General features: G+C 39.3%; 1 protein-coding gene across 2 annotated transcripts; it reads left to right on the plus strand.

Annotated features, from left to right (window-relative positions):
• The first annotated feature begins 2450 nt into the window (after window positions 1-2450).
• Window positions 2451-42833, plus strand: MED23 (mediator complex subunit 23). Of its 2 annotated transcripts, XM_056343371.1 has the most exons (30): window positions 2451-2618; window positions 5716-5747; window positions 5856-5943; window positions 6679-6803; window positions 6945-7056; window positions 7838-7936; window positions 8493-8594; window positions 9531-9600; window positions 11081-11193; window positions 12428-12523; window positions 13109-13126; window positions 19592-19792; window positions 21223-21366; window positions 22865-23010; window positions 23584-23829; window positions 24000-24142; window positions 24734-24908; window positions 26568-26731; window positions 27758-27882; window positions 28342-28547; window positions 29459-29639; window positions 31374-31544; window positions 32754-32970; window positions 33755-33991; window positions 35425-35590; window positions 36577-36649; window positions 37769-37983; window positions 38809-38929; window positions 40911-41042; window positions 41757-42833. In XM_056343371.1, the coding sequence occupies exons 1-30, from the start codon at window positions 2559-2561 to the stop codon at window positions 41928-41930; spliced, it is 4152 nt and encodes a 1383-aa protein (XP_056199346.1). In that variant the 5' UTR covers window positions 2451-2558; the 3' UTR covers window positions 41931-42833. The 2 variants fall into 2 exon arrangements, with proteins under 2 accessions (XP_056199346.1, XP_056199347.1); XM_056343372.1 differs by lacking the exon at window positions 13109-13126.
• Window positions 42834-72089: the final 29256 nt, after the last annotated feature.

Consider the following 72089-nt stretch of genomic DNA (forward strand, 5'->3'; position numbering starts at 1 on the left):
TGGGAAAACTGGGAGAGAACATTTCTGCATAGCAGTGTATTATAGCAGCTGAAAGTCCTCTAAGGCCAACAAGAACTAGACAGGCCTTACATATCACCTGTTAAAAGACACCTTTATACTCATTTACCATCTATCTTCTAAAATGAATGGCACTCATTTAGGGAAAAAAATCCCAAAGCTTAACCATTTTTCTCAGAAATGTTTATCATCCCTAAACAAATGGTCATTTTGATGAAGGTTTTTTCCAGAGTAACATGATGTTTACAGTTATTTTGAAAAATGCATTTCCTTTTCTGTCTCTAGATGAAGAGGCATTTCTTTATCTAGAAATTTTCTGGAATAAATTTTCATTTCTTTCTCATGCAAATGCTGCTTTTCTTCCTTGTTTGTCTTGCAATTTTGTGTTACTTAATACACGGAGTCTGACATGGCTTCGTGCCTTGGCAGAGACACCTGGGTTCAGTCCTTGTGTGTAAGATCTGTATTGTTCCTCCTCTTGGACACTTGGTTCCCTTAGGGAAAGCAGGGTGACCATGACTTAGGCCTGGCCTGCTCTGGCACCCCTGGCCCTCAGCTCCACACCAGTGACCAGATTCACTGCCCAAGGTATGATCATAGGTTGTTCACTTTGCGTAGATGAGGGGTTAATTTAGGAGATAAATCACCGTTGGGACGTCTTAGGGAGTTCAAGGCTATCACATGGTCCAGTTTTAAAACTCAAAACTGGGCATAGTATTTGGGCCAAGCTGTCAACCAGGACTCAAGTTACGGTTAGACCAACTCTGTCTAATAAAGGTAACCAGTTATATTTGGCCTGGCATGGTAAGTACAGTTTTGAATGAATGTTGGTTAATGACCTAAAAACAATATAAAGTTGTATTAGGCATGGAGCTGTGGACAGATTGTGGTTTGGTACGTACTGAGGCTGGATCAAGATCTGGAGCCCAAGGCACAGTTAGGAATGGCTCTTAGCCTGTGAGTGTGACAGAGCAGTAAGGCAGGAAAAAGAAAGAATAGTAGACTGGACCTGAAAATAAGGATAAAACATAATGATGACTAAAACAACCTCTTTCAGGCTCATTTTCCAGTCCCATTATGGGTCACTATGGTAATGGATTAGGAGCTTGGCATAGAATTAGAGTAGATACCTATCCTGAGCATTGCCATTTTGATAAAATATGAGGTGGTCCACCCAGGGTGGGCAAATACTGACACTACATGTTGACGGGACATCCAAGGGCATGTTCGATCATACTGCAACACACTTTAAATAAGCACATAGGGAGGAGTATAATGAACATTTCTTACAGAATAAATAGCTTTGCACTAAGACTGACGGCAACCCAATTCTAAGAGCAACACAAGCATGTACAAACAGACCTCCAGCTATATCCTCTCTATTTCCAATGATCATTCAGACATGTATATGTATGTAAATAAGATATAGGTAGCCATTATTTGTTTCCCAGCCAGGTATTTCCCATTACTGACAAGAATACACTGACTTCGGTGATGTATAGGGCTGCCTGTTGGCTACAGCATGTACCCCCACTGCCTGTGCAGGTGCTGGCACTCCACATACCACAATTTCCTGGAGTACTTTTTAAATTTATTGATAACATTTCTCATTGTTTGTTATGTATTCTTCTAGGCTTGTTTACACAAAAGCTGTTTGTTTACAACAAATAATCTCTATCCAATTTCACCTGAGCTTTTCCCCTGTGGATACACCCGGTCATTTTCCACTTGGCTCCACGACTGGAAGTGTTAATTTCCTGATGCTCAGAGGCTTTCATCTATCAACTAGAATTTGGGATGATCAGCTTTGTTTTTCTGCTGTACACCTAAGTTTGTACCTAGTTGCCAGCACTCACTGAACTTCGGTTCACGGCCAAACAGCCACAGACAGCTCAGAAACTACAGTGCCAGCATCAAAAGAGCCACAAAACTGTAAAACTCTTTTGAGTTTACATTTTACATTTACTTATCACTTAAAAACTACTGCACATGCGTGAAGTACCCTCAGATGTTTTCAGACAAATGCCTTTTCAGTTTACTCCACCTTTATGACTTTTTATGGGAATAATACTGACTCTATAGTAATTACAGCAAACTATAGTCCCATAATAAGTAAGGGATCCTTATTGTAAGAACTAGAACATTTATTTTATCAAATTATTCTAAGAACAGATTATTCAAAACCCAAAGAAGCCTAAGCAAGTAAATAATCCCTCCCAAATTTAACAGGGCTGCCGCTTTTGCCCTTCGGATTGAGCTCCCTCTTCGCCCCGCCGCCGGCAGCGCCTAGGGGCGGCCAGGCGCAGGCGGAGGGGCCGTGCCGGCGGCTGCCGAGCCCCGCGCCGGGCGGGCAGGGGCGGGCGTTGCCGCCCGGAACGCTTCCGCCGCCGGAACGGCCGGGCTGAGCAGCCGCTTCCCGGGGAGGGGCACCGGGGACGGAGCTTCCGGCGGGGGAGGGAACGCGGCGCCGCCGTCTCCGCCTGACAAAGGGCCCGGCGGGGGCCGGCGCTCGGTGGCGGGGCGCGGCGCGGCCTGGCATTATGGCGATCCCCATGGTGCCTATGGAGACGCAGTTACAGAGCATCTTCGAGGAGGTGGTGGTGAGTCTGTCCCCGGAGCGCCGCCGCGGGGACGAGGGGGAGCGGTGTGGGCCTGGCGCCCTCCCGTGCTGTACCGTCGGCGGGCCCGTCGCGACGTGTGCCCGGGGGATGCGTGGGGGAGGTGGTTTGTCAGAGCCGAAATCCTCGCTCGGCTTAGTTTCTATGAAGAAGCTGACGCAGAGTAGAACTGGGAGTAAAACAGTGAGAGGCAGATTGCTTACCCAAAGCCAAATTATAGTGTGCTGGCTTATTCTGTAGAATAAGCAGTTTAAGGAGGTGCTTCGAGGGAGGCTATGAGAAGATGAATGCCTTGAGGAGGCAGCATAATGAGCAGGTCATGGAAATACACCCATACCATGCTATCTGCAAAATGAAGCATAGTTCAGTAGGTTATTAGAGTACTTCAGTTGGAATGGACCTACAACAATCATCAGTCCAACTGCCTGACCAGTTCAGGGCTGACCAAAAATTAAAGCCTGTTATTAAGTCCAAACACTGATGAGGGCATCGACCACCTCTAGGAAGCCTTCTCCAGTGTTTGACCACTCTCTCAGTAAAGAAATGCTTCCTGATGTCCAGTCTAAACCTCCCCTGTCGCAGCTTTGAACTGTTCCCATGTGTCCTGTCACTGGATGCCAGGGAGAAGAGATCAGCATCGCCCTCTCCACTTCCCTTCCTTGGGAAGCAGCAGAGAGCAATGAGATCGCCCTTCAGCCTCCTTCTCTCTAAACTAGACAAACCCAGAGACCTCATCTGCACCTCACAGTACATTCCTTGCAGCCCTGTCAACAACTTTGTTGCCTTCCTCTGGCTTCACTCGGGGACCTTCACATCCATCTTAAATGGTGGGGCCCAGAACTGCACACAGTACTCGGTGAGAGGCTGCACCAGTGCTGAATGCAGCAGGATAATCACTTCTCTTGATCTGCTGGTTATACTGTATTTGATGCACCCCAGGATGTGGTTTGTCCTCTTGGGTGCCAGGGCACACTGCTGACTCACACTGAGCCTGCTGTTGACCAGCACCCCCAGTTCGCTTTCTGCAGGGCTGCTCTCCAGCTACTCCGTTCCTCTCCTGCTTTGTACTTTTACCTGGCGTTACTCTGTCCTAGGAGCAGGATCCAGCACTTGTTCTTATTAAATTTCATGCCACTGATGATTGCTTAGTGCTTCAGTCTGTCTAGATCCCTTTGCAAGGCATCTTGTCCTTTGAGAAAGTCAACAGCACCTCCCAGTTTAGTATCATCAGCAAACTTGCTAATGGTTCATTCAACCTCTTCATCCAGATCATCAATAAAGATGTTGAACAGGACTGGCCCTAGAATTGAGCCCAGAGGAACACCAGTGGTGACTGGTTGCCAGCCAGATGCAGCCCCATTCACTACAATTCTTTGAGCTTTGCCCTTCAGGCAGTTCTTCACACAGTGCACACAGTGGTCATCCCATGGCTGGACAGCTTGTCTAGAAGGGTGCTGTGAGGGACAGTATCAAAAGCCTTACTAAAATCCAGAAAAAAACATATCCACTGTTTCCCCTTTATCCTCAAGGCAGGTGACCTTATCATAGGATATCAGATTAGTTAAGCAGGACTTTCCCCTTGTGAACCTGAGTCATTGGGCAATTAGATCATTGTTTTATAGAGCACAAACGAGTGAACTTATTGGTAGATTTGAGCACTTCATGGTCAGAAACAGTGGGGTGACAGTAGCTGATAAAGTCCTGACTGACACTTCAGATAGAAGAGGCCAATCAAATTATCTGAACTCTAAAGAATATGTAGGTCTTGTAGAGAAGTGTAATTGAAAAAGATGTCCATATGATGAATTTCAGTAGAGGGAAGGTTGTTTTTTTCTTTCTGTTTTATGTTTGTATTAAAAAATGCATGATGTACTTTTCTGTGAATGGTGTTAAGTTGCTTGTAGCATATTAATTGCCCATACCAGATTGGTTTCTTGTTTTGGCACTGTCATTTGGATTATGTTTTCATGTGTTTAACATTGTGATTTGAGTGTGCTGTCACATTGCCTGTATTTAAGCAATGTTATTTGCTTAGAATTTTTATGTAACAATCCCCGCCCCCCCCCCCCCCCCCAAAAAAAAATAAAACAAATCCTTACAAAATTTCATTGAATTTTTGAAGCCAGAACTGAGGAAATAGTGAGTACTTAGTTTCACTGCTGCTGTTACCAACTTGGTGGACAGCAGCTAACTTTTGACAAACAGTTGACGATTTCTCTTTTGCTTTGTGAGAAAGCTGTGCATAGCAGTGACAGGCAGTTCTAGGATGTATGATTGAAAAGGATACCAGAAAGATTATTTTGTTAACATGCTGATATTTCTACAATATAAAAATGAAAATACATAGTGGTCCATTGTTATAATATATATTATTATCTACAATATTGTAGATGTTATCTACAATATAAAAATGGAAATACATAGTGGTAAGTTATAGATCACATCTGAGTATAATAAGAAATACTTACAGAAGGTAGAAAAAGATGTAGGGTAGTATTTTCCAGAACCTGTTTGCTGATGTATTAGAATAATGATGTAGAAGCCTTTGACCAAATTGCAGTTTAAAAAAAGGAATGTTTTATAAGGGGGAAATTGGATATTCATATATAATCTTTCACCTAGTACAAGACTGTCTAATCACTCAATGGAATTTAAAAAGCAATGCTTCTAACTCAGATAAGAAAGTATGTGATTGATTTGTGTGAGTGTCATGGAACATAACTAGAATAAAAACAATGATATTCAAAAACATTAATTTTTTCAAAGTATGAAAAAAGAGCTGCAATAACAGAATCTAACAATTTATCCAATTTTACAAAGTAAATTAATCTCTTGGTGTTTAGAAGAAAAAGAAACAAACCACAAAACAAAGAGCCTTAATCTGGATGCACAAGGTATATTGTTTATATGAAAACAAAGCAACCTCAGCTTTGAAAGAGTCTAGCGTAGCAGAAGAAATACATCTTTCTCTGATACAGTCCTGTAACAGTGCAACTTATTCTGTTGCGCTTCATCCTAGTGGTGTGATACTCAAAGAAAACCTTTTTACAATAGCTCACTTGGGGTTTTTGTCTTACAGAAAACAGAAGTAATTGAAGAAGCTTTTCCTGGGTGAGTTTAATACTGGTTTATTTGTGCAAGAATTTCTGTGTAAGTGAATTTTTCCGCTTGTGCTTTTTCATTAGGTACTGCTAATAACTAATGTTCTTTTTACATTAGTATGTTTATGGACACTCCTGAAGATGAGAGAACCAAACTGATCAGCTGCCTGGGTGCTTTTAGACAGTTCTGGAGCAGTCTTTCCCAGGTTAGCATTTAATTTGTTGCTTATGTGTACTTTAGGTACTTCTTTTAATATAGCGATACCTTGTCCAGTAGACAAACACTCAAGCTGAGGTCTGTGTCCAGTCATTCAGAATCTAGTTTCAGATGTGGTGGAGTAAAGAATATAGGAAGACTTTGCAAGAAAAAGGATTGGTTTTGACATTTACAAAATTATATAATTGTTCATCAGAGGTTGGTGTACAGTGCAAATAAATATAAGCAAATGGAAGTATAATAGTAAAGAAATAAAGAAAAAAAAGTAGTTGTTTCAAGATTTCTGGTAGAACTGAGTAGGTAGGGAAAAAAATCATTGTTTATGTTCAAAAATTACCTTCTAAAAGTTAGGTATCTCTAGGCACTGTTCTGTAATTGGAGACCTGGTCATCTTGGTTTTCATTGAATTTGATTGTAACTGTGAAAAGGAAAGAATAATGTAGAAAAGTTCTATTTTGTTCTATTCTGTGCTTACTTATATGTGAACACCAAAGTTGACTATAGAAATCGATGTTTCACTAGGAGGTGTTACCAGTACTGGATGGCTGGACTTGTTAAAAATCAGACCAAAAGACTTGTAGAAATAACTGTATGTGGGACAACTGGACAACTTCTGTCATTATAATCTTGTTCTTGTATTTGTTTCATTTTTTCATGGTAGGATACTGTACAAATTATGCAGTTTGTTTCACTACCTGTATTCTTCCCTCTACTGCTTTTTCAGGAATCCCATGAACAGTGTGTCCAGTGGATTGTAAGATTCATTCATAGCCAGCATAGTCCTAAAAGAATCTCTTTTCTTTATGACTGTTTAGCTATGGCAGTAGAAACTGGACTTTTGCCACCCAGGTAAGCTGCGTCAGAGTGAATCGATGGGATGCATACAAATTGTAATATTGGATGGTATTTTACGAAGGCATTGTAAAATTATTGCTGGATAATATGTGTTTATTATCTGTCATTCATTCTTGCGTTGTCTCCTTTTGCTAGGATGGTTTGTGAATCTCTGATAAACTCTGATACACTTGAGTGGGAAAGGACACAGTTGTGGGCACTAACATTTAAATTGGTCCGGAAGATTATTGGTGGTGTAGACTACAAGGTATCTTCCACCCATTCCTTTCTTTGTGCTAAGACATGGTATTTTCTGGCTTTGTTTTTATGATTTTGTCAGACACAGTGAGTGTTTCAAAGTCTGCTTTGATTACGAAAGAAAAATAATTCGCTGAGACCACTTTTAATGCTTTTTCATAGTTGAGCTTTACCTTGATGGGTAATTCTGTATGAACAATGTAATTCTTCCTACTCTTTTTGTATTACACAGTCATCTTTCATCCCTCATTTCAGTTACAAGCTAAGTAACCCTAATGCAGTTGCAGAAGTAGCACACATGGGAAAGTACTACTATGAAGCGTTAAGGCTGAAGTTCTGTCATCTGCTCTGACCCCTCTTGCTACATAGGAAAAAGGTCCTGAAAGCCCAGTCTTTGGCAGGCTACAGCTCTTAACAGAAAGAGTATGAAAGCGGGTATGTCTTGCAGAGAATCATCTCACCAGCATTGGTGAGCGTGTTAGAGCGAAAAACGTAAACTACAGCATTGTACGTTGGTCAGCACAAGTAGGCTGGATTGTAGGTTGGATGTCTCTGGATGCACACCAAAATTTTGACAGTTCCTTTCTCATCTGTGGTATCCTAAAATGGAGAAGTTCTGTAAGGAGTTTAAAGTCATTAGCATTTACATTCTCAGTGGAAGCCTGTCTTCTGACACTAAGCAACAAGCAACTAATTTGTCTGTCAAAATATTGTCTGACTATTTCTTGTGTAACGTTTCTGCCAGAAATAAAGAGGATCTGGGAACATTAATTTTGAGTGCTTTCTTTTAGGGTGTGCGTGATCTGTTGAAAGTGATCCTAGAGAAAATCTTAACAATTCCAAACACTGTGAGCTCAGCTGTTGTACAGCAACTTTTAGCAGCAAGAGAGGTAACTATCTGAACTTTGAATATTATCCCTGCAGAGGAAGATAGGCCTCATTCTTTTGTTATTGGTGAATTTCTAGTAGCTGGGATGGCTGTCTTTCAGAGTTGGTACAGTTCAATGCAAAGACTTACTGTTTGTGCTCTTTAATTCTTTTCTGTAGTTCTATTTTATACAGTAAACAGAGATTTTTGGGGATATTGTAGATAAGCACTAAAATCTCTTAACAGGAGAGTCAGGCCCAGTGTTTGACTGACCTAAGTTAAGATGTATGAGGTACAGTATCGAGATTAATTTCTTTATTTTTGTCCTTAGAGACTAAAAATAGTAATTGTTTTCAATACTTTGTAGGCAGACGTAAGGCATAGTTTTACTTAGGCTTAAACAATATAATTTACACCTGTACAATGGAAAACAGGTTTGAAACTAATGTAGTATTATCAGAATACAACTTAAGAGTATTTTAACTCTTTTTCATGGGCTGCTACAGACTGGTAGACAGGCTACACCTTTGTTTACTTTATCCAAAGTCTTTTACACTGATGTATTTTTTTATTTATAGGTGGTAGCCTACATTTTGGAAAGAAATGCATGTTTGTTACCTGCCTACTTTGCAGTAACAGAAATCAGAAAACTGTATCCTGAAGGAAAACTTCCCCATTGGGTAATGATATCAGATCATGTAATCTGAGTTTTGTTCCACACAAAACAAAATTACTTTCATTTTTAAAAACAAAGTTTAAATGAAGATTTTAGTTCTCCTATGCAACAGTAAGCGTTGTGTTTAGGCATGTAAATTAAGATACAGACTTGATGTGATTGCAGCAGTAGCTCCCTGTGTTCTTGCATGAAATTGATGACATAGTTTTGACTTATGGCCTGATTGAAACTCTTGAAGCACTCAGTTGGTTTTGTTGAATATATTTGGAAATGCAGGTCATGCTTACCTATAAGTTTGTGCTTTCTCTGTCGCTTTAAATAGCTGACCAGTGTTTTCTTTTTGTTAAATTCAGTTAGCAAAAATACTTGGGGCTCTGGTGCAATGAAAATGATCATTGTTTCCAGAAAGAATGTAATGTTGATACAGTTATTAGTTTTGTATTCTGTTGAAATAACTAGGTGTTGGCAAAAGGATAAAATTTCGACTCCCTGGAATTAATGGGGAGACTGTTACCGGCTTCTTGAGCCATCCAGAGTGTGCTAATCTGGGTCCTTTGTTTTTGTGGAATTGTTATTCAGACGCAAACAGAGATTTGTTGTGAACAGAAATTCTAAAGTTTTTCTTAAATCATCTGTTACTAAATGGTGTGCACTGAAATAATACAGTATGTATGGGAGAAACAGTTATTATATAAACTTTTACTCAGGTGCAAACTAAGAGTGCTTCCTGTCCCTTCTTTACAGAGTCACATTTTTCCTTTTGTGGTTTTAGGTTCTGGATGATTTTTTCCAGCATATTGAAATGTGTAGGAAGCTAGTTATTGTAGTAGATTCCTGTATGTTTTATTAAAATGTATAAACTGGTTTTAAGTCTTAAATAGTCCTTATCAGTATCTGGAACTTAAACCTTTAACTTATTTTTTCCTCTCTCCTCACCCAGTTACTAGGTAATTTAGTATCGGATTTTGTGGATACCTTCAGACCTACAGCAAGAATAAATTCCATTTGTGGTAAGAGAATGACTTCATTAATTTCTTCAAAATAAATTATTTGGACTATTTTGGTTCTTATACCCTTTGGGGCATATATTTGCCTAAGCAAAATGATTCAGAGTTTATGTTTCACGTAGTATCTTTACTCGTGTCGGTTTGTTCTCAGACTTGCTTCTCTTATTTTTTTTTTTGCTTTGAAGAGATTAATTCATTGTGATGAGATCAAAATAATTTTTTACTACAAGTTGGTAGTGGGAGTGTACTGCTTGTTACATGGCCATGTAGTTTCTAACTACAGTAGACATTAAGGAAATTGTAGGTTTTCTTTGCTCAAGGATTTTGAGTTAATACGGATCCACTAGTGTGTTAGTCACAGAGTGTTTTCTGACTTCAGTTTCCATTGGAGCTTTTGTAGCTGCTCAGTCTTATCCCTGTTGTCGCAGGCTTCTGTGTGAACATTTCCTAGCTCTAGAGAGTACTGGTTCTCCTTTTCTGTGAAAGGAGTACTCCTTTATTTATTGCTAGAAAACTGAAGAATCAAATTTGACTGTTCTAATATGATGTCCATTGCATTTTTCTTCAAAAATGTCTTCTGTTTTCTTTGAGATTAAACAGCTGCAGTATTTCTTGGGTCTGAGCAAGGATTATTGCAACTGAGCTTCTTCAGTGCAGACGTTAAGAGTGTAAATTCATCTGTAGAGCTCCAAAGAATTTTGTCTTTCGGAAGCCTTGGTTATTCTTCTATTGAAAGGGTGGCATAGCTCTAATGCGTATGAGTCACAGGGGTCATGCACAAATTTTTACATGTCTTGCATGTGTAAATGACCTGTATGCTCCTAAATTTAGATGCTGGTATGCAGGTGTGCTAAGGGCTCATATCAAATGTTTAGGTTTAAGCAGCTGAAATAAATCCCAGGTGCCTAATCTACACTGACCAACAAGTCTTAAGTTTACCCTGCAAAAAACTTGTCATGTGTAATCAGCTGAATCACATTGGCCTACATTGACTGAATTGACTAGATCTCCACTGACTAACTGGGGTACAGACACTTGTATTTGACTAGTTTGCTGAACTGTTTCCTGCCCACAGTTTATCTTCCGTGGTGGATGAAGGAAAATCAAAAGAGTTGATTATATACTTAGGTTAGTAATACCATTTTCATTGCAGGAAGGGTCAGTGAAGCAAAATTAAATCACTAGGTCAAGCGATGGCAATGGAACAGTCTTTTGGTAACCTGAAAGGGCACTGTTAGGTGAATATTTGCAAATACTTTTGGTTTTGGATACCCAATCTGAATAAATGGGGATTTTACTCCTTAGATATTTCATTAGTTGAAAATTAGGAAAATAAAGTCAGCCTGAAGCATTCCTATGGTAAAAAGCTTTAAACTGGAAATTTAAGGAGAGCATAAAAGTGACTGAGGCTAGTTTTTGTATCAGAATGATTAAATAATAGGCCAGTTTCACTGTTTTAGGATTTATGTTTCATTGCATGTAGGTCGCTGTAGTCTTCTTCCTGTGGTAAATAACTCAGGTGCCATGTGCAACTCATGGAAGCTGGATCCTACAACCCTTCGCTTTCCTTTGAAAGGTCTCTTACCATATGATAAGGTATGCCTTATTAAGTTTCTTAAGCATGTTATATTCAATAAATACAAAAATTTTATGTCATTAGAGGGAAAAAAATAATTTAAACTGTTAATATCTAGTTGTTCCAGCTAGGCTGACATTGAAGCCATAGATGTTTTCACTGTATTAAATACTTCAGTGATTGCAAGCTATATGCAAAGGACCTTTGAAGTAGTGTGTGGTATAACCCGTGCCCAGAATGCGGAAGAACATGAGATTTTTAATGTGCTTTGCGGGTGTGTGCATGTGAAAGAGCAAGTGAGAGCAAAGAGTTGACTGGAAAATTAGTTTAGCAATGGGAAGATGTAAGAGAATGGGAAGGTAATTTCTTCTTTTCTGTGAACTTTGTTATTCTATAGGAAACGAATTTCACAATTCAAACTTAAATATTTAAGTTACCTTATTTAAACTCAAAACTTTGAATGTGAAATAGTGCTGTACCAAAAGAATTTAAAAATTGTAAAGGATCAGGACAAAAGTCCACGTTGTCCAGCATCACATATTCTGGTATGCTAGGTATCTAAGGAAGAATATAGATAGTATATCTAATGACATATATAGTGTTCACACTGTATAGCCATTATCATTTTGGGTGTTCCCTGCAGCAGATTTGCTTTCTGTATATTTACTAAACCTTCCTCTTGCAAATATTTGTTCAGTCTCCTCTTCAGCCCGTGTAAGCTTTTAGCATCCTCCACATCCCTTTGACAAGGAGTTCCGCATTTCAACTTTTATGTTGCATAAGGAATCGGCTCCTTCTGTTTATTTTGAACCTAGCTTCAGATAGCATTTTTCTTTAAACTTATTCAGCTATTGGAAGATACAGTGAGCAGTTGTTCCGTATCTGCTGTCTTCATGCTACTCATGATTTTTATGCTTCTTGGTCATGTGCTTCCCAGTTGTCTTTCCTGGCTTCCTTTGAGTTCTCGACGGTCTTCTAGTATTTCAAGTCTGTTTCAAAACATGTGCCGTTCTTTTATTGGATGAAGAATGTTCTTCTGCTTGGTCTCCATAAAATCTGTCACTTCTTAAGAGCTGTGATTATTTCCTCCATACTTTTGGGTATCAGAGACCAAAAAGATCTGCCAGATAATACCTATCAGCATAAATTAAACATTCATTCTTGCATTGTTTAACTCAGTTAAACGTAAACTCAATATTAAACGTAATCTAGAGGCAATATATGTTTGTGTGTGATTGCTTTTTTTTTTTCAAGGATCTGTTTGAGCCACAGACTGCTTTGTTGCGATATGTGCTGGAACAACCGTATTCAAGGGATATGGTCTGCAATATGCTAGGTCTGAATAAGCAGGTACTGTACTATGCTGTAACACATGATTTAATTCTGCACAGAATCTGCACTATTCTTTTTCTCTTTTCTTTGCTATAGCTAACTAAGCAAAACAGTTTAGGTCCAGAGAGTGATTTATTTTTTTTTATGTTATTTTATTTTTTTATGAGATCACATTAGGTTAATTGGACACTGTTGTTCCTATCATTTGTATATTGCTTTACGAATGTTAAATTGAAAAGTGGAGATTTAAAATATGATTTTTTTTTGGCATTGCTTTTTTTTCCTATAAGGCCAGCCTCAAGTACACCTTTGACAGACAGTAGGAGACTGCTAGCTCAAACAATAAAAATGGTTATTGTTCATCAGTTTTTAAAGCATTGTTGTACTCTGTTATATTGGCATGTTGTAGTATTAAAACAGTGAGAAGCTGGGTTTTGGTGTTTTGTTTGTTTGTTTTTTCTTTTTATACCTTAGAATGGGAGGGCTTAGTCTGACTTGGGGAACCTTGAGGCTGGCCTCATAGTCACTGTTTTGTCTTTTCTTTTTTTCTTCCTTTATTTTTGTTCTGTCCTGTCTTGTCCTGCCCATCCTCCAATGCTCTAGACCTTGAACATTGCTCAGGTATGTTCACAACCTTACTGTTGTATTGTGACTAACGATACGCTGGCCGCTTTGTAGCCACTGATTCTAGTTAGAGAATACATGTACAGTCAGGGCTTGAAATTGGCAGGACCATTAGTCAAGGACAAATTCTTACTACAAATCTCTAGAGATATGAGAGATGTAGTATAAAGCTGACAGTCAGTGGTCCTTTGGTCCTAAAATTTTTGTTAGAATGGACTGCTGCCATTTACCTTACCAGTCATAAGAACTTTTACCTTATCTGCTGGAATTTTCAGATCAGGAGAGATTCTTAGTTCAAAATTTCTTTCCTTATGCAGGTGGAAAAACATCCACTGCACGTGATTGTAAAATTAAGCTGCAAATACATGTTTACGTAAAAAATCCAAAAAACTTTACTAGTGGAATTTTCTTATCAGCAGGAAGCCTCTGTAAACAAACTTCCCAACAGGCAATTCTAATATTCTCCAGGCTAGGTGAAAGAAATGTAGTGCAGAATACCATGTGAAAAGTAGTACCTTAAAATTTGACTACTTGTGTAAACAAATTAATAAACACCTGAGCAAATCAACCAAGTGGATTTCCACTTGAAATTTGAAATATGGGTATTACATTTACAGTTGATCCCTTGTTACAATAATCAATTCCACACCTACTTTAAAAAAAACATGTTCAAGATTTATAAAATAGCGTTGCTGTTTGCAATACTATAGTGAAGGTTGTGTCAGTGTTTCCATTCAAGAAACTTTTTTCAGATTTGTAACTTGACTATAAAATTTACATGATCCTGAAACCTTGTGTATATTTCCCATTGTAAGTGAAATACACCAGTGCTCTTTCTGGATTGGGACAATGTTTTTGAATGCGCAGATTCCTACATCTTGGCAAACAGTACTCCGTGTTGTATATGACAGTCTTTTGTATTTGAGACTTAAAGCAGCTGGAATGTTAAACCTTGGAAACGAGCTGCTAGGGTTAGTGTTGAAATGAGTAGTATTTGTATTCTGTGTCTATTTCTGTGTCTACATTCAGTTAATTAACTACTGCATCTTGTATCTATGCATCTTGTAGCTGGTAAATTATACAAGATCTAGAAAAAAAATATATTGAACCCATTTTAGTCTTCTAACTACATATGTATGGTCTGTGCCTTCAGGTCAAAAAACATTGATATTAAAAATGCTGGTTTCTAACTCTACTGTTCTCTAAAAGTAACAAGAAAATCTAAATGAAATAATGAAATATATTAAACTATACTTCTTAAAATTTGTTTACTAGTATAGCAATTCCTACACAAAGTTTCAACCTGGCATGAATTTTTATGGCCAAGGAACAAACTTGAAGAATGTAGCTTATAAAGGAAATGCTGACAGAACATGAACTATAGCTGTGTTACTACAGTTACACCAGCATAAAGATGTTTGGGCTGTTGAAAATTTGTTAGTTAAAAATACAAATACAGAGTAGGGTGGTGTAGTGGTATAGAACAGGAAGTTAATGTTCCATTTAAACATTAATATACTCTGTTTAAATCTGTGTAAAACATTAAAATTTTACTCACTTTTAGGTACAAATTAACTTCATGCTATAAATTAATTTGTTATTGTAGCCACCTGACAAAAAGTAGTAGCATGCTTTTCACAAGTTGTGTAACTATATCGATGCTTTCAGTAAAATGGCTGATTATTCTGTATTTTTATTATTAGAACTGAACTAACCTGCAGAAATGAATTGTCAGTATAATAGAAGACACTTAGAAATGCAAATAGTGCCAGGTTTCTTTCAAAATAAATACAGAAACACCTCAAAGCAATGATCATTATATATTTATGATCATTAATGATTTATGTGAAGCTGCTTGTATGCCCTGTCAACTATTTACACAGATCCAGTTGCAGGATTGGAGCCTTCATTTGAATCTTTTGGCATCACAAACTAGGTATGGTTCAGCCAAATTTGTCCTAGTTCTCAAATATTCTTGAAGATGAACAATGAAATCTTCTGGTTCAATCTTAACTAAGCAGATCTGTTAGAAAACTCTTCACTTAAGCCATCTCATGAGTTGTGTAAATAAAAAAAAATAATAAAAAAAAGTGTACAAATCCAGCTGTCCTGTGAACTTTGCAGAGAGAAAAATTAAGAGAGTAAAATCTGATAAGTTTATAGATTCCTATGTTCCTTTCAGGTTTCTAAGTTTTACTGTGGGATTTTGTTGTGGGATGGAGTTTTCTTACACCTTCATCAAACTTATAGCTGTAAGTCCAAATGTAGCAATATGGACTTGAAAACGTTTCTTCTGTTGGAGTCTGGGGATTTTTATTTTTTGCTGCTGTTAACTTCTGTGTGGGACAGTACCTTCTCTTGTATACCTTTTTGAACTGGTCTGTGGGAAGCAGAGATTTAAATTGTATTCTGTCGTGTATGTTATTACAGTTTATGGTTGGACTCTTATCTTAAGGGTCTTTTCCAACCTAAAGGATTCTGTGTCAATTTATATTCTCCTGTTAGATCTGGGGTGATAGTCCCAATACTTAATTATCTTTTAAATAATTTGTTAAGATATGTGACAGTCTGGTTTTTTTGGAAAGTGATAAACACTTCAAAGTGTCTCAATGCACTGATGCCAAAGTACGATTCAATTTAGGAATCCTACAGTTGGTTCTTAAAATTGAGCTTTAGTAATGTCTTAAGGACACAAAGTCCCTTTGAACATTTTGGTTTATATCTTTACCTTTGCTGTATGTACAGACTTACATGAAGATAAAATGCCATTTTTGCTTGCATAATTGCAGTCAGGATTGTATTGCAGTCCTCTAAACGATGAAAAACTTTGTTAAACTTTGATTTCTTTGGGTTGGGAAATGTTTGAAAGAGGAGGTAATTTTCAGTTGTCTGGTTTCTATAAGGTATAAAAACTTTTAATTAGCAGCGATAGTATTTAAAGAAAAAAATGATTAATACAATATTTGGCTGATCACCTTTTAAACCAGCAGTGGTGATCTGCAGTTTGAGTAGGAAATTATTTATGCCATACTCTGTTCAGGTGGATGTGTAGTTGTATTCCCTCCTAGTTACAAACCAGGATAGTTTCCTTGGGGAAGATGTTATTTCATGTCTGTCCATGTGTGGTGTAAGCAGAATCATTAAGTGAGAGGAATGACATAGTGCAATATTCAAAAACTGACTTTCCCTTTGATTTTTAAAATATCTTAAGTTGATGCTGGAAACTTACCATCCAGTATTACTAGTGTTAACACAACAATGCACTTTAATTAAAGGGCTGTGGTTATTTTTTATATACTTCTGATAGTAAGAGTGTGTGTTGAGAACACTTGAGTGCAATCTCCTTGTTGAAACTTACTCCGTATTTTTTTTTTTTTAGTGAAGAAAGCTTGAGAGTGCCCACTGAATTTGGTAGGAATAGAATCAGGCATAATATAAACAGCAAGCTTTAATGTTTTGTGTCTTGGTAGCATACAGTTTTGGAAAATGGAAGTGAGGGAGCAGGTATAGTTCTGTCTTGTATTAACTACTTCAAGCATTTAACTTACACATTTTGAATTGGACTTTTTGAGACTGTTTATTCTTGCAGGGATCTTGGGCTCTGCAGTTTGGTCTTATGAATCCATTTCTTAAGTTAGATATTGATTAAATATTTTTGAGCTAAATGTTGTTTACTTAAAATATTCAAAAACTATAATAGCTTGCAGCTAGCCTTACTGACTTCTTAAGATACTTTTCTTTCAGGGAACACTTTTAACGTGTTAAATACTTCCCCCAAAATACCTCAACCAACCAAAAAAATCCCACTCCAAACCCAATTGAAGCGTTGATCCACTTAAAAAAGTACCACTAGTCCATCAGAGGGCTGGTCTCAAAAAATTTTAGTTTCAAGTTTTCATGGTAGCACTTCCCCTTCCCTACCCCATGCCCCTTTATTACTGTATGGATTAAAAATGTTTTCAGTGAGATTATGTATTTGTCAGATGTTTAAATATTATTTTCAGGGCAAAATGGAGAATATGTATTTATATAATCAAATTACAAAAATTTGAATAATGTTCTCTTTAGGAAAAAAAGAGTAGTGGTTTTGAATGCTATATGTTTTAATATATAATCCAAAACAGTGTTTGGGTTTTTTTTGTTGTTTGTTTTTGTTTTGTTTAAAAAATACCAAAACATGAGCTCCTGCTTGTTTGTGAGGGGAATCAGCTCTCACCTAATTTTTATTAATCTCGGTATACGCTGAGATGTTCTTTCAGTTATGAGCAGTTAATAAAACAAGGCCCCAATCCTGCAAATTCTTATGCAGCACAGTATTCTATTTCTGCTCCAAAACTATAGCTACAAAATTTATGCAAAAATGTATATTCACTGAAAATACAGAAAAAAAAATTGCCAGAAAATTAAATTAATGGAGATGGAATGTGAAGTACTGCTATATTTCCTTTTGAAAATTGTTTTTATAGCAATAAAAGGCTGATTTTCAGAATTAAAGATGAATATTTTTTTTTTTCATTTCCTGGCTCCTAAACATTTTTCAATCTTAGAATTACTCAGAATAGTGAAAATTCCTACTGGAAATTCTGGCTTTCTTTTTAACAGTAATATTTTCCTGTTGTATTCTTTGAATAACTTTATTCTAAATTAATATAGCCTAACATGATTAGGCTTTTGGACATTAACCCATCGCTTAGCAAACCTAAATTTCAAGCCCTGTACGTAGTAGTTTTGCATGCTGGATTATAAACTAGTCTGTAGTGTTGTCTGTTGCACCCTGCTCTGCTTCATAATTAATTGCTTTGGGAGGGGGAAAAAAACGAACCACAAAAAACCCAAAGTATTCTCAACTGGTGTTGTTAATACTGCTCTCTGTAAGCCTGTAATGTGGTTGATCTGTGATAATGGCGTTGTGTACTGGAAGAGAAGGTGAGACTGTAATGTAATCAATGCTTTCTGGTTTAGTTAGAGGTTTGTGTTAAGCATGTGTCAAGAAAGCACAGCTGGAATTGTAGCTTTCTGCAGTTTTGAGCTGGCAAACAGCATGCAACAGGGGATGCTGTTCACTATATTTTGTCAACTCTTCCCATTCTTGCGTTTTATTTTTAATTGAAGAGAATCTCTTTTTTTTCATAGCAAAAGACTACCATCGATGAAGGTAGAACAAGCATCTCCTTTCAGCATCTCTTTCTTCTATTATTTCTTTCTTTATTAATTAAAAGGGTTTTTTTAGGCTGCCTGGCTAGTAAGTCAAAGAACTCATCTAAGGCATCCCTAAAATGTTATATGAGCATTTGGGCAATCTTTTTAAACCTTTTTACATGCAACTTTTTGCCTCTAGAAAGGGATACTGCATTTTCATGATTAGTGTTTGAGCAGCTCAGTTCCTTTTCTTTTGTATCATTAAAGTAATAATGTTTTCTTTAAGGTTGCGTTATGTTACAGGCATCAGGTGTAAAAAACCAAACCAAAATAAAATACACCAACCTCACACTAAAGAACTTGTGATATGTGACGTACTTCATGGTCTTAAATTAAAGATTTATAATCTGAGTTTCAAATCATTGGTAGCAGGCCTGCTTTACATACATCTGTACTAACTTACGTATCTGAATATAGAATGCATTCCTTACTTGACCGTTATTAAAAGTCATCATGGAAGGCGTGTATTTTAAATGATGCCTGTGTTTCCATATCTCTCTGTGGAGATTGTGGCAGTCTAAATCTAACCTCTGAAGAGCTCGTCACTATGATATGTAGTTTTTGTTCTATTCACAGGCTGTAGAACATACCACTTCTATCAGATTAATTTTGAAGTCTGTGATCTTGTACCAGGTGGCACTGTGTCAGGAGGACAGCACCTAACTGTAGGGGTATTAACCAAATCTTGATTCTGCTGCTGGTTGTAGGGGAGCCCAAAATGAGAGTGAAAAAGAGAATAGTCATTGAACACCTCTATCATGTATTGGGATGTTGCCTCTGGGTTTGGTGGTGTAATTGATACATCTTCTGTATGGTGATCCCTACTTTTGAAATTGACTTAAAGGAGAAAAGAAGGAAGGAGGAAAAAAACCCAACAAATAAACCCCAAAACAAATGAAAGAACCCCCACCAGTGCGTTAAAAGAATGGACTTTGTTTTCCATGAATGTAAGATCAGAGAAATAACATTCTGCGTGAATTTATTAAAAAAACAAAAGCAAAATCCTCAGATTTTATTTGCACGTTGACGATCTGTGTTTTGGAACTGAATAGAGAATTATGTAGTGTGTGATAAAATGTAAAAATCATTGTGACCTGTAACATAGTGCAGCTTTAATACACTGGCTTATCCTTAACTTAAGTTCAGACTTCATTTCATGCTTCCCAGCCTTCTGTCAAAATACTGTACTGTAACTGCAACTGTAGAAATTCTGAAGTTAGTGGCAAGGCTTTTGGAATACTGTATCTGATCTCTGCCTTACAGCACAAGCAGCGCTGCCCTGTGCTGGAGGACCAGCTGGTGGATCTTGTGGTGTATGCCATGGAACGGTCTGAGACTGAAGAGAAGTTTGATGATGGTGGAACCAGTCAGCTTCTGTGGCAGCATCTCTCCAGCCAGCTCATTTTCTTTGTGCTCTTTCAGTTTGCAAGTTTTCCTCATATGGTCCTGTCACTCCATCAAAAGGTAAATTGTTTGTATCACTCCCAGGTGGTAAGAGAGATTTTAAAAACAAAACAAAAGACGTTTTTAAAAAAGGCACTTACACCTGCGATAAGTACCTTATACGTAAGAATTAAATTTTTGATTGTTGTGCTTTGTAGAAGTAAGTCAAATTCTCAAGTTGCATTGCTGGTGAGCTAGGTCTGTTTCTAGTATATTCAGTTACAGGATGTTACATTACATGTTGATTCAAAATGTGCTAGTAACTAGAATAAGGAGATAAACTGGCATAATTCAGAAGATCAGGGTACTGTGCTGTTGCATTCAGTTTACAGCCAAGCTTCAAACAGACCAAATGCCCTGTTCAGTTTGTGAGCTAATGAAACATGCCATGTAAATGGATGCAAGAACTTGCTTCTCTAATCAGTTTACTCAAAGATCATGTGTCCAATTACAGTCATACTGGCAGTCACAGTCCAAAGTTATTATTACTTCCTAATAATAATTCCATTAAAACTATACACTTCCTAGCATTTACCCTTTTCTCTGGTGTTCAGTGTTTTTGACTTCTAAGGGTGGTGGTGCCAGTCCTCCATAAGAAAGGCGAGGAGGGGCTACAGTAAGTCAGGAACATCCTGAGCCCTTCACTGAAAGTATGGCATCGATGGTAGGAAAGGGGTGTTCTTTCTCTTCACTATAGGATCAGCTTGTAGCTATTTAGATACAATTTCTAACATGGACTACACATTGTTCCATCTTCATTTGTCCACAGTTCCATGTTACATCAGAATGTACTATATATGTTACGTTTCACTTGTGAGGCATTCTAATTCTCTGCTTGTTTAGTTATCCCTGAAATTAGTTTTACCAGGGTTGCATTCCTTTAATTACTGTTAATGAACCATTGAACCAATAGATGCTATACAACACAGTTGCATAAATATGATCTAAACCTAAAGCAAGATAGATAAGATTAGAGTACTGGTTAATAGATAATTGTTACAGATAAAGAGGTTAACTACAAAAAAATAAACCCAGGTGGGCCCAGATGAAGCAAGCCCAAGTTGTTCTGATTGAGACTTTCTTTATAGAGCTAATATAGACCCTGGCTGCCTGCTAGCAATGACAATACTGTACTGGGCTACAAGGTGACAATTTAAGTCCGATATTTAAGAGTTGGTACTTTTTCAAAATGGTGATCCTCAAGAGGTAAACACATTTTAAATCTTACCTGTAATTGTTGTGGCCCTCCTGGAGTCTGTTTCTCTGTTTCAACTAATGCACCTGTTTGCCATCTTTCTGAAAATACAACATGCATTTCTGCCTAAGCCCTGTTACACAATTCCCAGTAGTCTTGTCTGGAACTGTTTTAGTCTGCCCTTCTACTTTCATAGGAATCTTTGCAGCGATTTTTCTTCATGCAATATTTGTCTGTTACTGAGTGTTTTTGACAGTTGGCAGGCCGTGGTCTCATTAAAGGAAGAGACCATCTGATGTGGGTGCTACTCCAGTTCATCTCTGGCAGCATTCAGAAGAATGCACTGGCAGATTTCCTCCCAGTTATGAAGCTTTTTGACCTCCTGTATCCTGAGAAAGAAGTAAGTTTTCTCTCTGAAATTAAAAGTTTTATTTTTAATGCAACTTGAGACCCATATGCCAATAGCAGTTGCTGCATAGTTGGACAGAGACTTCATAATTAAATGAAGACTTTCAGGATTTTCTAGCTGTGTTTTTCCAGTAACCGCATTTGTGCAATGGTTTTAGGGGCAAAAAAGACTTCTGTTAACATCTTTTCCTTGATTTTGGTGTGACTAAGGTTTGGAAGAGCTTGTTAAAGCACTGAGGATACTATTAAAGAATAGTACAGAATTGTATTGTTAAATCTGTAACTGTAACAGAATAATACACTGTGACACGCTTTAAGGTGCAAAGAACTGACCAAGACACTTTAAATCGGTGTTGTATTCATGGTTCCTTAAAATTCATTCTGTGGTAGCAAATCAAATGCTAGTTGTGCTTTGTACATTCCTCTAGAACACAGGTTCCTGAGGAAGAGGGAGTTAGAGGAAGTTCTTAAACTTCCATTGTGACAGCATTGTCAGCATGAAGTCCTGGTTGCTTGCTGTTGTCATATTGCCTTCTCTTTTGGGTCAGTAGATGTATAAACACAAATGTTTGGTGTACCAAACTGATATGTAGCAATTTGTTCCGCCTCTTAAGTTAGTTTTGACCCACAGAAATTCTTCAGTACAGTTAGTTTCATGAGCTTGTAATTCCTTTTCTCAGCACAAAATATGGGAAGAGTGACAGGACTATTTAACTGTAGTGGTGGGCTCTAAGTTACACTTGTTTAAAATGTCTGTAGGACTAGGGCATTTCTGAGGATTCAATTAAATAAGCAGTTTAAATGTTATCTATGGCTCTTGTTCTTAAGAGGATCTGTCTTGCTGTTCCCTTGATTATGTGTTGCTGCTGTCTCACTTGTGCTGCCAGTGGTGCCTGTGCAGTAGTAACTGTACCAAAGGGAAAGAAATGTGGATGCTGGCCAAAGGAGAGAGCCAGTGTACCTTTTCCGGTGGCAGTAACATATCTGACTCTGTAGCCAAAACCTTTTGAGTTTTGGGGTGTATCTGTTCCTTTTCATAGGAAGTGTATTAATCTTTTAAGTATGATGGTGATGCTAGACAAGTTAGATTTTTCAGAAAATACTGGCGAACCACTGACTACCTACTATAGACGCACATACCATAACTGATTTTGGAATAATGTGTAAGTGTGAGGCTGAGAGTAAAAGTATATGCTTCGCAACTATGTATGTCTTGAATTTGGATACTCTAAGGGTGAGCTTCCATTTTCTGAGGTCTTAATTTTTTTGCTTTGGGTTTTTTTCCAAATTACTGAGTTCCAGGTGTCTTCCAGAGCTCTTGATTTAGAGTTGCACACACAGCTGAGGGTAGAATCTGTTCTTTAAATACTTTGCTTATGGTGTTCCAAGTCAGAAAAAAGGAAACTTGACTTTGTGAATTCTGGCTATCTAAGTTGGGGTTTTGTTCATTAATATATGCAATATGTCACATTCATGTGTTCTTTCTTTAGTGTATTCCTGTACCTGATATTAACAAACCCCAGTCAACTCATGCTTTTGCAATGACCTGTATTTGGATTCATCTGAATCGGAAGGCCCATAGTGACAACTCCAAGTTACAGATTCCCATTCCTCATTCTCTTAAACTTCATCATGAGTGAGTTTTGGGGGTTTCGTTGTGGTTTTATTTGTCTCAAGACATAATGGAATAGAAAGCTCCAAGTCTGTCTGTATTCAGAATGTATTGTGTGATCACAAACTGTCTAAGGGTTATCAAAGGAATAAAGTAATTCAAAAAGAAAGCTCAAAGTCAAAATATTTCATAAAAAGTGAAATGCTGTTATCGTACAGATAATGGAAGTAATATATTACATCTCAGACTAATAAATCTTTTTTACTGAGGGAGCACCTGAAAGTAATTTGACAGTTTTGTTTTATGATGCTGCTGTATGGAAATGTGGGTAAGCAGCACATTGGGTAAAATTTTGTCTGGAAGGGTGATTTTTAAAGTACATTTTTCTGCTGAGGTGTTTCTCTGATATAGGAAAATTGTAACATAGTGAAACTGTGGCATAGTCATTTTGATGTGGTGCAATTAATAAATATTTGGGGTTTTCTACTATATTACAATGGAATTTTGAGTGGGGTTACTGTGGCTGTACTCCTGGAATGCATGTGTGTTCTTTTTCTTGTTTCTTTCTACCTAATGTTTAATCTCTTTGTCACTCAGGTTTTTGCAACAGAGTTTAAGAAATAAAAGCTTACAGATGAATGACTACAAGATTGCCTTGTTGTGCAATGCTTACTCAACCAATTCAGAGTGTTTCACTTTGCCAATGGGTGTACTCGTAGAGACTATTTATGGAAATGGCAACATGAGAATACCTCTTCCAGGGACTAATTGTATGGCATCAGGGTCTATTACCCCCTTGCCAATGAACCTATTGGACTCACTCACTGTTCATGCCAAAATGAGGTACAGTATGCAGCTAGTTTTTTTATTTAACCTGTGAATCTGTGTGTAGATAATTATCATCAGGAAACCTTTTCTGTCTCTGGACATGTCATGTATAGATCTATTGTACTTAATAAATTTCTTAACTTTCAAGTTATTGTTTTTAATTGAAAAATACTTTCTCTCCTCAGCCTGATTCATAGCATAGCTACAAGGGTAATCAAGTTGGCACATGCAAAATCTAGTGTGGCCTTGGCTCCTGCTCTTGTGGAAACCTATAGTCGCCTCTTGGTTTATATGGAAATAGAGTCCTTGGGCATCAAAGGCTTTATCAGTAAGGAAGAAAACCTTGGTTTTTTCTTCTCTTTTTTTCCCACTTCCTTTTGTTCAGTAGCATTTTCTTTCATTGGCAACTAGAGTCCATAGTAAAAATTAAGATCTAATGATGCAACATGTTGAATACATGTATAAATTATTTTAATATAAAAGAAATTGTAATAATTATCATAATGCTACAATAATTTTCAGATGAGTGTGCTGCTGTCCCTTTATGCCTTCACTTCTATTGTCAGGACCTTCCTAGTTATGCTGTGTTGTGCAAAAATGTGCTTTTAAAGGAAAATCATAAGCGAAGTTACTTAATGAGATGCAAACGATGCTTAATTGCACTTGTTAAAATAATTTGCATGGCTGCTGTATATGTTCATGTAAGAAGTTACTGAGCTCTACATGTTCACAGCATCTTCAGACAGCACTTGCACACACCCTTTTTGGAGTTAACACAGTTTTCAAATCAAATATCTATGTTGCAGCCTAATATAACTGTCTATCCACAGTGTATTCTGTACAAAACTTTATTTAAAAAACTTTGTATTTTAAAGTGTAATCACTTGGAAAACTTACTTTACAAACTCATTTTCATAAGGTCAGCTCCTGCCAACAGTGTTCAAGTCTCATGCATGGGGTATTTTGCATACTCTGCTGGAAATGTTTAGCTATCGGATGCACCACATCCAGCCTCATTACAGAGTTCAGCTGCTCAGCCATCTTCATTCCTTGGCTGCTGTGCCACAAACTAATCAGAACCAGCTTCATCTGTGGTGAGTGATGATTGCTATATTTAACTGTATTATCAGATTCCTTCTTCCTCATATGTGGAAAGCTGTGTGAGAACTATGTTTAAATGGGACCTAAATACTTCTCAGTTCTGTGGCTCAATTGTTTTTTGGCTAAATTGTATCTCAGCAGGTCACATTTCAGATAGTAGTGGTAGTACTCCCCAGAATTGCATGAGGCAGCCTCTTCCACAGACATGGCAGCAGTGTCATGGGTCAAAACACAGGAATGCACACCAGAACAGTCATGTCAGGAAGTGTCAGAAAATTGTTGAGCTTCTTGCACTGGAGATAAAGGGAATGTCTGCTACTTGTAGTCACAGTGATTGGCTTGTCTGCCAGTCAGACTGCACTTGCTTACTCCTGTAGAGGATGTTTAATTCAATTTCAAGAGTTAAGCTGGTTCCACTTAATTCTTTAGTGAAGTCAAATTTCAGTAAGATCAGAGAAATAATCTGATTTATCCTGTAGCTTTAAAGGAGTTGGAGCAAACCTGTGGTCGCTATACGTGTACCTGAATGGAGAAAAAAGTATTACTGCTTCCATCGTATGGTCTTAGATCAGTGTAAACCATGCATAAAACCATGACTAATTTGGATACAAGAAAGACAGAAAAGCTGATTAAAGAAGATCTAGAGTTGATATGCAGAAAATTGTAGGGAAGAGCTTTGACTTTAGCTTAGTATTAACAAAGTTGAAGGGTATGAGATTCAGTTTGTATGTAGAATCTGTGGCTGGTTGTAGAAAAGTTGAGGGTAAGTGCATCCAGTCACTCACAAGAGCAGAATACTTCTTGTGAGGGTATGTGTTGGAGATAGAGCAACCTCATTATTATCAGTTCATGTCAAGGAAGTCTAATTACATAGTAATTTTTTAGTCCAAATTCAAATTGCTCAGCTGGTTATCCTTTATCAAGAGTAGAGAGAACAAGTAAAGACAAGGTTCTCCTTGAATTCAACGTCTTGCTCTTTTTGTTCACCTAAGTCTTTTTCTGTCATCTTAGTCTGTGAAATATGGATGTTAAGCAGTGACTTTTGGTAAGCACCGCATGCAGCTAGATTGGAGTAAATTTAACCTATGGCTCTGGCATTTCAAAACCACAATATTATGAAAGTCTTTGAAATTACTTCAAACTACCTGGTGTAAAAAGCACTTCCAACTAGAGCACTAGAAAATAAACTGCTTTTAATCAAAAGCAGTACTTTCTCACTTCTTCAATGAGGACAATTTAGCGCTGTCTGCTTCAAGGTGATAGTTAGCTTTGACACTTCCCATGCATTATTTGTGCCTTTTTAATCTGTTGCATACATACCTGTGTATCCTTGTTTAGATGGCGATGTTCAAAAGATAGCAAAAAGGTGGGGGGCTCTAAATTGGAGAGACTCAAGACCCTTTTTCAGGGGCCCTGCACCTGGAATTTTCACTAAATCAACTTTTGAGAGGTTTATTTGAAAAAATAAATTTTTATCAACTATTTAACAGCGGAAAAAGTAAACTTTTCAAAACAGTTAAGAGCATCGCTTTCAAAAAAAAATATTTTTGTATTATTTAAAGCAGAAGATAAAGGAAAAATAGGTATTTTTTTTAATCTTAAAAGCAGCAATATGAGCATTATTTGCTAACTGGACTGTTTCCTTCTTTCAGTGTGGAGAGTACTGCTCTAAGGCTAATCACAGCGTTGGGCAGCTCAGAAGTCCAACCACAGTTTACACGATTCCTCAGTGATCCCAAAACAGTTCTTTCAGCAGAATCAGAGGAACTCAACAGGGCTTTGATCTTAACTCTAGCAAGGGCAACACATGTGACAGGTAATGGCAGTACTGTGAGATAATGTCTAAGTGAAATCTGTGGTCAAGCCATTTCTCTAAAATACTGTTTAAGAGAATATCATGGAAATGACCAAGTCATAAACCACATGCCTTATTCTTCTGGTTTTGAAAAAAAGTGTAAATTTAATTTCCAATTACTTATTTTTAGGCAAAAAGCTATTATTATAGCAATAGTGAAATCAGATGTTGTTTAGAAATTTATTTTTATACAAAGATACAGTGTGACTAGGTTTTTTTTATTACTGTTGTAGTTTGTTTCATTATTTTAAATTTAAATGTTTGGATTGATTACTGATACATGCCATTAAAAAAAATGCCTTAAAAAAAAAAAGGAATGTTCACAGCAAGTATGTTGCTCATGTGGAATCCACCCCCTATAGAGAATACCTTTAAGAAAAATTTGTGTGATTGTTGGTTTGCTTTCTTGGGGAAGGGAGAGGGGGAAGCTTTTGGTGGGTGTTCAAATGTTTTAACAATGTGCAATGACATGGGTCAGGTTTTTATTAGCTTTGAGGGGGATGTTTTCTCTCCTTTTTTATGGTTCTAGTCTGGAGCCTTGCTGGAGGGTTAAAACAACTGAAAACTGGTGGAGGTGGTTTGAAAGGGAAAGGGCTTCTTTGTTTTAGATTTTTTTATTTGTTAACCTTTGCTCAACCTTTAACATTGTTGACACTGGGGTTAGGGGGATGAGGCTTCTGTTTTATTTCCACAGCTTAATTGGGAAAGGTACTGCTGAGCAGACTTTTTAAAGCAATATAAAATGGCATCTGGCAATTTCATCATCATTATCTTCCTGAGGATTTTTTTTTAAAGTCTGATCAGTTAATCAGCAAAAGCTTGTCTTACTGTCATGACAGGAAATTAAATACAAAATTTTAAATCATGATTGCTTTATTTCTAGCTCAGAACCTAAAAATATTTTTTATTGTTAATAGCATAAAAAGGAATACCAATAAGAAATGTTTTTTAAATGTGAAATTGTAATATCGTTAATCCATTTTCTAGACTTTTTTACAGGCTCTGATTCAATTCAGGGAACTTGGTGCAAGGATATATTGCAGACTATCATGAGTTTTACTCCCCATAACTGGGCATCACATACACTAAGCTGTTTTCCAGCTCCTCTGCAGGTAATAGTTTCAAACTGATGATTTTATAATTGGAAATACAAAGAATATATTCTCTTAATGAGATCCTTTGCCTTTTGGTAGTTGATGAGATTCTTGTCCTGTCCAGACTACATTAATCTCAAGTCCCTAAAAAAATGCAGCATGATTGTAACATTGCTATTTCTTCAGAAATGTATTAACTTTGAGTATTCTAAGGCCAGGTTTGGCCAACTGATAATTCTGGTGGAAGGTAAATCGGATCTTTTAAAAAAACTACAAAAGTCAGAGGAGCCTTTTTTCTTGTGGCAGTTTGTCATGTAGCTTTGTTAGCGACAAATCACTGTGGTGTCATGGTGAAGCAACAGCACTGTCTAGTAGGTTGTATTGTAACAGGGAAATAGGAACTCATAAGGCAAAAGTTTGCTTGTGCGAATGTTTTTTTCTAGGCACTCAGTCACAGAAAAGCCTACTTTATTTCAGGTATTCTTCAAGCAGAATAATGTACCTCAGGAAAGCCGTTTTAACTTGAAGAAGAATGTGGAAGAAGAATACCGAAAGTGGAAGTCTATGACCAATGAGAATGATATAATCACACACTTTTCTATGCAAGGTTCACCCCCACTTTTCCTTTGTCTTCTGTGGAAGATGTTGTTAGACACTGATCACATTAATCAAATTGGCTACAGGTGAGCTTAAAAGATGTGCCGTTTCAAAGTTACTACAGCAACATGCCGTGTTCTGAGACTTACGCTTTGTACATTAACAGCTTGATTTGTACATTTTTTTATTAATGCAAAACATGGGAAAAAGGAGGGGAGCTAGGTATTAGCAAGCATATCATCATAATTGTGCAGTGTTGAAGACTGGTTGCACCACACAGTGATCTGCAGTGTATATTCTTCCTGGTAAAAGACAAGGCTATGAGGTGTGATTTAAGCATGTTACTTGTAATGGCAGTGTTTCAGGCAATGTGAAATAGTAAACAGAAAATATAAAGTGTTTCTTTATTTCACCTTGTAGATGAATAAAGGCCAAATAATTGGTTTTTTAAAACAAATGTTGGATTAAGATGAAAACTTACTATAGAATTAGTAGTCCTACAGTATTTTTACTTGTTCTCAGTAGTAACAGCATCACCTCCAGCTGTGATAGATGCTTTGTTTTCAGTCCTTCTTAGGTCTTTTATTTATGATAACATGTGTTACTTCTCTGTGCAATAAGGAAATACCATTATTTTAATGCTATGGAAAGTTGAGTTGCAGAAGATTGTCCTAAGAGGTGTATAATTAAAAACGCATAACTAAAGCATGGGTTCTGGGCAGAATATGATACATAAGAATTGGTGTGCTTGAAGCATTTCTTTTGATTAGTAACCAGACTGGAATTCTGTTGCTCTAAGGACTTCTTGCTTTGCTTTGGAATTTTCTTCAGTTCATTTAATAAAGGGAGGGGGGTTGTGGGGTTTTTTTTTCGTTTGTTTGTTGTTTTTTTTAAAAAGACAATTGTATTAAAACCCACTAACTAAAAATAGACCAGCTAAAAATGTAGTAAGAACAGTAACAATTGCTTGTTGCTTTTTTTTTTTCTTCCTTGTTAGAGTGTTAGAAAGAATTGGGGCCAGAGCTCTGGTGGCACATGTCAGGACATTTGCAGATTTCTTGGTGTATGAATTCTCTACCTCTGCAGGAGGCCAGCAGCTCAATAAATGTATTGAGATTCTCAATGACATGGTGTGGAAATACAACATTGTGACACTGGATAGGTTGATACTGTGTTTGGTAAGTATCGCCTTAGAAGATAAGATGCCAGTTTTTCACACAGAGTCTGCTGAGTCACTTTTGTAGGAGCAATCTTTTTTAAAAATGCGTTAGTTTTAAATAGTGACTCTTTACTAACCGAATAATGAAGTAAAATAATAGTTTTCTGTAAGCAACATAAAACTTGAAGACTTACAGTTCTCTCAGTCCTTCAGCGGAAGCTTTTTGGTTATTTAATGACAGCCATTGAATTGGTGTCATTAAATGTCGTTATTAGTGCTTTGGGTCTCTGACCTCAGAGCTATGCAATTATTTAGGCTCTAGAGAGGGATCTGGACCGATGGGCCAAGGCCAGTTGTATGAGGTTCAACAAGGCTGAGTGAAGGGTCCTGCACTTGGGTCACAACAATCCCATGCAATGCTACAGGCTTGGGGAAGAGTGGCTGGAAAGCTGCCCAGCAGAAAAGGACCTGGGGCTGTTGGTCAACAGCCGGCTGAAAATGAGCCAGCAGTGTGCCCAGGTGGCCAAGAAGGCCAACAGCATCCTGGCCTGTATCAGAAATCCTGTGACCAGCAGGACTAGGGAAATGATTGTCCCCCTGTACTCGGCACTGGTGAGGCCGCACCTCAAATCCTGTGTTCAGTTTTGGGGTCCTCACTGCAAGAGGATGCAGAGGTACCCGAGTGTGTCCACAGAAGAACAACGAAGCTGCCGAAGGGTCTGGAGCACAAGTCTTCTGAGGAGCGGCTGAGGGCGCTGGGGTTCTTCAGCCTGGAGAGGAGGAGGCTCAGGGGGGACCTTATTGCTCTCTACAGCTGCCTGTAAGGAGGTTGTAGGCAGGTGGGGGTGGGTCTCATCTCCCAGATAACTAGCGCCAGGACAAGAGGAAACGGCCTCTAGTTGCACCAGGAGGTTTAGATTGGATATTAGGAACATTTTTTCACGGAAAGGGTGGTCAAGCGTTGGAACAGGCTGCCCAGGGAGGTGGTAGAATCACCATCCCTGGAGGTGTAGATGTGGCACTTAGGGCCAGGGTTTAGTGGTGGACTTGGCAGTGCTGTGTTAACAGATGGACTCTGTGATCTTAAAGGTCTTTTCCAACCGAAACGATTCTGTGATTTTACAATTTCTGACCATGATTCAAAAGCAAATGGAAAATCTTGTATCCATTAGAGTATGCATCCTTTGCTTAGAATTCAGCCTGTTGCATCAGAAAAATAGGAGAGAAATGGTATTCTTTGTCTTTCCAGGTTATCCTACAATATAAAGCAGAGTTTACCTAGAGAGAATTAAGGTTTCCTTCAGTAATTATACTTTACATACATTAAAATGAGATTTTAAAATACATGGCTTTTTGGTTGAATTTTAGTTTGGTTTTCAAACTGAAGTCTAAACATGTCAGATGGCCAGAATTTTGAAGCAACCTTAACTTAATTATCATTAATCAGTTATTTTCAGTAAAAGATCTGACAGCTAAAAGCCTGAATTCTTGAAGAATGTGCTATCGCTGGGGAGTTTGTAAGACTTTCTGCCTATGGAGTAAAAAAATATGATTATGGATACTTTTCATAGATGATTGAACCTGCCTCTGTTCTGTGACTTCACTTGAAACATAGAGTTGAAAGACTGAATGTTCAGTGTGAATTTGCGTGTGGCTGTACCAGATGCGCAGCTGAGTTTGCTAGCCAAAAAGGTTATAAAGTTGACAGCAGCATCAACTGTAATTCCATGTTTTCTGATCCATTTTGTTTAAGGCTATGCGTAGTCATGAAGGAAATGAAGCTCAAGTCTGTTACTTCATAATTCAATTACTGTTACTGAAGCCTAATGATTTTCGAAACAGAGTGAGTGATTTTGTGAAGGAGAATTCTCCGGAGCACTGGCTGCAGAATGACTGGCATACGAAGCATATGAGTTATCACAAGGTAACAAAGCTAAGAAAATTCCTTTACTCTAATACTTTCTGTGGTGTTGAGATCAGCCACAGAGTCTTTTATCTTGTAAATGACAAGACAGCTCTGTCAATTTTTGAAGTTACTTAGTAAGTTGTAATTTACTTGGGCTGATATCTATTAAAAAAATAATCACTGATTATGTAATAATGTTAAAATTATAATGCAGTGATATTCAAAGACAGAAGCAGCTGAAAAGTTGTCTGGAGATTCATTCTTCCTCATCTAAATCTCATCTTTCTGAAATTTCTTAGGTTTGCTGAAATTCATTTAGAACAGTTTTTGTGCATCAGGGAGAGGGTATTTCCTTCTGTTGTTTTATGGCTGTAACAATAGTTAAACTGACATTTTCTTGTAATTATTAAAGCTTCTTCCATGTCCTGTGTGGCAAGAACATGATACTCTGTTATGTTAGGGAAGTGAAGTGCTGAGATTTTAATGCTGCTGTAAACATGGTGGCTTCTGCTGCCTGGAAAAGGATGTACCTACCAATGGAGTGTTCTGTAAAAAGATAAATAATCACTGAGATGAAACAGGTAGAAGTAAACTCTCATGTAGCTGAACACATACAATCTAGTTCTGATCCAGAAGCTCTTCGGTCTGTATTAGCCCTCTGCTGTAGCTGTACAGTGTCTCGAAGTGTAAGGGTAGCAGGGAGGCAGATTATATTAGGCTGGGAAGTGCTCTGACATGGCTGCACAGTTACTAGAGACACTGTGGCATATAGAAATTTCAGTCACAGGTAAAACACTGTAAGTTCAGCCTTCAGCTGTAATCATCTGGCATTTGCGTGCACTGCAATTCATTCCCAGGGAGTTATTACATGCATATTATTTCTCAGTGTTCTGATTCAGTATATGATGAATGATGAACTTTCAGTAGTGCTGATTTCCCCTAAGTTTTCTCTTAAAGTTGTTGACAAGGACACTTAAGCACTGGCTGCTTTCAGCTTTGCTTTGGGATGCTTAATGTTCTCTTACACCTGCTTTGAGTGGTGGTGAAACTTTGTTTTTCTTTTTTTCTGAAAAAGTTATCTACTAGTCTAAGTGAAATGGTCTCACTCGTTCATATATGATAATGAGGGTTATGAAGTGTCTTTTTAAAGTAATGTAGATGCTGAATGTTTAATGCACTGCTTTTAAGGAGAGAGCTTTTGATTTTCTTGGATTTCTTTCCCTCCAGAAATATCCTGAAAAGCTGTATTTTGAAGGTTTGGCAGAGCAAGTCAATCCCCCAGTTCAGATCCAGCCCCAGTACCTACCAATTTATTTTGGAAATGTATGCCTGCGCTTTCTGCCAGTGTTTGACATCGTAATCCATAGATTCCTGGAATTGCTTCCAGTGTCCAAATCACTAGAAACTTTATTGGATCATCTGGGAGGTTTATACAAATTCCATGGTAAGTTATTTGTGAATGTATACTTTTATTCCTGTTGTGATCATTCTCTTCTTCATGATAATCATCTACTAGCTCAGCAGTTTTTAATCCTTTCCTATTTTCTAAGCCCTGCATATAGAGAAGTACATTCGCTTCACAATAATGAATTTCAGCCTACCAACAGTGAATTTGCTTTTATTCAGGTAGCTTTTACTAATTCATGCTTCCTTCACAAATTTCCCTTTCATTTCCTTCTAGTAGTAAGCATGTGGACCTGTGTCCTAACAATCTTTCTGATACCAAGACTGAAACATCTAAAAAGCTGTTCCTTCATCTATTCTTGTTTAAGATTCAAATAACCTGTTTTTTTTAACACTTCTGTAACTGCACTTATTATAGTAAGTTTTTGTATAGATGTCATTGCTTTGTTACGCCCAGACAATTTACAATGTTCTTTCCTTATTGTGAATTCATTCCTGGATTCTTCCCATTTACTAACTTTTATATGAAGAGAAGATTTAGACTGTTTAATTTACAGATATATTAGTATTATCATTAGGATATGATCTGTTAGTAATAATGACTTTCTTTGCTTGACTTCTGCCCTTCTGCATACACATTAAAGTGTATGTACAAGACAAAGGAAAATTAGTGTTGTATAGTGAAATAATGAGCATGAATCAACTCCATGTGCAGTTTTTAAATACATGCAGTGTAATCCTGTAGAGCTCTTATTTTAATTGCCACCATAAACAGTGCTGCTAGAAGTTATTTCTGTTTTTTGTTGTTTTCCTTTTCTTGGCAGACCGTCCAGTGACTTACCTGTACAACACTCTTCACTATTATGAGAGGCATCTCAGAGAGCGCACAAACCTCAAGAGAAAACTTGTTCATGCCATAATTGGCTCTCTCAAAGATAATCGCCCATTAGGCTGGTGTCTAAGTGATACTTACCTCAAATGTGCTATGAATGCCCGAGAAGACAATCCGTGGATTCCTGATGATACTTACTATTGCAAGCTCATTGGAAGACTAGTAGACAATATCCTTCTTCAAGTTCACGTTAAGCTGTGCCAATGCCATATAGCTTCATTTCATCAAAATACAAAGCTCTCAATTTCTGTCTGTTCAGATGTGAAATAAAGCTTGGAGTCCATCTTTAGCTGCATATATCAGTCTAAGTTCATATTAGATGACTTCAGTGTACTTTATTTTCTACACAAGGACTGTGCAGCCCTAGTAAAAACATCTTAAAAGATATTGCAAAAGCAAAGTACAGTACAGCTGTATAAATATTTCACTTTTAATGCATCACTTACAAGTACAAATACTGATGTTTATGCATTCTGAATTGAATTCTAATTGCCACATAAAATCAGCTTGATACAAAGTATGATTATTAAAAACATGTAGAAAATTAGGTTACTTTTTTCTAATGCCATTATCAATATTACTAAGAAAAAAAATATTGTAAGCAGTGCCATGTTTAAGATGGTATATAACTAGCTGTGTCTAGTTGAAGATCGGTATATGTGCTGTTAGCAGCTGCTGAGATTCTAGTTTTTAGGAGGGAGAAACTAGAAGTTATATTTCTAACACAAACTTACATTTTCTTAATTGCTGCCTTCCTTTTAGTTTTTACAGTTATGACTACAGCTGATGTCATTTCCTGTATAAATAGCTGGTGAACCCGTGCAGCTATATTCTAGAGAACAGCACTAGTGGAGTCTCCCTGGATGTTGTCTTCTTTCTGGGTCAGTGTTATGGGAGTTGACCAACTTTCTCGATACGTCTTTCTTCACTCCACTTCCTGAATTTGCCTTTCTTTTATTTGTAACTTCAAAGAAGTTTTTTAGGTCTCTCTAAAGAAAGCTAAAATTATATAAATCCCTGCTTTTGTGGGGTTGCAGGGTTGCTTATGCAAATGTTAACTGTGTTTTGAGATCACTTCTATCTGTAGCTCACATGAATTAGTCTTGGTTGGCAAAGTGGAATATTTTCAGAGACAAAGCAGGTGCTCATTTTGCTTGAACTGTCACCCTAGAAGTCTGCTAGATGATCTTATACTAAAGCAAATTAATTGTTTCAGATTATGCAAAATAGAAAATTCTTGTTATTTTTATTTTCTTGTCTTGGAAGCAGATGGTGAGTGAGGTGGTTGGTGTTGTTTTGTTCCACCTCTTAACTGGCAAAATTTATCCTCTGCATGACCTTGTGTGTGTAGTATATTTATAGCTATGTATGCATGCAATCCTTCAGTGATTCAGTGTCTTGTATTTTATATATACGTTGCCTTGTATTCATCCTTTTGTCCATATGTCTCTAGTTGTATGAAATGCGGTTGTTTTATTTGCTCTTGGTAACTTACCTTTCAATTTTACTTAGTATGAGTGATATGTATACATATATTTTTAAGCAGTGTGCTGCTTACACTAGTCTATGTTGGGGCAGCTTTTTTTTTCCTTAATCAGTCACCTATGGCAGGCAAATCACCCGGTCCGTTTCCAAATTGTGACTGGAGGTTCAACGAGTTTCCTAACCCAGCTGCCCATGCTCTCCATGTTACGTGTGTTGAGCTTATGGCTCTGGCTGTTCCAGGGAAGGATGTAGGCAATGCACTACTGAATGTTGTGCTGAAGAGGTATGTGGCGCTCTGAAATTGTTTTCTACAATATATGATACATAATTAGAGATTGCTAAGGTACTCTGTGATACTCATTTTCTTAGGGTTTTTTTAAGGTTTTAATTAAGTATAAAAACTTTTAAGTTTATAGAGAAAAGTGGTTTTTAAGGACAAACAAGGCTATATGGATCAAGCAGAAAAATTGTGTTGGATTTCAGTGCTGTAGTGGATTGTGTGCTTCAGGAGCAGTTGATTTGGCTTGATCACCTTAAAAGCTAGAGGGAAGACCTCACATACACTAAGAACTTACCCAGTGGGTTCAGTGGCAGAGAGGCTGGAAATAGTGTGGTGTTCTTTCAGCTGTGCTGGGAGGAGGACATTTCATCAGTTAATATCACAGCATCTTTGAATGCAAAGGAAGGGGCAGGAAGCATTGGCAGGACTCTGAATCCTCCTGATGCTAATGTAAAATGAGAGGTACTTTGAAACAGAGTGGTGTGCCAAGGCTAGCCTTTTGTCATGATGCATTTATTTGACCTGTTTCTTGCTCAGCCACTGTGAAAAGAGCTGAAATGAAAGGACCTAATATTCTTGCAGTGAACAAATGCCATCTTTGAGCAATGACAAACTGAAATTATTTGATTTCGGCTTCATTCAGCTTAGTAATGTATTATTGCTAGCTCTATTTGGAGCACATGGAGGGAGGAAGTCAATAAAGGGACAAGCCACCCTCAAGCACTGAAGCCTGTTTGGCAGGAAGAACAATGTGATAACAGCTTTTGAAGAAAACATGCTACTAACAGAAAATCATGCCTGAACAAAGTTTTGAAAGCAACATCAGAGTGGCATTTATACTGTCTGTTTGCTCTCCTAAGTACCTGTATGTGGTTTTATGGTTATCTCAACTTGAGAAGTATTCTTTGCATTGGGTCTTTAGGTGCACCAGAAGCACAAAGTGCAATTGTGAATTTCAGAGCATTTCTTTTCTTTTTCTCTGTCTCTAGTCAGCCCCTGGTGCCAAGAGAGAATATCACAGCTTGGATGAATGCAATTGGACTAATTATCACAGCCCTACCAGTGAGTCAATATGTTATATTTTAACACTAAAAAAAAAATATCTCCTCTTCCATGTAAGGTCTATCATCTTTATACAGTATATTGTAAAAACTTATAGCCAACGTCTGTAGAATCTGCATAGAGCTATATATCAGAAGGCTGCTTGCATGTCTGAGAAACTTCTCCTCCAGCATAGAAAAATTGACCAGATTTTTACGTTTTGAGGCTAGAATCAAAAGAGGTAAATCACTCCTATTTAAAAACATAGTTAAATGCCAAGTTTGTAGTATTGAGAACTGGATCTATGAAGTAAAAAGAGATCTGTAAGGGTTCTGTTGCAAAGCTAATTTTCTATTAATGCTTGCACTTGCACATCGTGTATCTCTTAAATCACATCAGTGAGATGTGCTTAAGAGTTCAAAAGCAAATGTGTGCAGTATTAGAGTTTGTGTATCACTTGGTACCGGACTAGGACTGCCTGAGTAATTTTGATCCTGTTACCTGTTGCTTTTATGTGCAACAGTTATCCTTTCTTCATGACTTCTCTTCCACAACAAAATGATTTCTTTTCTTGGAAGAAACCCAACATGGAAAAAAAAAACAATAAGGATTTAATCCTTATTATTTTCATAATACTGCTGACTATCATTCTTGTTTCTTTGCATCTTCATCTCTGTTCTTTTGGCTTTTGTATCTTTTTGTTGTTTGCTTTTTCCATGTTGGATTTTCCATCTACCTTTTTCCATCACATCTGTTTGTGCCTTCACTCAGAAAATTATCAGTCTCCTTTCATTAAGGTTTTTTGCCTCTGCTCTGCTTCTTTTGGAGACCTTTATGTTAACTACCTGTATGTTAGCTACCTAAATAACTAAATTAGTGAAACATGTCTTGATAGTGCCACACGTTTGAGTGTGCTACATCCACTACCATGGATGCTTTCTGTATTGTGCTTCTTAATTTTTATGTTTGTCAGACAGGGGTATAAGCCACCATGTAGTTTAAAACGTTTTAAAAATTAAATAGTAGTATTGAAAAAAGATAGTAAAAAAAGTGGAAAAAAATAGTAAAAAAAGAGTTGAGGAAGCATTGTCTTAGGTGGTGTTCTTTTCAGAAGCATTTCCAACTTTCTGTTTTTTCCAGGAGCCATACTGGATTGTTCTTCATGATCGCATTGTGAGCGTTATCAACAGTCCCAGCTTGACGTCAGAGACAGAGTGGGTTGGTTACCCATTCCAGCTGTTTGACTTCACAGCATGTCACCAGTCTTATTCTGAGATGAGTTGTAGCTACACCTTGGCTTTGGCACATGCTGTCTGGCATCATTCTAGCATTGGACAGCTTTCTCTCATTCCTAAGTAGGTGTAATGGTATTTGATGATTTACTTTTTCTTTTAAATTCCATGCATATTATAGATAACAAAGCTGTATCTGTAGCATTAGACCAGCAAATATGTACAGGGGAGCTCCAGAACTCACCAGATAGATTCACAAGTTCTTTTCCAGCTTGCCCTTCCACTGACATAATTCTTGTTACCTGTAAAGTTTGGGGCTTTTATCTAGAGTGTGACTAACTTTAATGAGCCTTTTTAATCTTTATTAGCTTTTATGCTTTTATTAATTTAAAATTTTCTTAAACGGTTGACCGTAGCATATTTCTAAAGCATCAACTATAATCAGTAAACGTATCCTTAATTCTAGCAAGTACCCTGTACTGCAAGTTGAGATGCTTTGCTGACTGAAGGATGTGGTAGTGGTCCACTTAATCATTAAAGCAAGCAAAAAATACCACTACATTAGAAGATTAGACTTTTGCCAGGGCTGTGTTAATGACAGAACTTACAGACTTCAGTTACTAAGTTTTAAAATAACTGAACAAAAATGAAGGTGGTTTGCTGTATTCCTCAATTAATCCTGAACCTTGATTTAAGGGTAGTGTTAAAATGTCAGAGGACAGCTTTTTAACTGTGCGTAGTGTTATACTGAGCTCAGAATCATTGCCTGGAAATGTTCTGGAGCTTCACTGAAATAAATAATATTTGAAATAACTGATATTTGCAGAGCTACATGGTATTTTCTAAAATGAAGGCCCAAATCTGTGAAAGAGAATGTGATGTTTTGGCTAGAATTTGGGGTAGGGGAAAAAGTCCATTTGAAGTATTAAGTGTCCTGAAATACTGCAGGTTCCTCACAGAAGTGTTGATACCCATAGTGAAAACAGAGTTCCAGTTACTCTACGTTTACCACCTTGTTGGTCCTTTTCTACAACGGTTTCAGCAGGAGAGGACACGATGCATGATAGAGGTAAAGTGTAGCTCTTGGCATACTTTATACAGTATATATTATTTTAGCTTTGCAATTATATTACAAAGCAGAATCTGATAGAGGTCTTTGATAAACATTCAGAATTAAATTCTATAGAAATTAAACAGTATTTTCAAGGGTCTGAATTGCTGCGTTGGTATCCAGCTACCCAGTTAACTGCTATCTTGTCAGCTTGGTTCAAGGATAAAATAGATTTCTTTTTTTACCAAAAAAGAAATACAGCCTCAAAAATAGCAAGCAATGCATGCTTTCTTTGGCTGTCAGACTGCATGCATCAGACTTTCTGTTTTAAAAGCTTCTCTGCAGAGGAAGGAAGTATGCAAGAGGTGAATTGTGAGGGTGGAGGACCACAGGCTGTTTCTTACATACCTATCAATGTGGATAAGGTTAGGAGAGAAGAAGCGAGATGGAGATGGCCAGTAGGCAGATGAGCTGAAGAACGGCATGTAGCAGAGACCCTTCTGGAAAAAAGAGCTTAACTTGGGATTCTGTCTTTAAATATCTATGCTGTTGGTAAATATACATAAAGCATGCTTGTCAAGTATGCAACTTGTCTCCCTCCAGATTCTGACCAACATAACATACAGGTCTATTGCCACTACTGATTACTCTTTCATTCCCAGTTACCAACGTCTGTACAGGGGACTTCGCTATTAATTTTCTAGGGTCCCCATGAGTTCCTGTCCTGCAACTCTCCCCACCCTCCAGTTCTTTCTAAAATACTTGATTTGAATACATTGTTTTTTGAAGAAGTAAAAAAGTGTAGGGATGCATACACAGTGGGAGAAGTCTTTGTTCCCGTGTTTTTGGATATATCATGAAAGCAGGATACTGTATGAAACTGATCAGCTAATTAAGTAATCTTATGGCAGTGTTTCTGTTTACTTGTTTACATATTTCCTCCAGTTTTGTCCAAGTTACAGCCTTTTCTAGTTCTTTGTAAGTATACTTTGGAAGTAGGAAACAGAAAATATGTATCTAATTGTTTAGAAATCTTGTTTTCTGTGGTGGTTTTTTTCTATGGGTTTTGTCTGGGTTTTTTGGTCTTAAAGCTACAATAAAAGTAACTGCAAAAAGGTTTTTTTCTTAAAGCAGTGCTTGAGTAAAAGTATTGGTAAGCAACAGAAAGTACTGTTGGAGCTTTATAGATTCCTCTATAGTACTATAAATTGCTAGTAACTATTGCTTTGACTGGTTTCTTCCTTCCTCTGTCAGAAATGATTTTTTTCTGTGCCTGCATTGAACCAAAATACAAAAAAAAGTTAAAAAGCTGTCAGCTTTCCATGCTTCTTAACATTCCCATACCACTCCTTTTTCTTTGCAAGGAATTGATTTTGGTGTGAGGAAATCACAAGAAGTTGCTACCTTCAGAGTAGACAGCAGCTATCCTGTGACTTAAGTGACCAGCCACAAAATTCAGGTTTTCACAGTGCCATCTTTAAATGGTCATAGGCATACATATGTTTGCACACAACACTTCCTTAAGTATGTTTGAATACTCTAGTGGTAAGCTCTTCGTAGAGAGTGCATTGTATGCATTTGTAGAAGACCTTGCTGGAGTCTAGATACAAGCTGAATGCAGTAAACTGTAATGTCTGCTCTCTAAAAGACTCAAATCTTGTGCTAAACTTTCTTCTAGTTATTTACTAAGATGCACTTTTGTGAAATTGGTAGGCACTTGCTTAAACCATATTGCAGTCAATGACATTTAAGCACTAATTACGTAGCATGTACCAAAATACCATCATTGCACTCACCGGAAGTTAACTTGGGAAAATGGGGTCATTTAATTGGGCATAATGGGATGAGTTAGACCTGCCTATTTGTCCTTGTAAGAAAATAGTTAGGAATCACAGATACTTAAAAAGCAGTATTTGTTGCACTGTTTAACTGTATTTCTGCGCTAAAGAATTTTAAAACCTGTTTTCATTTGGGGTGCTTTTTGTGTCTGTGCAAACAGATCGGAGTGGCATTTTATGAGATGCTCCTGAATGCAGATCAGTACAGCTCACACCTGAACTACATGAATCCTATATGTGACTTCTTGTATCATATGAAGTATATGTTTACAGGTGACAGTGTGAAAGACCAAGTAAGTAAACAGTAGATATTGATACTTTAATATCTTTCCTCCCACGTAGCAGTTTAATCTTTTTATGAACTATTCTCGTAGGTAGCAGTCCAACAAAATGCTTAACGGTTGACTAGTCATTATATGCAAATTAGGAAGTTGGTGCACTTCTACACGTTTAAAAACTTCAGATTCAGTAGACTAGTAGGTATCTCAGATTTCAAGATTAATTTCTGTAGTCTGAAATTTAAAATGTAGCTTGAGGATGCTTTAAGTACTATTATTAAAGTAATCGCTAGAAATAAAGCTATGGTATGTTTCATAACTTTTCCTCATTTCAATCTACATAATTTAAGCTTTACCTCATATCTGATCCATTAATATAACTTGACATATGACAAAAGTAAGAATGCATCCATGCTCAGTGAAAAATCATTCACCCAATTTAAGTTTATAACAGTATGTGCTTTTCAAAGTGTCAGTTTTGTGAATTGTTTTGCAAAGCTTTGGTATATAAATGTAACACCAGAGAGGTGTTTTTTTAAGGTTAGTTATCAGAAGAGGTCCAAAGGTTAACATGCTAAATAAATTATTGACATAAATATTACTATTTGCTATGTATTTTCTTTTTTTCACTGTGCTAATGTGATGTTTGTGTACAGTAGTGACGTAAGTCAAAATACTTCTGTTTTACCAAGTGCATTTCTTTATTTCTTTATGCATTTTTTTAATCAGGTTGAGAAAATAATTTGTAATTTAAGACCAGCCTTGAAGCTTCGGTTACGCTTCATAACACACATCAGCAAAATGGAACCAGCTGCTGTTCCACAACAACCTCTCAGTAACGGGTCACCAGCACAACAGCCTAGCCAAGTGCCTGTTAATGTTGCTTTGCCAGTAACACAGTGAAATGAAGTGTTCGGCTGGCCTTGATGTGAAGGCTCCCTTCTGTTGCTGATCAAGGTGAAACAGCATCTGATCTGAAATCTCATATGCTGTATAAAAGGAAGGAGAACCACATACAAATCTCTGCTTCATTTTCTGTTGTGTAATGAAGCTAACTCTATACCTACGCCAGTCTTCTTAGACTAGATGAGGTATATATTGCCTTTCTCTGAAAGCACTGAGTAAAGGTTCTCTGCAAGCAAAATACGTGGATTTCTGAAGATTTTACAATGTCCTGCTCCCTGTCCTGATTTGAGTCATCTGGATTCTTCCTGTTTGTGATATGAAAGGACACTCCATGTATGGCCTTTTTAAATTTGGGTTCAGCCTTATTAAAAATTTCTGATCTTTTTGTCCTGCAGAAGAATTTGAATTCTTTTTCTCTTTTGGACAGACAAGTTACACCCTTATACAGAAAAGCTCCTAGACAGAGAGATTGCATCAACTGTATTGAATTAATTATAACATATTTCCAAAGACTAAGAATGAGCTTTTGAAAATATTTGTAAATTTTGTATGTACAGTTTACGTTCAACAGATGACCAATGGGTTTGATCTAGCATCAATTACTAGTCTGTTAGATTACTACTCAGAGACTGTCTCTAATGAATCTATTGGAAGTTTGCATATCCCGTTCAGGCTCTGCTGGTTCGTATTTTATCTTTCCTGTTTGGGAAATGGGGTCATTTTTAAGTCAATCACATGAATTTTATTGATATCTTATTTTAGATTTGTAGAATATTCTACTTTAAGTTTTGTGTTCTATGTTCAGCAGGTTTTGATAACAGAATTGAAAGGCTCAATGTTTTGTAAATACTTACCTTGTTTGACAAAATTTTTAAATTAAAAAAAACCACTTTAAAAGACTGCGTTAGTATTGTTAAGCTTATTTGTTTTCTACGCCCATTACCTTAAGAATAAGGATTGACCATAGCAAGTATACTTCCATGTCCCAAGTTCTCCATCAGATTTACAATAATGCCAATTTTAACCTGTTACAAATAGAGTCCAGATTAGTAAGGGTCAGGTCTGATTTACATCTCTAAAAAATTTAAGTTATGAAAAGGAGTTGTTGATTCAATGGGTGGAAATTTTTTTCTCTGTTTCTTTTTGAAGGACAGCAAACCTGGATTGCTAGAAACTGCTGTCATTTGTATTGTACTTGGATCCTAAACTCCACCAAATGTGATCTGAGTAACGGAAAACTGAGTGCTTTTCAATGAGTGTAGTCTGACAGAAAAACATGTTTGCATGTCATATGCTGTATGTTTGCTTTAAAAGGTCTTGTATTCCATTCCAGAGTCATGTGACTCGAATACATTGGCTTGATGAACATAGTTGGTCCCCAAAGATCCAGTGACCTTTCTGTATAGGCCTTCCCATAGGCTTTCTGGGGCAGACCTGAGAAGCAGAAGTCTGGTTATGGCTTTGCCGACTTCTGTCAGCAGTGAAACTCTGTTAAGACTACTTCTTAAATAGTTTTTGGAGTACATGAATAGAAAAGCCTGTAGAAACAGCATGTTTCGTAGCTGGTCTGCCTCTATGTTCTGAGCTCATCCTAACACCACAGCTATTTTTCTAAATTGTTTTATTTCATATTTAAGTAGTTTTGGTGTTGATGTGGGACCCAGAGCATCCCTTTTAATAATCTAGTACCTGGTTTTAGTCGCTGGAAGTTCATTGATAGTATTGAGGAAGTTAGATACCTGTCTTGAGAAGCAAATCGTGAAAGTTACTGGACGACTTTAAAGCTTTGGGTGGTTTTAGTGTTGGTTTGTTTTTTTCTTTTCTTTAGTAGGTCTGGGAAATTAACTTCTTTAGTGCAATGGCAGGCAACAGTGTTGTACAGAAACAGCTGTCTCATTCAGCTTTGTGTCTTTACCACTCATGCAGTTAAGTTGATTGCAATACACTGGCCTTGCATTATGTGGAGTTGATTTGCCACAGCTGGGCTGGCAATAGTAAATCATTGAAAAACTTGTTCCATCAGTACTGGACTACATTTGAACTTTTGACTCAGAGCTCTAAGGCTCTATATCCCACCAACAGTGCTGTGAATCAGGACGGAGCCCTTGCGTAGCTGGTAGAGTTAGTGATTTACGTGGTTTATGTATTACAGAATGCAAAGGGAAGTCTGTCTCTTCCTCTGAGCATGCATGCTTGTTCTCTGCAAAACTCACCTCGTTTCTGGAGCTGCTTAACCCTGATTTGGAGGAGGTTACCTTGGAACAAGGTATTTCTTCTGCTAAAATCTATGCTTGCATCTTCAGCAGTACTGGTCTAAAAATTAATTCTTAACAATGCTTTGAGTGAAATAATATGCCCTTTAAAATTCACTTAACCAAATTCACTTTCTAAAGTACTAGCACAGTAAGACAAAATTCCAGTGTAATTTCAGATGTGTTTGTAATTGGTTATGACTGTCATATGGCTGGTTTTTACAATTTAAAGTACTGCATTTGGCACTCTGCTGGAACTTGCAGCACCGTGAATAGTGAGGGGTTTTGGTTTTGACTTTTGTTTTGTTTTGTGGTCATTGGTGGTTTGGGGTTTTTTGTATTCCAAATTGCAGGTAGCCAGAATAGACACAATATAACAGGCTTCCTCCACCTCATCTGACTTTTACAGAGAATATTTATTAAGACTTGAACAGCCTATTAAGCTAAAAATAATTGAATATTCTACCTGGGCATAGCAAGAGATTAGCATAGCAAGCCAAATTTCTGGACAACAGCTAACTTTGGAGCAAAACATACTGGTTGCTGTTGTTGTCCGTGTTTCTAACAGAACTATGCTCAGATGTTTTCTTTTGTTCATGATGAACCCTTCAGTTTCCTGTACTGCTATTGTCCTGTTAACAGTCCTGGGTTAACAGTTGGACTTGACGATCTCAAAAGTCTTTTCCAGCCTAAATTACTATGATTCTATAATACGGCTGGCTGATTCAACAGATGATTAGAAAGAAATTTGAATTCCCTCTTCAACACCAGAGGGAGATTTCTTAAAAAAAATTAATCTGATCTTCAGCTGATTCTGTGTATAATGGAAGATCCTGAACACTCCGATCTTCCTTGGATCTACCAACACTTTGATGCAAGATTTAACAACTTAGAAGCTATACTACACGTTGACTTAATGTTTAAAATATGCTTTGTTATTTCTCTTCCTCATAAATAAGTTTACTGGAGGACTCCCTAGAGCTAGGGATTTGCAAAATCTTCCAAACAAATACAAAGATTTTAAATCCTTCAAAATTGTCATAGATTTCTTTTTTTTTAAAAAAAAAAAGCCAATCACTTGATGCATGTAACACAGTTGATGAGAGATTTTTGTACTTGATCACCTCAGAAAATAAGCAATAGATAAGAACAGCGTATTTTACTTTGATTTTTAGTACTAAGACATTTTAGGACACAAATGGGTACTTGCGGCTTGGCAGGCTATACATAAAATCATGCAGCCTTTTTGAAGGTGCACCAAACAAGGATATCATTGTGAATGGCTGCTTTGACTGCTGAATTCACTTATTCCTGTGACTCTGCAAGACAAGTGTACCTCCACCATGCCTACTGCTGAAAATAATCTTACAACAATGAATGAACAGCAAAGTAAAATAATCATGCAATACTTAATTTACAGTGCCTTCTCTAACTCCAAAAGCTGGTGAATGTTTTTTGGCTTCCACTGTGCCTTTGTTCCTTCAGCAAATCTATGTGCAGTAAGGCACAAACTTCTTTTTCTGGTTTAGGATCCAGAAACCTAACATGGAAGGGTTCCCATTCAAACCCCCTGTTTCTTCACTTATACTGCTGTGAGCCATGGTCAGAGAGACAGCAGTGTGCTTTTCATCTTTTCTTCTAATAATTTGAATTGAAGCAAAGGTCTTTTTCTTTTTGGTCTGTGCTCCACCCCCCCCAGCACCTTTTTCCTTCCCTCCCTTGTATATCTGTTCTGTATAAGAGCTTGTGAACTGTGGTGCTGTGTAGGTCTGGTCCTTCATCTCATTAGTGTTCCACACAGACTGCTTTGTGACTCACTGGTGTGCATCTGATGTCAGATTTAATAGGAGTGAGTTGTTTTAAAGGTAAGAGGGCACTTCTAATGTTTTTCTCCTGCAATGTGAGGGAATCCTGTCTGTTCTGCTAAGAGGAGCGTGGTGGGTTCCTATCAGCAAAGGCAGAGGATCTGTAGTTCTCCCCTAACTCTGTTAGAGCACTGGGTGGGCCCAGGCTGCCTTATAGTTTAACTTTTAATTATAATTAAAAGGCTGAAATGTCTCCGCATCTAATTACTCCCCCCATCAGTGCTGCATGGGACATTTTTAAAGCTGAGCTGCATGAAGAAGGAGAGACTGAGGGAGGCCATGCAGGCACAGGGAAAAAACTCAACCTTATTTAATACTTCCTAGGTATATAATTTCATCCACATTGTGCAGGTCTCTGATCATTTCGTATCATTGTTCTTAAATAAATTGGAAGTTTGATGTTCCAGATTTAAGGTGCTACTCCTTTAATGACTTTTGCTCACGAGAAGAGCTATGTACAGGAACGTAAAGCTTTGTGTCAGAATTGTTTATTGTGGTGAAGGCTTAAGGGGATGAGATTTATGTTTGGAAAGTGAAAGCAGAAATACTGATGTGATAGCAAATTGCACTTGGGTGACATTAGGTTTCAAGAAAGAAATTTAAAAACGAAAGAATCCTGTCACGGTAGTAAAGCTACTGGTTTTTGTTAGGCTTGCATCTGTAAAAATATTAAATTGCAGTAAGCCCTGCCTGTGGACTTAAACACAGCTGCTGTGCTCTAAGCCCACAAATGCAAGGTGATCCTCTTTCACTGCAGGCTGAGCCAAGGCAAATCAGCCTGCACGTCAACAAAGAGCCATTCTCACAGTTACTGTCTCTCAGAGGCACTTTCTTCATCATACGTTTGAACCAAGATTCATGTGCTTTATATTTTTGTGGTCCCCCCTCCACCTCCTTCATGCATGTCTCTGTAATGTGGAGGGGGACTGGGGAGTACTTTGTTCTATCTGTGGCAGGATAGGTTAGGGCTTGCATTGCATTCCCCGGAAAATACGTGATAAAACAAGGCTGCAGGTGACCTCACTCTTGGATTAGCCATTACAGCATCCGTTCATCCTCTCCAGTACTGGACATAAGGGGCAAGACAGACAAATGAGAATGAATTGGTTAGTTGGTTGGTATTCTATTGGAGGCAGTCAGGAAGGCGAGTAATGTTGGTTGCAAGCCTCTGTGGTTTGGTTCTTGCTCTCAACTGGCCTCTGGGAAAGAGCCTGCCACTTTCCATTTACTGCTTATCAAGGCAAGGGAGACTGGCTGGCCACACTAGGTGCTGGATGCTGGATTGTATGAATACCATCCAGTCTAGTGCAGATGGGATGTAATACCCAGTGATCTCTAGGACATGTTAAATACAGCAAAACAAGCAAGGAGAGGACATACAAATGTCAGTGAGTTCCATGATTCACATCATTACATATAGATGGCTACAAACAGTGACAAATGAGCTGACAGAACAGTTTGATAGTCCTTCTGTATAATACTTGTACTGAGATGCAAGACTTGCAGAGGCCTATTCCACACTAATGTGAAGAATGTAACTGTTGTGACATCTCTGCCTTTTTTTTTTTTTTTTTAAAGCACATTTTCCCAATGCTGCTCTTGAAAGCAGTGGCAGGTATATTCAAAATAGTAAAGTTCTACCAAAAGTTATATAAAATACAATTAGCATGTTCAACGTGAAATGACAGCATAGCAATAACTGTATGATTGCAATGGAGTTGAGAAATTCAGTTGATTCCCACTGCAGCTATAACATAGGCATGCCATTATTTATTAAATACCATCTAAGTAAAGAGCACAAAATGCGCTCCTGAATGAGCCAGTCCCTGAAGAACTTACAACCTATAAATGAAGGTATGCAGAAAGAGAAAAATAGTATAGCTGAGAAAAAAAAAATAATGATGATTTGTTGGGTTTTCTTATTAGCATATCAATTTTCCTGTAAGTGCTGCAAAAGCAGGATGCATGTGTACTATCTTTGAATGATAGTACCACTTATGGTGGTGTTTGGCAAATGGAGGAGGACCTTAAGGGGTGAGAATGAGATAAACAGATGGGAACGGAAACTGTTGATGTTCTCAGAAGGGTTGAGAGGTTGAATTCTCTTAAGAAAATCCCTGTAGGCTCCTTCCTTCCTTGACGCTATTTCTGCTAAGACATAATTTAGCGGAAAGGAGACCTGGCCATAGCTTATCACGTCAGTATCTTTTCTGTTGCTTTATTTGTATTATCAAGCCCCAGTGAACCAACCTTTAAGGACCCTTACAGGACTAAATTCCCTCTTTTTTTTACTTGCTTTCTTTAAAAGGCTAGATGAAATGATTAAAGGAGTGCAGATTGACTCCACGCGTGGCAGTAGATGCAGATTGTCATCTGCCTTAGTGCTCTGACTGTGGATAAAAAGGGGAAAGAGAGAGAATGTATCCCCTCTACCACTGCAGAATTAGCATTGCTTTGGGAGCAAAAGCCACATTAAAATACATCACAAAAGAGTTCAGCAGCAATACTGTCTTCCACTTCTCCCTTCCCACCTTTTCTACTTGTTCGTGCCCCCACTGAGTCCCCTGCTCCCTAATTGCAGAAATACCTCATGAAGATTAAAAAACCTTTTCCCCTATGGGAGCAGATCCCAACTGGGACCCCGCATGGGAGAGTCTAGGCAGGCACCAGGGCCTGGTGGAGGATCAGCATTGGGAGCGTCGCCCAGCCTCCACGCTGCAGGCAGCTGATGCAGCTTGTGTTGAACATGCTAGTGTAGGGCTATCAGCACGAAATGAAGTGTTGAATGGCTGCATTTGGGCTACTTAGTAGCTTTAGAACTAGATCAGTGATGGGGAAAACTCTGTGATGTTAAAAAGAAAGATTTAAGGTGCAGTTGTCATCTAACTAAGCCCTGGCACAGACTGGTGTTGCTGGTTGAGTTGCAAAGGACCAAGCCCATGCTGGTAATGAGTCTCTAGGTCTGGATGCACCCACGCTGTGGAACTGCAGGTCACACAGCAGCCATGTCATCTCCTCTTTGATGGCTTTGTACCTACTTTCCTAATGAGAGCTTGGCTGGACAAGCACATTTTTCTACAGAAATGCCTTTTTCAGAGATGTTGAGTGCAAATGCTTAGAGCAGCTGAAAACAGAGTCCTTACAGTGTTTCCTACCTGTGGTCTCAGATTAAGGCCTGTGACGCCTGGAAGTGTCCTGGCCCTCTTGAGGACAGGATGGAGGATTTCACCTCTCCTGCTACTTCCTGGCTGTTGGCTTGTCCCCTGCTTGTCCCAGAGGCCCCTCGCTCTTGGTGCAGGCAGGAGGGTGCTGAGGTCTCACATGTTGCAGGTCAATCTGAATTCTGACAGTGTGCGAATCAACATGCACAATAAAGGCTTTCTGAGCCTTCCAGCTCTATAATTAAAAGAACAAATGAGGAAGTCTGAACAGCACCTAGACATTGACATTATGGTCTGGAGTCCTGAGGGCCTCAAATTTAACATGACAGAAGCACTGTATGTGCTGTATCTAGTTAAAGAAGGAACCTCAAATAATTTTATTTCATTATGTTGTCAGCTGTGTGCCAGTCTCCACATTTCAAGATAGCATTAGGATGGGTAAAGCTCCCATGCTACAGATGCAAGAGAACAACCACTGTAGTAATTTCACTTAACTCCCCCCTTTTTTCATAATAAAAAGTCAGATTTTAATATTTAGACTCAGTTTTACACATTTTAACAGCTGGTTTTGAGCTTTGCAAAATTTGCAGTTTGGAGAAATAGGCCAAAGGAGGGGGGTGAGCTAAGACACTACTGCGGGGCACAATCGCTCCAAACACTGGACAAAATTAACTTCCAAAAACACCTTCTGTGTTAAGTTCAAAACCAAGGCAACAAATGTCAATCCTTAAAGCAACATTTATGGAAAGTCCTTTTCCTCCCAATTAGAAAAAATGTGGCTAAGAGTTTTTCATATTTTCCATGAAGCTCCTTTTTTCGCATGAAAAGAATGAACAGCTGTAAAGAAAGGTCACAGTCAGTGGCAACTTCCATCATTTATAACCTTGCACAGTCTGAACAAAAGTGTTTCTAGATTGATCTGACAAAATCCAGAGATGATGGTTACCTCTCCCTTTGAAAGAGGAGCTCAAATTATTCCAGCTCACAGCTTCAACTTGATGCTCATTATGACACCTGAAACAGGATGAAGTTACTGTAAGGAGGAATTTATTTTTCTTTCCACCCACAGGAAAAAAACAAATGCAGAAATGCAGCAGCAGCAGTTACTGCTTTCTTGTCCTTGAGCCTCTTGCAAGGCAGTAATTGTTTTACTGTTTTCTTAGACTGTTAATTCACAGTCTTTCATATGACCAAAATGATACTTCAGCAGTATTTAAGAAATACGTGTTTCCATTATGTACAATGCTGGGGGCAGCTGAGTATCATTGAAGGACAAAACTTACAGAATGCATCCTATCTCATGTTGCTATTTATAATTTAGGTCAATTCTTTCCCGCCTACCCCCCCCCCCCCCCCCCCCCCGCTTCATTTTACTGTAGACAAAGGCATTTGCTTTAAAAGGATGGATAACCCTTGACTGATAAAAACTCTGTCACGTCTGCGCTCTTCAACTACTTCAAATTCTTTTCGAGATTTCCTTGGGGATTTTTCTATCATCTTTTTTTTTTTCACTTAGCATTTTCTGAAGGAAAAGACAGACTGTCCTGGTTTTAGCTGGGATATAGTTAATTTTCTTCTTAGTAGTTAGTACAGTGCTGTGTTTTGGCTATGACATGAGAAAAATGGTGATAATGTGCTTATGTTTTTAGTTGTTGCTGGGTGATATTTATACTAAATTAAGGACTTTTCAGTTTCTTGGGCCCTACCAGCAAGAAAGCTGGAGGGGCACGGGAAATTGGGAGGGGACATGGCCAGGACAGGTGACCCAAGCTAAGTCAAAGGGATGTTCCATACCATATGACATCATGCTGACTGTATAAACTGGGGGAAGAAGAAGGAAGGGGGGGACATTTGGCATTATGGTGCTTGTCTTCCCGAGTAACCGTTACACATGATGGAGCCCTGCTTCCCTGAGGATGGCTGAACACCTGCCTGCCCATGGGAGTAGTGAATGAATTCCTTGTTTTGCTTTGCTTGTGTGCGTGGCTTTTGCTTTACCTATTAAATTGTTCTTATCTCAACCCTTGAGTTTTACATTTCTTTCTGATCCTCCTCCCCATCCCTCTGGGTGAGGGGGAGTGAGCGAGTGGATGCGTGGTACTTGGTTGCTGGCCAGGGTTAAACCATGACACAGACAAATCAAGACCAGAGGATTTTCATTTTTCCCCACACTGCATTGCCATATTTCAGAGAAAAATTCCTGTGCCTCAGTGTTTACGGGAAGCTCCACCCCAGGTGCAGAGCACAACTGAACAAGCCCATGGGGGGAGGGCGATGCAGAGGGGGAACACAGAGAGCACCTTTCCATGCCTGCCTTCCTGAGCTCCACTGCGTTTGGCTGCTGCACCTCTGAAGTTTCTCCTCTCTCACCCAGAGAGGAAACTCAGAGATTTCAGACCAGCCCATGACGAGTTGCCCTGTTGTGAACTGGTGCAATGTAGTTTCTTTATCTTCCACAGTCTCCATGCTGGCATTATCCCATTTCTGTCACTTTTCCATGCTCCCACTTCCACTGATGTCATCACAGCTCTCATCTGCATAACCTCAGTGGCCACTGGCCATGACTTCTACCAGATTCAGCCTCCCCCTGTTGTGAGCTACTCATCCCTGAAAGCATGTGAGGCAGCCAAGAGCTGAGCATGCTTATTGCAAATAGAAGTAACCATTCAATGAAGACATGGGACTTTTTGTCTTTAAAAGAGAACAAGAGAAATTACAATAATCAAGAAAATAATAAGCACATTCACTATAATATCTCATTGTTATTTTTAGAGGAAATCTAAAAAACCCTTGAGAATGCTGGAAAATGCAATGAACCATATTTGCCCCATAGCTTGGATAGAAATTTAGGTGGGTTTTTTTTTTTTCCTCAGTCACCCTAACAGGTAAGTGTGATAAGGATATTTGCCACCTGCAAAGGAATGTCACCATGTAATTTTATTTTCCATAGCTTTCTGAGAGATGGGCTTTCACATCAGCTGTGGCAACAGCCCAACCTCCCAGCCTGCAAAGAGTTTTATTGTGCTTGCTGATGGTGCTCTCACCTCTTTCAGAGGCAGTTTGGGCCATCAATTTCTTCTTTTCAAAATGAGTACTCTAGCCAAAATAAAAATAGCAGGGTGCTATAATTATATTCTCTTTTTCTCTTGGTGCATGAAAACAACACTCAAGAAGATGTTGGCTTGATAATATTCCCAGCCAGTGTGCAAGCAGAATCTGTAGTACTGCAAGCTGTGAAACAGATTTTTATACACATATTCTCATCTGGACATTATTTACATTAGAGATTGTATGAAGTGTATTCAAGCTGTCATGCACAGGAGGAACTGCTACTGTTTTATCCCAAAATATTGGTATAGCCCTTAGAAGAGACCCTGCTCTATGCACCTTCCCAACATTTTGGCTCGTGTAAGAAAATCTTAAAACAGAATGGTTACTCAGACATGTACCTTTCTGTCCTCTGTCAAATCATAGTGAAGACCAGGGAAACTTTGCCATCATTGCATGTATTTGGTTTGCCTGGCAAGGTTTCAGTAGATGAAATTGGTACAGGAGTAGCTTCTGTGAGAAGATACCAGAGTGTTCCCCCACGTCCAGCAGGGCCAAAGCCAGCCGGCTCTGAAACAGACCTGCTGCCAGCAAAGGCCAATTCCGTTAATGATTGTGGTAGCACATCTGGGATAAAATATTAAGAAGGGAAAAAAAAATATCTGTGCCAGCAGAAGAGAGGAGTGAGAATCTGTGAGAGCAACAGCTTTGCAGACACCGAGGTATGTGAAAACAGAAAGGGAGGAGGTGCTCCAGGCACCGGAGCAGAGATTCCCCTTGCAGTCTGTGGTGAAGGCCATGGTGAGGCATGCTGTCGCCCTCAGCACATGGAGGTTAATGGTGGAGCAGATAGCGGCCTGCAGCCCATGGAGGACCCCATGCCAGAGCAGTCTCTTCCTGAAGGACTGCGCCCCATAGAAGGGACCCACGCTGGAGCAGTGTGTGAAGAAGTGCAGCCCATGGGAAGGACTCATGCTGGAGAAGTTCATGGAGAGATATATCCCATGGGAAGGACCCCACACTGGAGCAGGGGAAGAGTGCGAAGAGGAAGGAGCAGCAGAAACGATGACGTGTGATGAACCAACCGACCACAACCCCCTTCCCCACCCACCTGTGCTGCTTGGGGAAAGAGACAGAGAAATTAGGAATTAAGTGAAGCCCAGGAAGAAGGGAGGGGTGGGAGGGAAGTGTTTTTCTGATTTGACCGGTAATCCATTAAACTAATTTCCTCAAGTCAAGTCTGTTTTGCCCGTGACGGTAACCGCTGTGTGATCTCCCTGTCCTTATCTCAACCCATGAGCCTTTCGTTACATTTTCTCTCCTCTGTGCAGTTGAGGAGTGTTATCGATTTGTTAATAAGTTAAGATTGATTGACTTTATTTGATTGATTAATTGATTTTATAAAATTATTTTATAGAATAGAAAAATAGAAGGATAAGAAATATTTTTAATGAAACTTATAGTTGCACAGTAAAAGCTGCTATGAGATCTTCTGTACATCCTGTACCAAGGCTAGAAGAAGGGGCTGGAACCATTGTCAAAACTTAGGTAATAACTTTAGGGTTTGAAAGGTTTCTTTGTATTTGACCAGTCTTCTGTATGTAGACGTGTATTGAAATGTCAGAATATGAGATTAATGGAAACTGGGGAGAGTCGACTGGAACAGCTTGTAGTTACCTGCCAAGAAACCGTGAACTTTAGTAAAAGGTAATTCCGGCAGGGGGAGATCGCGACCACCGACTCATATACCACCTACCCAAATCGTACCCCTGACCCATTTCTGGACCTTTCTAAGCTCTACTGCGCAGAATCGGATATAGGAGGAGAATATGTTAATGATTTATGGGAAATATCATGGTTATGCATGAATACTTAATGAGTATGTATGAATAAGTTCTATATATGGTGTCTGATTTTGAGACCTGGCGTGCGTTGATCGTGAGAGGACTCGCTCACGCACCCGGCCGTTAATAAAGAAGTGTCTGCTTATCTACATCACATTGGTGTTGATAAGTTCTTCATTCCGTGATTTCGGTAACAGGAGGGGAGTGACAGAGTCGTTTTGGTGGGCGCCTGGCTTTCAGCCAGGGTCAAACCACCACAGGCATGACATTTGATTCATTAAAGCAGGGAGCAACTGTCCTCTCTGAGGAAGGCAGAGGAACCTGGGAGACCTGATGGGTGCTTCTGCCAACTAAAGAGGTCATGAGGAAGGGAAGGAAGTATAGAGGGTCCAAAAGAGAACTCAGTGGCCGCACTTTGTCCTTCTATCCTTGGCTGCTGTGACCGGGAAGACATGAGGTCTGGACATGGCCAGAACTGGTAGTGCTCTGCAGGAGGATTGCGATGTAAGCTCTGAGGCACTCCCGAGCAACGGAGCATGCATGGAGCTGGCCAAAGAGCTGTGGTCGTGCAACACCCCGCTGTGAACCAAGCTCCTTGTTCCCTGGCACCATTCACCTCTGTTGGCATCTAGCTAACAGAGCTCTGTAATGGCCTGGTGTCAGAAGGCCGAGCAAAACCTCAGAAAACCTGGTGAGAAGGAAACCCTGAGCACCAGAGTTTGGCTTGGAAGGTGGCTGGTAGAAGAGGATGGCTGAGGACACTTGCAAAGCAGGCACTGAAGGAGGCAGCCTGCGAAGCCTCTACTCTCTCTCAGCAGTGTCAACCAGCTAGTATTGTAGACGGGCTTCTTGGCGGTTCAGGTTTCTATTTGGTCCTGAATTCTCCAAGACTGGGTTTTGCATTCCTTTTTTCCCACTTGGGTTGTGCCTGAGACACTGTCTGGTTTTTGTCCTCGCAGTTTTCGTGGCAGACTCGGTGGTGCTTGGTGAGGAAATGTCCCTGCTGCCTGGGCGCTCACCTCAGCCCACAGCCTGGACTGACTTCTGGGGAATCCTCCTGCCTCTGGGTCGAAGTTTGTCCTGCAGCACTGTTGCCAAAGACCCCCAGGGACTGATGAAACATCTCTCTCGGCTGAGTGTAGCTAGCCCGTGTATAGTAGTTTCTGAGGGCAAATGGCGCCTCTGCTCTATGCTTCCCTCGTGGTGCTTTGGGTGTTTCTTTCCTCCACAAGACAGCCTCACAGGCGTTCAAGGGGGTGGCTAGCAAGGGGAGGTTTCTGTCTTCCCTACCCTGCCTGCTCCTTCCTAGACTCTTGCAGAATCTTTCCCTCGCAGAAGGATGGGAAGCGCAGGTGTGTTAGATGACTGTGAGCATTGGTAGAGGTGAATGGTCAGCAGTTGAGAGGCTCGTGCAAGTCTCTCCTGCTGAGAATGCCGCCTTGTTTCTTTCAGGTAAACCAGAGTTTTAATGGCAAGTCAATGACTGGAGAAACACACCGCTGAGAGAAGAAAGATGAAAACTGCCTTGTCTTGACAGGGACAAATTAGGGGGCAGAAGATCAAAAAGCAAATAAGCAAAGTACTGAGTAGATGAGGATGTACTTTTTCTGAAGCTCTGTTCTTGTTTTTTTCTCTGTGCCTTCTGAATTCTGAGTCATGCTTTCATTTTGGTTTTTTTCCTGTCTTCAGAATTCATTTTGCATTACAGAAGTTTGAGGACAGATGCCAACAGCATCCTGGCTTGTATCTGAAATAGTGTGGCCAGCAGGACAAGGGAAGCGATTGTCCCCCTGTATTCAGCACTGGTGAGGCCGCACCTCAAATCCTGTGTTCAGTTTTGGGGTCCTCATTGCAAGAGGGACGCAGAGGTGCCCGAGTGTGTCCGCAGAAGAACAACGAAGCTGCCGAAGGGTCTGGAGCACAAGTCTTCTGAGGAGCGGCTGAGGGCGCTGGGGTTCTTCAGCCTGGAGAGGAGGAGGCTCGGGGGGGACCTTATTGCTCTCTACAGCTGCCTGTAAGGAGGTTGTAGGCAGGTGGGGGTGGGTCTCATCTCCCAGATAACTAGCGCCAGGACAAGAGGAAACAGCCTCTAGTTGCACCAGGAGGTTTAGATTGGATATTAGGAACATTTCTTCACGGAAAGGGTGGTCAAGCATTGGAACAGGCTGCCCAGGGAGGCGGTGGAATCACCGTTCCTGGAGGTGTTTAAAAGACGCGTAGATGTGGTGCTTAGGGACATGGTTTAGTGGTGGACTGTGCAGTCCTGGGTTGATGGTTGACCTAGATGATCTCAACGGTCTTTTCCAACCTAAATTATTCTGTGGTTCTACAAAGGGTTTCCTGGCTTCTACTGCATGAAGGAAGCTTCAGTTATTACAGAGCAGTCATGCTGAGGAACTGGGGAACATCCTTTGGCTACTGGACCGATACTGTACAGGGGTTCCCGCTGAGGAACTGTCTTGACCGCGGGGCCTGGCTGATCATGTGGCAGAGATGTGTGGAGAGGGCACAGGCCTCACAGCAGGTACATGCCAGACCCAAACACAGCAGCCCATGGCTCAGCTCCACTCTGCTCATGGTGATGCCCCATAGCTGCTTCCCAGAAGAAGCCACCAGCTGCCTCAGTGGTTTCCCACTTTTTGTGTGCCCCACACACTGCCCTTCCCCTCCCCTCCCCTGCTTTCTCTGCCCTATCTCTCCAGCCACCACCCTGCCTGCTGGTCCTCCTGCAGCAACACGGTGGCATCCCAGGGGTGCCAGAGTCTTGGTGAATCGCCTGGCCCTAGCCCACCCGAGGGACAAGCCATGGTGTTCATGGCAACATGGCAATGCGCCCTTGGCCTCTGCCTCCTCTGCCTGGTGTGAGCAGCTTAGGGGTAGGGGATGCTGAGGGTGTTGAGTGAGGGCATCACTGGCCCTCAAGGAGTGTTGGTGGGCTGCAGCAGCTCTTGCCAGCCTCCTGCATGGGCTCCTCCACACTTCAGTAAAATATGGATTTAGGATTTGGCTGCCTTCTGGCATTGGCTCATGCACCCCTGCCACCATGTTTTTCAATAGCCAGCTGCAGGTAAGCAAATGCCCAAAGCAGGTTGCGTGACACAAATGTAACTTTTTAAACTTTTCAAATGTGCATCACATCACCCCTTAACATTTAACTTATGTTTGTGTATATACCTATTTTTTTCAGATTAAGTGTTTGGAGCATATGGTTTTCAGCTATCTTCAGGAAAGTACAGGATGGATAGTTGCATGAATTAAAAACAGAGATGGTCTTTAGGAGCATGTGATGCTTCTTGAAGTGGTATCCTATGTCAACCCTGGCAGAGAAAAGAAAACCCTTTGAAATGGATGGGACACCATAAAAATCCAACTTCTGTGATCTGTCAGCAAATTATTTCTTACGCTCCAGTAGATGACAAGCTGACAAAGCTTGTTTTAAAGAACATTTTGAACTTACTTAATAAATCATAAAAGGCAGCTTGAAATGGCATATTTCATTTGCAGTGACATAAATCCCAAACAGATTTTTCAGTACTGTTACGAGTTATATAAAGTGATTTATAGGTTTCCTTGCCATAAATTGTCTTTCTCTCTGAAATTAGACAAGCTAAAAGACAGAAAAGTAGGACAGCATTAAGAAAGCATTAGGATGAAACATCACAGAGTAGGAGTATTTAAGAAATTATAATATAAAATGCTGACAAAACTACCAAAGAATGATGGGCTCATGGCTGAGGTACAAGAAGGGACTGCAAGAACCTAGATTCATTCTTCTTCTCTGACACAGTCTTCCCAAGTGACCTTAGACAAAGCTCTGAGATTCACTGTGGTTTTATTGTCCATCAGTAAAATGTGGCAAATAAGGCTTTCCTACCTCCTGGCTGGGGTACGGAGGCTGTGAAGTATGCACTTATACACAGCAACAAGTAAAAACATGTGACGGCCATAGGGAAATAATAGGAAAAATCATGAACTAAACTACTAAAAGCATCCTTTCCCTTGAGCCTGACACTGTCCATGTTGTCTTCTGCAGTGGTTCCCAAACTTGTGTTGCTGTGCCGTCACTTTTGCCACTGTCATCAGTGCCCTGGTTTCTGTGTGTTACAGAAAAGTCTCAGTTGTTTGGTCAGCAGCTGTAAGATCTGAAATAATACTTCATGTGCCTCATACCAAATCTGCCACAATTCAGGAATCCCGGGTCAGAATATAGAATGATTGTTAAGGTGGAGGTGGGTTTTGTTTTCCCCAGAGAAAAGAGGATAGAAAAGGAAGTTTCAGATAGAAACATAAGCATTCAAGGGACAGGATCATATTCATCCTTCAGATATATATAGGTTTTTAAGAGCTATTCCACACACCCCTTGTTTCTCAGAGTGGGTCATGTTTCTGATGTTATCACCCCATGACATGTGCCACCTTCCCTGGACGTGGGCTATGACATGACAAGGAGCCTCCCTCAGCAAGAAGAGCAGCATGATGGCTCTTTTACTCTGGAGTTCATCCTGTAGCCAGGTGACACAGGGAGGACAAAAAAACCCCAAAACATTAACAAAGGCATGGGAAGGCTATTGACAATCTCCCTACAGCCGAACAATTAAATTCATCCCTGTAGTAAATTAGTCAAGCTCCTCAATTTGAAACTGTCAGGAGATATTAGTCCACAAGAGAACTAAGAACTTGTTTATAGCAGAGCTTGTATTGTTCAGCCAGGTGTGTGCGTTAGAGTGGTGCAACTCCATAGCTTATACAGTGGCTGATACGTGGTGCCCCTCATTAAGCTCTTCCACCTCGCAGCGAGTTTTCTGCGCTTGTCCTTCCACGTCTTGTGCCAAGGTGTTTTTAAACTTCTGCCACCTCCTTGTTTACGAAGTAGTGAAGCAACATCACAGCTGTAAATGAGGTAAAAATGGACTCTTGTCATTTACTCAGCTGTATATCAAGCTGTTTGTCTTGTAAACTGTACTCATGTGATATTACCAGGAGTCCAGTGACTAGGACAGACAAGTGATCAGGTATGACTATAAGCACAGGTATGCTGTGACTTAACACGTCGCTGTAATCCCTGCCTGGTATCAAGCATAGGGACGTGGTGTGACAGCTCCTGCTGCCACCAAACCAGGCACATGGACATGTAGTTTTCTTTCAACATGAAAATACACTTTTATGGATAATAATAGTCCTTCTTGATTTCTCATTGTAAACATATGTTGCGGAAGAAGCTATGCAGGGGAGGATTACTCCACCTGAACATAAGACGTAGCAGGGGTAACTTGTTAGGTTGCACTGTCACTGTTTCTTAAGACAGCATTTTTCTGAGCAAGTATTTGCCAGCTGAGCCCTAGAGAAAGAGAAGGCAAACTTATGCAGTTACTCCTTCAAGTGAAAGGTGGGATGAGGGCTCTTCCCCATCCCTTTCCCCTTGCCCTTCCCTTTCCCCTTGCCCTTCCCTTTCCCCTTCCCTTTCCCTTCTCTTTCTCCTTCCCCCTCTCCACTGCCCCATGAGGTGTGTCAGTCCCTGGGCTGAACACTGATGGCTCCATCCTGGTCCCCAGGCAGCCACAGACAGCTGCTGCAGTACTGCTTGCACTCCATGCACTGAATATTGGGATGCCACTCCGTGTCACCATCATGACCCTTGCCAGTCCAACAGGCCTCATGCAGGTCTGGAAAGGGTGTGACGAGGAGGCTAGGACAGGGTGCCCATGCCCAGCATCCCCTGCAACAGTGGTGCCCTGAGCTCTTCTTTCAGGAGCCTGATGCTCTGAGGACACAACAATCCAGACAAATAGGTGACAGCAGGAATACAGCCTTTACTTTTGTGGTTACAAGAAGGTTTTTGTGGAATAAATTGAAAGCTGAGATGTTCCTCCAGCCCTGCTAGGTCCCAAGGGTGCTGAAAGCAGCACCCTGCTGAGATGTGGGGAACCCAGGCTTTCACTTAGAAGTGTGTGTAAATCCAATTACCATAGGTTTATACATACAGATTCTAAGCTTGCAGTAGTGTGCTTAACTTAATATACTACAGCTAATCTCATCAACACTTCAGATTAACAGATTGAGTTTATGCAGCCGTAACCGAGAATCAGAAGCGACAGTTGTGTCAGTAACAGCAAACATCAAATCCTTCAGGCCGCTAGAGCCTGTGTTTTTCCCACATGCAAATATGCAAGACCACAGTGACCTGATAAACTTCTCTTCTGATTGCATGAAGAGGTAGGACTTGATTTTCCCAGTGTTTGCAAATTGCCTTCTCATCTCACTGTTACCAGTTGTTCAGAAACAGGTATTGATGGGAATTTGTTACCAGAAACTGATGCAGAGAAATTTTCTCTTCTGTCATGTTAGCACTCCTTTTCCTCCTTTCCTCCTCTCCCTTTCATAACAAAGACATTTCCATTTTTCTTCTGAATATTCAGAAGAAGAGCTCATTTGCTGAGTGCAGCAGAGTCTTGCCGAAGTTACTGCTTTCAAACCAGCAGCTGCTTTTATCAGCAGGCAGTGAAGGGGAAAAAGGTTTGAGTGGTGTCACGCAAACTTTGCGTGGAGGTTCAGGAGTGTATGAAGGAAGACAGATAACATACTGATGCTTTAGAAGTCCCAGTAGTCACACAGAAAAAATTACACTCAGCTTTGCTATTCCCCTCAGTTTTCAAGTGAGATATTAAACTATCTTTCAGCTTCAGCTGATGCTCATACTAAATGTGATCATTTTACATTGGCCAAATTCCCTGCGTGTTTAGTGTGTTTGTTTTTCTATTGTGCTTCATCACATAAGAGGCCTAAAGTTCTCTGGGACAGAAACTATCTTGCTTAATGTATCTGTTCTCAGTAACTTATAAAACAGAGCTTTAATTCCCCTCAGCAGGGCTTTTAGGCACAACAATACCGCTGCACTAGGTGCTCTGAAGCCGCAGATCTTCAAAGATACAGAAATCTGCAGATTATGACATTTACTTTTCCTTGAGATGTCTACACAGCACCTCTCAAGACCTTTGCTTGTGCTGCTGGGAATGCTGTAAAATAGTCCGCAGCTGTTCACACTTTTGGCTAAAATCCTTGAAACCAAATCAATGAATAGCAATTGTAGAAGACTGATTTGTAACTTCCTGAGAAGGGGGAATATAAATGTAGTTACTTGTACTAGTATTACAACCTTCATCATAATTATGATGCTGCTACTTCAATAAAAATTCCTGGCTTCCAGGTGAACTGGATTTTGCCTCACTAACGAGTATTTTAAAAGAATGCAACTGGGTACAGGCTCCATTTCAGAATGCATGCTCTTTCCAAGTGCTGTACCACTCATATAAACTCCCAGCAGACTATATATGGTTATTTAGTCATGTTTTCATTTTATACGTTCCAAAGATCACTCATTCAGGCTTGAGCATTCACCTTTTACACCAAGTAGTGCTGTAGCCGAGGAATTGATTCTAGCAAAGCAGAAGTGTTGCAAGGTATTCAGTAATATGCAGAATTGTAATTTTGTGTATTAGAGTAAATCATACTCTAGAGAGAATTAATTAAATAATTAAAAAAAAAAAAAAAACAAACACGAAAGTAACAAATGCAAACCTGGAGTTTGTTCAGACAACCCAATTACAAAGGAAGAAATTCAGACACATGTATTGAACAGCACTGAAATTGTGACACAGATGCAAATTCTACATTAAAGATAAAGTGTACCACATGCAAGATTTTATACTAATCAGTTGGTTTTCTTGGTTTTATTTAGCAATAAAGATCAGTGATGTTCCTTCATTACTTGTCAGCTAGGGAAAGACTATCATAATTTTTCCAGCTCCTAAAATTCTGCAATAGCACTGGGAGGGATTCACAAGTACTTTGATTAGGACATAAAATCACAATGAAATTAAAAAAAAAGAAAAATAAAAAGCAGAAGATAGCTTTTTGTAAGTGTGGTTTAAAATGAAAGAGACAGGAAGGTAAGATGCACTCTGGTGTTTTCTTGCTGTGCAGAGACCTTCCCTGTGGTGGCTGGGGGTCAGGACAGCAATGTGAGTACAGCAGACCTTGCAGTGCACTGGAGATGCTGTGGGTCAGTCTGCAGCTACCTGAACAATGTTTAGTCTTCGTAGCCTAAATAATTTCTCAGGCCCAACGGGCTGTTATCAGGCAGAAACACGTCTATAAGTGACACACGCAGAGGGATAGGCAGTGCCTACCAGTCTCCCCAACCTAAGACAAGCCCGGTGAGATGGCACCAGGGGATCTGGTGTGACAGCCCACCTCAGGGAGGCTTAAAAAGAGCCAGGTTTGGTGCTGGCTGCCCACCCACTGCTGTTCCTCACAGATCTAACCCTGAGGGGCAGGCTGAAACTCCGTGTCACCATGGTAGTACAGGACAGGCAAAAGTGTGCGGCAGCAAATGCAGAGGCAGTGTCTGCTCATGTCCCCGTCATCTGCTACACTTAGGGTCAGTCACTGTATGCTTAGGGTCGGTCATTGCCTAATCCTGCAGAGCAGCACAGCCATGGTGCTGCACTCAGCCTATATTATCCAAGTTCAGCCTAGCACCTCTTTCCTGTGATATCCCCTATGTGAACTAAGACCTTTTACCTTTTGCTCTGACAAATGCAATATGGCTTTGTCAAGAGCCTTTTCCGCTACAGCTGCATTTCCCACTTCTGCAAACACTTCAGTTCCTGGTCAACAGAAAAGCTGTGGGAGGCAGATTAAAGATTTTGGAAGGCAAGAGAAATTTCTGGATTTTGAAGATCTTGTGGTAATATAGCATGCCACAAGATGGTGCCAAAACAGCGAAAGCAATCTCTGGAAGGGTGGCTTTTTTCCCCACTAACAGATGGACCAAAGTCTGAGGTTTTAATGTAGGCTTCTAACAGGGGGAAACAAATCATAAACTTAGTAGAACTGAAATCCTATTTAAATATTTCATAGTTGTATTTAAATAATGTAGTAATCATAATAATAATAACAACAACATTTAATAATTTGATAAGTGTCAATAATTTAATATATAAATACAAGATCCTTAAAATCTGTATATTCCACAGTGTTGTGCAGAAGGACAGTATGAATAGATAAATACATGTTTACATTTTTTATATATTTTTAAATATATTAGTACTGGACTTGTGAGGGTATTTACCTGTGTTGTCTTGTCCAGGACTGCTGCTGGCTCATCACAGAAACAGAAACTTAGAACCAGACTTTAAGAAACAATAAAACAAATCATGCTCTTTTCCTTGCTATATCCTCTCAGCGTTCATCATCTACACGTTATGAATTTGCGGTTGAAAGCTGTGTTCATAGGGTCCTATATACTAATGATTAATGAATCTTGTCTAGTTCCTTTCCAAATCTGTTTGGATGGCATATATACACATCTATATAGCACTCAGTGCTATAGCATAGTAGCACCTTCAGAAACAACCCCAGATGAACCTCAGAAGACTGATATATAAATGGATTGGTTCTGCTCATACTCTCTCCACTCGCAATACAGATCTGTAAAATGCCTCCACAGTAAAAAAAGGAACATGGAAACAAATCCTTGGTTTGAAAATATCAGTGTGCTTCATGTTAATGCTGTTGGACTAGAATAGTTTGATGTTTCATTAAAAATAATAGGGTTTGGTATAGAAAGGAAGCAAAAGTAGAAAATGAATTTTTTAGGAGTTTAATTATGCACAACATGTTTTGTTTTAGTTGAACGAATCATCAAATTGTTTAGGTTGTTTTCATCTGAGAGGATATTTGTTCTGGCTTAATTAAAGCTGTTTGTTTCCACAAGTAGGGGAGGACAGGTAGCTCCTAACTGTTCACCTGTAGACCTAAATCCCTGCATTTGTACACCTGGTCCACTCTCACTCTGTGCCCTTTCTGAAACCCTTCCAAAAAGCCTGGTTTTGGCCTCCTGAGCCTCTGGATTCCAATACCTCCCTGTGATCCCTTCCTTTGCTTTGATTCTGCCACATGTCCCATGAGTCTTGAACCTTACCAGCATGTTTCCCACAGCCCTTGCCTTTGGCTAATGGGCGATTACAAACATGGCAAGTGTCCTTGGACTAATTAATGGTTACTATCTATGTGGTTTGAGAACAAGCTGAAGAGTTTAACAAGTTTGTTTACACAAAACTCATTCTTTAACAATGATTTCTGTGCATTTCCCTCATCTGAGCAAGGTCAACCCCTCTTAAACCTGCCTGGGGAGATCATTTTGCCATGCAACGTTCTTTGTGATGCAACATTTTTTCAGTAGAAGCCTTTGGCTTTTGGTAAGGAGGAGTAGGACAAAAAAGCACTGCTACCAGATCAGTTTTAAGAAAATGTAAGTAGGAAACTGCTTTATTTTTATCCTTGAATAATTTAGATCACAATCAGAGCAAATTATGTCAACAAGCAGCTACCTAGTAAGTTAATTAGCTGTAAATTTTCTAGTTTGAATTCATCAGGAATCATATCACCATAAGCCAAAGATGGGAATCAATCTTTTATGTTATTGTCCTAATACTCACAGCTTTCACCTCAAATGAGAGAAAGAGATTGATTGACTGACTGACTGCACCACAATCTGGTGGTGAGGAAAAGCTGTGAGGCTTTTTTCGCTGCTTGGGAGTTGACAGCAAATGTTCTGATGGTGTCATCCCTGTTTGTGCTGGAAAACCCCATCACTTCATGCACACAGGTACAGAGGGGCAGAATTCCACCTATTTATTCATAAGGTCCAGCAAAGGCAGATGACATTGGAGCTGTGAGTGTGAAAACATGTAACATGCTAGGGAAGCAAAGCTTTAGTGACCCAAGTGCCTCTATAAATACTGTATCTGAATAAAGAAAAAGGAATTGATGAGGAATGTCCCCCACACGATCCTCATAACAGCTCTTCTTTCTAAATAAATATTTTTAACTGTTCTAAAGGGACCCAATAATGTATAAGACTTGCTTTTTTGCAGGGAGCATATATATGTATTTTTAAAGGCCGTTCAAAAGGCTCTGCTTGTTTAAGAGGCTGCTCTGTCAACAAGATACACAGTGTTAGGGTTTTTTTAGTTTTCAAAGATTCAATAAGACCAAAGGCTAGTTATGAAAAGAGATTTTTCTATGGAAGTTCAGACAGAATTGAGTGATAAAAAGTGATTTACCCTTTCTTACAGTAAACCCCCTATACATATATATATATATTTGTTTACTCAGTACCTTGAGATCAGTGAGATCAGGTTCTCACTTTTTGCTTGCCTTCTTCCCCAAAGGGCTTTAATTCTCTGGTGCCTTCAGTTGAAAGCATCACGTAAGTCGGGAATTTTTATTGCATTAACCTTACATGCATAAAATGCTAAGGATCTCCTTCAATATCTGGGTGGTAAGACTATTTCATGCTTTGCCAGTGGTGTGCATCTAAATGGCATCAAGTCTAATAGGAAGACAGTAGCTTCACTGTGAAAGCTTTTGTGCTACAGATTGGAGGAGGTGGATCATCTTGCATTAAGGCACTAGATCAAAACTCAGAAGAGATAGCTTACAGTGTTTACTCTTTCTCTGAAGCTGTGATCTTGTCTCATACACCCCTGTTCTACAAGGGTGTTGTCAAAGGGATGCTTTGCATGTTTGATCAAATACTGTGTAAGGACTATGAGTTAAACTGAGTAAAAATTGTAACTTCAGCTAATTGTCTTAGGAAATTCAAGGGGATCTTCCTATAATCTTTCATTGCAACTTCTACTCCAGGCCAACCAAAAATAATGAAGACAGAGGAATTCTAATTTATGTGCTGATATTCTTCCAAAACTGAGAGGCTAAACTACTTTTTTCATTTCTTGCAGGAGAAACATTCAGCAGTGTCGATCCTGACCTATTTCCACTACATTTCTTTTATACTTATGTTAGCTAAATAGAGAGCTTCTGTCTTCATCATTTTCAAGGTAGGTGCTTGTCACAGCACTCTCCAAACTAGCCAGCTGCAACAAGGTCTTTTACCATCTCATACCAACATACGCTTCATGCCAGTCCCTCCACTGCCTTCTCCTACTCTCTCCTCATCCAGAGCCCGCTCTCCGCTCTCCCCTCTCCCTCTCTCTGCTCCTTCCCCCTCTCTTCCTTGGCTGCTCCCTCTTCCTTGGCTGCCCAAGCTCTTCACAGAACCAGCCACAGCTGCACCTTGTCTACATCGGCCAACCCACGGCCCCCAAAGCCAGCCCACAGCTGTATATTATCAATGATAATTAACCCAGCTTCATTCCTCTACAGGTGCTCAGTAAAGGCACAATCTGATAACTAATGAAGTTCATAGGAGTCTTTCTACTGACTCTGATAAGAGATAGTGTTTGAAATTAAAAACATGTTAAAAGGTTTCTGTATCCTCCAGCTCAATAACCTTAGTCATGGGCAACCTGTCTTGCTGTCTCAGCTTGGGGTCAAAATAAGGAGATTTCAATGGGAGAAGACATGTATGAGAAGTCTAGCACAGTGTCCAAAATATAGCAGCAGAGGGTAAAACCAAAAATACAATCTGAAATAAGTAACTGGTAATGAGCAGTACTCAGAATGGCAAATTGATGGGGGCAACATATACAGAGTCTGAAATTAATCCAACCTGTTATAAAATGCAGGATTTACTTTTCAGGCTAGATTTGCTTTTCTTACTTTAAGGTTCAATTTTAAATGAGTTGGAAAACACAAGAAATGGAAAGCAGTCAGCATTTATACCTGGTGTGCTTTGTGAGTAGACTGGAAATGCACTTCTCTGAAATTCTTGTGCACGCTTTACAAAGAGATGCTGAATGTGTTTCTCAAATTGTTGTGTGTATACCCTCCTTCCAGAGCAACAGCAACTTGCAGTCCTTCCTTCTAGGCACATATCAGATCTGTGGTTGCAAATGCAATGGTTCCTTCCCTGAAACTCCCACACATCCCTCTTCCTTCTCCTCAAACTACTCCTTTCCCTTGAAGGGTGTATGTAGCACAGAGCTTGGGGAACACCAGAGCGGTGCTATGGCTACCACTTATATTCGTTTTTGCCTTGACACTGAGTGTCTCTGTACTTTCAGTGTTTAATGTGAGACTCCTTTTGCACCCTGCTATCAATGATTTCTTGCCAATCTACCTATAGAACTAATAACAAGCAAACCAAATGGTAAAAGTTAGTCAGCTCTACACTGATATGTGGTTTTGTTTCACATCCACCGTCTGCCTTGACAGTAAGACAAGGTGCCAGTACCTGTCAGTTGTACTCACCACAGCCTGAAGTAAGAAAACTTCAAAATTGAGAGGAGGATTATCTGGGCCTCTTGCAATCTGAAACCAATACTCTTCTCCTTTTTATAAAAGATAAGATTATTGCAAAAATTTATACCTATATTGTAGTAAAACCCCAAGAATATCAAGATTGGGATACCTAGTTCCAGTCATTAAAGTTTGGCAATACTGATATGTAAGTGGGTAATTCCTCCAAAGTTTCTCCTGTAGCTTATTTCCTTGCTTGCCCCATATAATCTTTAGATACATTATTCAACTGAGAACTTTATATTTTCATTTCATAGAGGGTTAGACTCCTTTCTAATTGTGTAACTGTTCCCCTCTGCAGATGAGAAGAAAATGCAGCAGAATTTATTATTTATGGAGAACATACATTAATAGTACATGATGGATTTGGTACGATGGTTGCAACAGGAAGGTATCTGGGTAAAAGCTACCTTACAACACACCTTCTGTTGTGAATGCTTTCACTGCTTAACATTCATTGTATGATTTATACTCGACAGGAGACAAGGAGGTTGGTTTCATTTTGACACCAGCAGTGGCTGCTAACACACTGATTAACTAAAAGCAATAGCATCATTACTGAATGAGTCATTAGCATCCTCAGAGAAAAGCATTAATGAGGAGGCAAAAAAAGCCAATTGCTTAGAAAAAAGCACAAAGCACATGATGGAGTATTTTAATTTGTTCAAAAATAGTTACAGCTCCCCTGCTCCTATAACTAAGGTTTTATTAATTTAGAATGGGAACAGATGAGAGCATGAAGCTTTGTGTTTCATCTGCATCATCTTGGCTGCGGCTCATAACCATGAAGAGAGACCTCAGTGAAGCACAAGTACCACAGCCACTTTCAGAGGCAGAGAGTCCTTCATGGTACAGGCTGTGGGAGAAATGAGTACAAGCCTTCTCTGTATTGATGCCTACTTCCATATCAGTTTTTTGCAGCATGCCTATATGGACAATAAGCAGACCTCAAAAGTCTGACAGCTTTATCATGTTGAGTATAGTTTATTTTCTGTAGGCTCCTAACAGCAACCTACAAGTAACATGCAAAAGAGGTGAAATCCTATACCACTGCATGTAAATGGGAATGGATATTGGAGTATAACCAGGAACTTTTTCATAATGTAACGATCTCCCATCACCATTTTGAGTACGTGTGTTGAAATTACCTCCAGAAAGTCCTAAGACAAAAAGCCACTGAAATTAAGGAGAAACCCAACGTATTGTGATTAATGAGATATGTATCAGGCTCCAGGTCTGGGTCTGGCAAAGGGATTTATTTTCTTTTCCCCCTCAAAAAAAAAAAAAAAAGTCTGGATTGACATCCTAAGGTTCTCTGCAGGAGCACTGTACAAAAGTTCATAAATACAGGTTTTTCCTGGTTAATTCCACTTACCATATTTAAAAGAAATAAAGTATGACCTTGTCTAGATTGTCTGTTTATACGTGTGGACATTGAAAATTACTTGCGTGTTCAACATACTCAGAGAGGGATCATAACAATGAGTGAACAAAGACTGAAGGCTCATCCCTGCCAGATTCTGCATCTTCAATCACAAATTCAGAAAATCACAGAATAATTTAGGTGGGGTCTCCTGAGGTTCCATCTACTCTGACCATCTGCTAGAGCAGGTCTAGTCAGATCACCTTTCTCACAGCTGTGTCCAATCAGGTCTCCAGGGATGGAGGTTCCCCAACATCCTTGGGACCTATTCTACTGTAGGACTACCCTCATGACAAAAATGGTTTTACTAATACCTGACAGGAATTTCTCATGTCTTCTGTCTTCTCAGATCCTCTGACCAGGCAGCTGCAGACAGCCACAGCATCTCTGTTGAGCCTTCCCCTTTTCATAGGCTTTTGAAGAGAGGTACAGTGCATTCAGCACCTACAGATTCAGGCTCTGCACTGCTGCTTAATATCAGGCAGCAATCCTGGTTGTGGGTAGCCAGACTGTGACATTACTCATTTCTACCCACTTTTCTCCTCTGTTTGTACCAGATACCCTGTCTCTTTTAGAAATACTATTTTAAGGGAATCATGACTTTTAATGTAGTTTCTGATATACCTCCCTCTACCCACAGAAAGCATAGCAGCAAGTAAGACAGGCACAGGAAAGCTGTATCCGTTCTTCTCATCCTATATTCCCTGGCGTCCACTCCTGTGATGGTGGTCCACTCCTGTGCACCTGGGGTTAACCTCTGCAGAAAGATTCCTGTGAACCAAGGTGGGATTTGAATCCAGCACTTCAGGTACAGATTTAAGAAGCCTCAGGTCCATGTAAATCCCCAGTCAAGTGTTTCTAATAGGAAAACGCTGCACTCTCAAGACAAATATTAGATATGGGGATTTGCCTGAATCTAAGGTGTGATTTAGGATTTTGGCCTTTTTGTGGCTACAGCTTGTTATGGGCTGTCCTGTTCTGCTCAGTATTGGGACGTGCATTTTAGCAGCCAGAAATGGGAATGCTTTGGGTAAAATCTCAAAATTCCTGCTTATTAGCTACCATGCTATGTAAATTCACATGTGTTGAAATCTCAGCACTAGGATGTATTACAATATTTTTTGAGGATACAACACAAAACAAAAATGAGAGAAAAATAGGAAGAACAACGAATAGCTGGAGGCTATTTATTTTTCATTCTCTTTACTAAACAACAGCTGGAGCCAGTCGGATAGCCCAACTATTTCCTCACCAATCTTTAACATAAATCCATTTTTACTCAATATTGTATTCTATTTTAATACTTTAATACCAACTTCAAGGTGATTTGCGGGTGAGTCCAGGCAGAGCTCTTTTTAGGGCCTGTGGGCTTGGTTATAAAAAGTAGTAGAGTAACATGGCAAGTAGGATTCATGCAGACTACCCAGGTGGGGCCCTAAAGTGCTATTGCTGATGCTAGAATGACACAGAATCCAAGCATCATTTCAGTGCTTTAGGACTAGGCCAACACAGGTAAATCGGATGGCTGGTCCATGTGAGTACAGCAGCAACTGAGGGACCTCCAGACTTCACTGTGAAGGATAGGTATGCCTTAGGATCTTTTTCCTGGTGCTGGTGTTGCAATTACATGACAAATAGCTAGGCTTTGTGCAGGAGATTGGACTAGATGACCTCCAACCTATTTTTTTCTGTAAATCTGTGAATTACCAGACTAAATTTTGAGGTTTTTCCTTGCCCTCTAGCTGAGGTTTTCTGTAACTCATCTTTGCAAGGGCTGATGATTCAAGGATGTTGGAGGAATGTTTTAGGCCAAACCCCTCCTGAAATTCTTGAGGCTTTCACGTCTGATCCAACATTCAGATTCATGTGGCTTTCATGAGCCTTTAGGAAAGAAGCAGTATCATACTTTTAAGAGCAGCTCTGTGTAAGAACCCAAGTCAGCACAGGTGGGCACTTTACAAGTATTCCTGAGCAACAGGACATTGCAACACCTAATTTTCAGTCATGTTTCTCTCTAGGACATGTAATTCCTTATTAAATTCACAGGGATAATTAAATATCTAAGGCCTAGTTCAATAAAATACAGCAAATAAGAAGGGAGGTATCTAGAAGAGCTGATGAGTCATACTTATTGTTCCTTATCTAGTGCAAAATTGTACAGTTCAAACCAGAAGGCTTGAGGAGCTTTACCCCAGAGTATCACGCAGCTGTGTTATCCATTGGACATGTAGGTCTAACACCAGGCAAACAACAAAGAGAATAACTCTGGTCTTCCTGTCTCAGGTGAGACTTCTAATCAGTGGCTGAGGTATTATAAATAGAACAGGATCGCAGCTGTGCCATTGCTTTTGTTCACCAGATGTGACAGTGTGATGGGCACTCTGTACCAACTCCAGCAGGATCCAGAGCAGAAGCAAGGAAGGAAGTGACCTGCCTGAGAAAAGGATTTTGTGGGGCTTCAAGGCTGCAAGCAGGAACCTGAGAAGCTTGTTAGAGGGAGCACCAAAACCTAGGAATGTGAAGTACTTTGAAAGTTGCAGTGATGAAGGATTTTAAGAGCATGTACATTTTGGGGACAAGGAGGTAGGTAAATCTATCTGTGAAGTTGATCTCCTTGTTTGGAATGTGCCCTCTATTATATAAATCTGCAGATAAGTAAACAGAATATTATTCTTATACCACAATACACATAGGGCTTTTAGGGTAGAAAATAATAATCTATCTCAGAGTCTTTAAAACTTGCGCAATTCTAATTGAATCACATTTAAAATCCATTAATCATCTAATTGCATGTTTGTCTTTTAAACTGATGGACATTTTCCAACATGTTGTCATGTAGTACTTTTTTATATTTTTGATAGAAGAAAGCTTAAGTACTAAACCCAATGATTTTAGAATGAAAGAAAAAAAAAAGAAATAGTAAAACCATCTCATCACTTCTCTCTCTGAACACGAAAGTAGTTCAAACTGATAATCATTTTTTTCCTGAAAGTGTTGTTAAGACTTCTGGTTACCGTGAACCTTGGAAACCCTGCGCATTTGCACTTCAGTTTAGCAAACAGAAGCCTTGCTGTTCTCTTTGTTCAGAAAGGTTTAGGTCAGAATTAACAAGCTGATAAAATACTTTGCTATGAATTTTTATAAGAATCTATGATGGGTCACATCACTATGTTGTCATGGTGATGAGACGTGCAGAAGTCAAATGGAAACTAGAAAGTGGTATATATGATGGTTTGATTTTGAAAAAGATTTTATCAAAGCAGCTTTCAGGGGGCTCAGATGTTCTTCCAACAGATTAAT

The sequence above is a fragment of the Falco biarmicus genome, chromosome 6 (genome assembly GCF_023638135.1).
Source record: "Falco biarmicus isolate bFalBia1 chromosome 6, bFalBia1.pri, whole genome shotgun sequence".
In the NCBI taxonomy this organism is placed as follows: domain Eukaryota; kingdom Metazoa; phylum Chordata; class Aves; order Falconiformes; family Falconidae; genus Falco; species Falco biarmicus.

Excerpts from the sequence above, each read along its gene's own strand:
- MED23 (XM_056343371.1), top strand. The coding sequence starts at position 2,559 with ATGGCGATCCCCATGGTGCCTATGGAGACGCAGTTACAGAGCATCTTC. Across the intron at positions 5,748-5,855 it reads ATTGAAGAAGCTTTTCCTGG|TATGTTTATGGACACTCCTG; the intron begins GTGAGTTTAATA and ends TTTTTACATTAG. Across the intron at positions 28,548-29,458 it reads ATTAATCAAATTGGCTACAG|AGTGTTAGAAAGAATTGGGG; the intron begins GTGAGCTTAAAA and ends CTTCCTTGTTAG.